General features: G+C 38.5%; 2 protein-coding genes across 2 annotated transcripts; both read left to right on the forward strand.

Annotated features, from left to right (window-relative positions):
• The first annotated feature begins 955 nt into the window (after nucleotides 1-955).
• LOC149189034 (leucine-rich repeat receptor-like protein kinase TDR) lies at nucleotides 956-50,400 on the forward strand. The gene is made up of 6 exons (XM_089410107.1): nucleotides 956-1,022; nucleotides 46,361-46,477; nucleotides 46,775-47,380; nucleotides 48,252-48,615; nucleotides 49,950-50,101; nucleotides 50,258-50,400. The coding sequence occupies exons 1-6, from the start codon at nucleotides 956-958 to the stop codon at nucleotides 50,398-50,400; spliced, it is 1,449 nt and encodes a 482-aa protein (XP_089266233.1).
• LOC149189035 (ran-binding protein 1 homolog b-like) lies at nucleotides 49,951-57,120 on the forward strand. Its single transcript, XM_089413142.1, has 6 exons — nucleotides 49,951-50,101; nucleotides 50,258-50,383; nucleotides 53,305-53,456; nucleotides 53,615-53,740; nucleotides 56,664-56,815; nucleotides 56,972-57,120. The coding sequence occupies exons 3-5, from the start codon at nucleotides 53,414-53,416 to the stop codon at nucleotides 56,720-56,722; spliced, it is 228 nt and encodes a 75-aa protein (XP_089269268.1). The 5' UTR covers nucleotides 49,951-50,101; nucleotides 50,258-50,383; nucleotides 53,305-53,413; the 3' UTR covers nucleotides 56,723-56,815; nucleotides 56,972-57,120.
• Nucleotides 57,121-72,089: the final 14,969 nt, after the last annotated feature.

Raw genomic sequence — 72,089 nt, forward strand, 5'->3', positions numbered from 1 at the left:
CTTGCAATGCATAGCAACAATAATTATCAAACCACTGAACCTGTTGTGATACGTATTCTCATTTCCCATAATATTCATTTTTACTCAAGGATTGCCTTAACAATGCTTCAAAAGTGGACCATTCACTTTACAGGATTTCCCTTTGAAAACCCAAACCACAACATTTATCGAAATACATGGGAATACACGGGAAAACCCGTGGCTGAACCATAAGGCCAGACTTCGTACAATATACCCCTGGATCTATAATCATTGTTAGGTCCGCTAATCGCATAGCGTCTTAGGCTTAAGCCTTGGGCTCCACTGATTGCGATATGGGATAGGCTAAACTCGAAATATATAGGTGCCACAGTTAATAATGCTGACGAGTTCGCCATATCGCATCACGCTTTATATAAAAATGCTGAACTCTACCGATTGTGATTGACGATTGGGGAGGCGGACCCGAAATATATGTGTTCTGCGGTTAATAGTTCTAGCGGGTTCGCCATATGGGATTTTCCTTTGAAAACCCAGACCACAACATTTGATCGAAATACATGGGAATACATGGGAAAACCAGCAACTGGACCATAAGGTTGGACTTCAAATATTATGCACCCGGGCGTATAATTATTGCCGGGTCCGCTCATCGCCCCTTTGCATATCGCACGGGCTCCACTTTTGCCGACTACCAATTATGATTAGCGATAGGCCAGACCCAAAAAATATATATGTCGCACTTAATCGTCCCAGCCGGTCTGGTATATTGCAATGCACCTTATGTATAAGCCCTGAGCTTCACCGATTACGACTTACGATTTGGGGAAGCGGACCTAAATATATATATATATTATGGTTAATGATCTCGGCGGATCTGATAAATCGTGGTGCGTCTTAAGTATAGGCCTTGGACCCTGTCGATGCGATATGAGATGGGCTTTGGACCCAAAATAAATATGTGTTATGGTTAATAATGCCGTTGAGTCCGATGTATAGTGGTGTGCATTATGTATCAGTGTTGATTGCGATAAGCGAAAAAGGTGAGTTATGCATATTGTAGAGTATTTCTATTATCAAAGCATTGATATAGAAATAAGGATGCGATGGGAGGTTTTAAGGGTTGAAAAAGTCCCGATGAAGGATATGAATGAAGGGCTAGAAAGGGTTATAGATGAATCATGCGGCAGAGATTTATAAAGGGGGCCTTAACCATTAAAAATTGAAGATTTGACTCGGAAAAGAGTTAAAATCCCTAGGATAAAAGAAATCATTCGGAGAGGTGAAAGATCAAACTTCTAGGGGACCCATTCAAAATTGCAACCCGGGCAGGTTTTAATAGGGTGGTGGTTGTGGCCACAACACAACAAAATGTAATTTTATTTCCTATGGATAATAAATTACACTTTTTCCTAAGGAAATAAAATATTAGATGCATTTAATTTTTTTAATATTTTATATATTTTTTGGTTTTGTATGTTTATTCACTTTAGTTTGTATATTGTTATCAAAGTTTACAATTTTTTTCTCTCATTATTCAAAAACAAACCATAAATAAACACACCACCTCTGATTTAGCTATTTATCAATGTTAATTTTTAAACTTATACAAGAAAATAAAATATAAGAATATACATTTATAACCAAGACTCCTTACAATAATTAGAGATGTGCTTTTCTTGATGTAATGATACCAACAAAGTTCTGCATTCCGACTATGTTATAAATTTGAAAGTTCATTCGTTATCATGTGCTTGTCCTTGTAGATGTGTTAAAATAATATTTGTGATAATGATGAACATAGTGACTATACATTATTAAACAATGATGTATTGTAAAGTTCCTCATTGTGATTTCCTTGTGCATCCATGAATTACAAGAGGTGAGTCACCATAAGATTCAATATGTGGAACCCCAAACTCTTGAGCCAATTTCAACACCAATTTGAGAGCAATCAACTCATAAGAATTATTTGATTCCTCACCAATTTTGATTGATAAACTATATTTATCTTACTCCATCCTCTGAGTGATCTGGAAGAGGCACCATCAAAATATGCCCATGTAATGTCCTTATTTATTACTTATCCCTTAGGAGTGTTTGTTGCTTCCTTTTGCTAATCTTGAGGATATGTGTTTTGGATGCTTAAAGCTTGGAAGACACATTATAAATGTGGTGTCTCTTATTTAGTCAATTCAATGTTCTTAAATTTCTTGCATAAATTATCAACCGGAGTTGGTAAACTTGTGAAGTTCAAGTGCACTATATATGCTAGAAGCCTTTTTGATTTTATTAAGATAATGGTTGTGGATTTTTTTAAGGATTTCTTTTGTTCCTATGTTCTTAATGAAAACTAAAGATTTACAATACAATCAACTCTTGAAAAGGAAAAATAAACAAGCTATCATGATCCTCCTTGACTGACTATTGTTAGTTACTATGTAAAATGATAAAAATAGAGCTATATAAACTAATGTTCTAGAAAGATAATTACTTCTACTCTAAAAAGAATTACTTCTATTCAAAGATAAAATTTATAAAGAAATCTATATTAATATCTACGCACTGCAATTAACAATCTTACTTGAAATAATAAAAACAAAAGTAGAAAGAATGTGATCTAAACAAACATAATTACTTATGAAAGGAAGGAGATTTATGTACACAGTCCTATTTTAGAAAGCATGTAAATGATTTGAAATTGATAGAAAACAAATGGAAAATTGTAAACAAATAATTACAAAGAAATGAAACTACAATAATGCAATTATGGAAAAATAATGAAATGAACTGAATTGAATAATAAGCAAATGAATGAACCTCGACTGTCTGTAGGGGCCCTCCACAAAACAACAAGTTTGTGACTCTTATCTCAACAACTAACTGCGCATGATATTCATAAGAATACTTCTTCAATTAAAAAGGAACAGAGTCATGGAACTTCAAACTGTCAATTACAAATTACATATATGTCTACGTGTCCTTGTTATATATATATATATATATATATATATATATATATATATATATATATATATATATATATATATATATATATATATACATACATACATACACACATACACACATACACACATACATACATACATATATATATATATATATATATATATATATATATATATATATATATATATATATATATATATATATATATAGATATAGCATTCACGCCCAACAGTTTTGAAACTTTCATGCCTTAAAAACTTAAAAACAATCCTAATATAAATGACAATATGGAAATGGAGATTTTAATGTCTCTCAACAATTATATTTATATATATATATATATATATATATATATATATATATATATATATATATATATATATATATATATATATATATATATATATATATATATATATATATATATATCCTAATCTAAATGATAATATGAAAATGGAGATTTTAACATCTCTCAACAATTATATATATATATATATATATATATATATATATATATATATATATATATATATATATATATATATATAGCATTCACGCCAAACAGTTTTGAAACTTTCATGCCTTAAAAACTTAAAAACAATCTTAATCTAAATAATAATATGAAAATGGAGCTTTAAACATTTCTTGATGATTTTTCATTTGGAAAGCAAATCAAAGAGTTGTGATTGATTTGAACTCTCATTGTTCTGTTCATCCACACATTGACCTGCTTCCTTGACTGCTTCACTGGATGATTCCCTTGATGATTTGGCTCAGGCGAATAGGAGGAGATCCATGAGAAGATCAATCCCTATCTGCCCATGCGCTTCTTTTCTTGGCTGGCATACTGGAATCCAACAAAACCTGGAGGTAGCTGCAAAATAACAAAACAACTGCAAATTTGTGTTAATTTCGTAGCTATTACAATCTTTAACTTAATAATATTGCACTTTAATAAATATGAAAAACAAGACATCTAAGTACCTTACCATATCAAAATCTATAGTTTTACTATTTATTTGATTTGATAGTAGTGATGAAAAAGAGGAAAAATGGATGGAAATGGTGTCAAAAAAAAAAATGATCATGAGACTCTATATATCTCTCCCGTTGAATAATGTTAAAGCCTAGGCCACCCAAAAACTTGATGCAATGTTTAAGGTGTGACCTCTGATACTTTTTGCATCTTTATTGGCACACTATAACCTAAAGGCTTCTTCAATATAATATCCTACCTATACATTTCAATACCCTCTCATCCTTTCCACTTCATTCATACTTCCTTTGTAAAAGGGAAAGTCATAATGACATGTGTATTTATATCTTATATTTCTTACATAAGTTGCACCAACTTAGTCGAACAAAGATTTCCTTTTGTAGTATATCCTATGTGGAACCCTACTGTTTAATATAGTCCACATACAAATTTTGGATTTGGTTGGACTCTTTAGTTTCCATATGATTTTCCACCACCACACATGATGTTCCTCCCTTCCCTCCTTAACTTTTATTTCAAATATTTTTTTTGATATATATTCTTTTATGGGCTTAAAATTCACGCCAATTGATCACCCTCCTCTCTAATTTTTACATTGTTATCTTTTAAATAGCATATATATATCCACCATTCAACTACATGCTCCTCCACAACTCCTAACTCTATCCAGGTTCAGCATTCATGGATTTAAAGGTTTCTTTTGGGCCAATTTACAACCTATCTTGACATACAACATCCTCTACCTCTTAACTCTAGTATCGATTATGGGGATAATATGTCTTCCTTCATTAGCCACCCATGGATCAAGTTCATTTTTTTTCTCAAATTCATTTGGCAATTTTCAATATGAACTATTTACTAACCAAAAGAAAAGCAGAGTTAATTGCTTTCCACATTATTGAAATATTTTGAACTTGATTTATAGTGTTCATGACCGAGTTGCCCACTATGTCTAGTGCAATAAATTCACCTTTAATTACCTCAACCCAAAGTTGATTTCCTTGAATTAACCTCACCACATTTGTTTTTGTAAGATCTTGTAAAAAGAGGAATGTATTCTTTAAACCCCAACCTACATTTTCTTTTGGTAGGGCTAATTTCATCCAGCGAGCTAGAGGAAACCATTTTTTCCATTATCTATAGACCATACAAATTTGTAACAAAGTATTCTAATGACTTCTAAAACTTATTTTGGAGTCGATCCCTTTGAAATACATAATACAAGAATTTCTTCCAAGATAGATTTGACTAAAACCATCTGTCCTCCCCAAGAAATCCACCTATTACAAGACATGCTTATCTTCTTCTCCACTTTATTTTTCAATTGTCATCAATCTCTTCTTTTATATATGTGTGGATTCAAGTGGATACCCAAGTGATTTAGTCCCATGTCTAGGTTTATGAATTTGAAAGGAAGCATTTATGGAGAGTAGTTCATACTCTCCTCAAATATGCCCCATAATAAGAATGTTGATTTGTCTAAATACATTTTCATTCTTGAGGCCTTACATAATAAATCTACATTGCCTTTAAACTTATCAAGAACCCTTTTGGATCCCTCACATAATATTAGTATTCATTAACAAATAGTGAGGGATATTGCATAATTGTCCATTTTGAACCCCTTTAAAAACTATCACTTTTAGAAGCCTCCTTTAACAACATGCTAGACCTTCAATGATTAAAATGAAAAGGAAAGGGGATAAAACACATCACTATCTTAGGCCTCTACCTAGCCTGAACAAGGGAGAAGATGCCCCATTTATCATAACAACAAATGATGTAGACGTAATGCAATTCATTCCCTATACTATAACCTGATGACTGAAACCTATATGAATGTGAGAAATAGTAAAGTATAGCCACCTTACCCTCCCATATGCTTTGGAGAGTTCCACTTTGACCACCATTTACTTTTGGTTCCTGATTTTGATTAAGTAGTTTTCTTCATGGATAATGTGTTAGATCTTTATTTTGGCAACATTTTGTTATGATTATAATACAATATGTTTCCCTTTATAAATCCATTTTATGTCAGTTTTGTCACTTTTTAAACACATTTCGACCAAAAAATCATTCCCTAAGTTATTTTGTTATTGATTTTTACTTTTGAAAGTTTCATGAAATTGTTTGTATTGTAAAACTAATTTACCATACTTTTACTAGACATACAATTCTTGTAAATTCTCATTCATTTGAATACTTGTAGGCCAACTGGGTAAAAACAAAGTCATGGGTATTTTTTCCTATGATATCAAGATGGTAAACCACCCCTTGGTTTAGCAAAAAGCTACACAAGGTTGGTTGGTCAATGTGTTATCAACGCTGCCACTCTAGCTAGTGAAATACATATTTGCTCAAAGAATCCACCCAAATTTGCTAAAATGTGACTTTTTTCTGAAATTTGAGCCATAATGGAGGTCAAATTGATAAAAAAAAAGTAAGCTTAGAATAATTTATTGTTAGCAACAGTGAGGAATTTTAGTAGTTTGTTTCAAAATTTGTGTATAAAAGCAAAGCTAATGAAGCTTGGTAAGTAACTTTTAAATTTTAAAACTCTTACATTTGTATTGTGAGCTTAGCACTAAAATAATCCATCATTATAGCTCTCATTTTATCTTCTTTATCAGTAATACATGCAACCTTTGTGAGTTTTCATTAGTTGGTAGCCTTCAGTGTGTAAGCTAGGGCATGGATGACCCTTACAATCTAGGCATGTGAACTTGTTTCCATTTGGTATCCATAATTGTCAATGATGGTACACATTTTCATGTGTTTTCCTCTTATGTTTATACATATGTATGCAAGCAACCTTTAACTTTGTAAAATTTCAAGTAACTTGTTCATATCATCCTTTTCATGCTTTCTCTACCTATATTTGTGCATAATCATCTGGTTTAAGTTGTTAGTTTTATTGATTGGTTCGATATCATAGCCTTGTTGTTGTTCATGAATAGCTTAATTCTTTTTATATAGTTAATTGTGTAGAAATTTTGAATAATTTAACACATAATCAAGAGAGATTATCCTAATCATGTACTATTGCGGAATACATACACAATACATAAGCTCCTCTACGTTGATCATCAATATAGCAGCATCAATAACAATAAAACATCAAGAGCATTCACACATTAACACAGTATGTAACCCGGGGAAAGCATCTCACTAAAAACCCCAACTATCTGTATATTAATGATTGAGACCATGTAACATTACAAATTACAATGCTTATCACAAGCAATCCAGTACCAGCTCCACCTGTTACACATAATACAGCTCAGATCTGATCTCCAAATCTATTCCACTGCTTGCCTGCCTCCACTGCTCAATACCTGCTCAAGAATTGATGAGAATCGTTTACCAAACTCGTATTTCACCTGAAAAGAATCACTCACACTCTGTAAGACGTGAGCACAGGCTACAAACTAGGCAAATACATGAGCAAACTCATTAGCATACTCAATTTCTTGATTGTGCGATATCTGATGCACAACTATAGTCACAGCTGATAGCAATCTGATTCTCTAACACTCTTCCCTGCTGAAGTGAACATGCACTGACATGAAACTGAGTTAATTGATGTATTCTATAGTTTTATTATGAGTTAATAATTAGTTTAACAACTCATCATTAGTCTATTTGCAGTTAGACTAACTACAACTAGTTTAACCAAGTCAAACTGAACACAACTCCATCAACTCCACAGTCAACTCCACAAAACTCAACTGATTGAGTTCTAACTGAAGTCATGCATGCAACAACTCAACTGACTCATAAGAAAAGAGTACTTCCTTCTAACAGCTACATGGGCCACATCTGTAGCTCAAACTGAAGTGCTCCAAGAGAATAAGATCAAGTTTATAGTCCAAATATTATTATGAAACAATAATATTTGACTTTTCTATTTTTGGCAGCCAGTCTAAAAATAGACTTTGATCACCCACACTTTGATCACTCACACTGTGGTCACCCACACTGTGATCACTCATACTGTGGTCACCCACACTGTGATCATCCTTGCTGGGATCAAAAATAGAACTTGCGCCATAATTTACCTGCGGGCCCACTTAGTGAAGGAGACTCTTTTCACTAAGCTCCATCATCTTGTTGCAATCTCAACACTCCCTCTCGACAAGATATGGATTATCAGCAACCCCTATCCTGCCTCGATGGTACTCGAATTTGCTCCTGGTGAGAGCCTTCGTCAGAATATCAGTATCCTGATCCTCCGTTGGAATGTATGAAAGCAACATGATCCTCCGCTGCACACAATCTCTGATATGATGGTACCTGATGTCAATATGCTTAGATCTATCATGAAATAAAAGATTAGCCAAGAGTTTAATGCAACTCTGGTTATCATAGTAAATCACATTAGGATCCAAATGAGAACCGAACAAACCAACCAGGATCTTCCTCATCCATATAGCCTCGCATGCAGCCAAACTTGCTGCCATATACTCGGCCTCCGCTGAACTGAGTGCCACGGATCTCTGCTTCCTGCTGTACCAAGAAACTGTTGTCGATCCAATACTGAAGACCCCTCTTGATGTGCTCTTTCTGTCCGTTGGGCTCCCTGCCCAATCTGCATCCGTGAAGCCACATAGCTTCACCTCATCCTCCTGTCTGTACCACAAACGATATCCTGATGTGCCTCTCAAGTAGCGCAATACATGCTTGCTCGCCTTCCAGAAGAGCTTGGTAGGCTTAACCATAGCTTGTGAAAGTTGGTTAACTGCATAGCATATATCAGGTCTTGTATTGACCTAATACATTAGCGACCCCACCAACTGTCAATAAACTGTGGAATCCACTTCTTCTCCCGAAGTGGCATCCTCCTTCCTCCAACCTCCAGGAAGAGGAGTATCAACAGGCTTGCAGCCATGCATGTTGAACTTCTCCAGTATCTCCCGAGCATACTTGCCCTGAGAAACAAACAGTCCACCACTGCACTGCCATATTTCCAATCCTAGGAAATAGTGAAGGAGGCCCAAGTCCTTCATCTCAAACTCTGTAGCAAGATCCTTCTTGAATGACAGTATCAATAGTCATCACCCGTTAGAATCAAATCATCAACATACAGTACAATGATAAGCAACTTACCCTCCACCACAATCTAGTATAGGTTAGGATCCGCCTCACTCTTGGAGAATCCAAGTCCTGTGAAATAGTTGTCTATCCATGTGTACCAAGCATGTGGTGCTTGCTTCAACCCATACAGCGCTCTCTTGAGCCTGCACACATGCGAATCGCTGCTGAAGACCTCAAAGCCTTTGGGCTGCTCAATGTACACCTCCTCCTCAATGACTTCATTGAGGAACGCATTCTTCACATCCATCTGATGAATGTGCCATCCCATCTGCGCTGAGAGAGAAAGAATCGTCCATATGGAAGAATACCTTGCGACAGGTGCAAAAGTCTCCTCATAATCGATCCCCTCTATTTGTGAAAAGCCTTGGGCAACAAATCTTTCCTTGTACGTCTCCACACTCCCGTCATTTTCCTGCTTGACCTTGTAGATCCATCTCGAACCCACCACTGATTTCCCTTTCGGTCTAGGAACAATCTCCCATGCACTGTTTCTGACAATAGAATCATACTCTTCCACCATGGCATCTACCCATGCGAGATCCTCCACAGCTTCCTCGAAAGAGGATGGCTCAGTCACAACACACTTGCTCATCAGAGCCATGTATCCAGTGTACCGATCAGGTGACTGTCTCTGCCTGTGTTGGGCTGTAGGTGCTCCTACAACTTTCTCTGCATCTTGAGCTAGTCGCTCAACTTCTGTCAAGCTCTTTCACCCTCTGATGGTTGGCGCTGCATGAGTGGTCTCTTCCACTCCATGAACCTCATCCTGTGGCTGATCCACATCCTGAAGCTCATCCTTAGTAACTAATAGCTCCTCATCTACATGCAAGTGTAGCTTCCTCTCAATCAAACACTTCATGGCTTTCTCCTCCTCAAATTTTATATCCCGTCGCATGACAATTTTACCATTGTCTGGCAAATACACACGATAGTTGTGGGGCGTATCAGTGTACCCCACAAATATCCCAACCTCTGCGGTCAGCTCCAACTTATTCCTTGCATCCTTTGTCACATGCATGTAAACGTTAGCACCAAAAATCCTCAGATGAGAAAGATTAGGCTTCTTACCAGAATAAGTCTCCTCGGGTGTACTCATGCCAAGTATCCTATGAGGACAACGGTTCTGCACATAAACTGTGGTATTGCATGCTTCTACCCACAAGTGAAGGGGTAGGCCTTGATCATGCAACATTGCCCGTGCAGCACCCACAATCGTTCTGTTCTTCCACTCAGCTACCCCATTTTGCTGTGGTTTATGGGGAGCTATGAGCTCTCTATGAATCCCTTCTGCCTTGTAGAAATCCTTGAACTCGTCCGAGATGTATTCACCACCATTATCGCTCCTAAGAGCCTTCACCTTCTTCCCTGACTCCTTCTCGACTAGTGCTTTGAATTCACAGAACTTTGAATATGTCTCGCTCTTCTTCTGCATGAAGAAGATCCAGCACTTACGAGAGAAATCATAAAAAAAAAATCACATAATACCTGTGTTTTGTTGTCGAAGCAACTGAGAAAGGTCCACACATATATGTGTGAATTCTCTCAAGGATCATCGTGGCATGACTATCCTTCTCGTGAAAGGTGGCTTTCAAAAACTTCCCCAAAGTACACCCCTTGGACTAATCTGACTGCGCAAGTGTGCCTTTAGGAAGCCCTGTAGTGATCTGCTACAGTATCTTCAAGGCTCCATGGTGAAGGTGACCCAATCTCCTGTGCAACAACTCGCCATCATCCCGGCTCACCAATCCTTCTGCTTTGCCCACCATTTTTGCGCATCCATCTACATGCAACTGATAAAGGTTCCTCACTCAAACCCCTATCTTCCGGGTCTCACCAGTTGTCTTGTTGCGCAAGAAAGCCTTTCCCTCGCTGAAAACAACATCATACCCCTTGTATTCTAACATCGCCACTGAGATAAGGTTCTTGTTCAATCCTGGAACATGCATGACTTCCTTCAATATGAAGGGTTTACCAGACTCCCTCTCAAAGGAAATGGTACCGATACCGGTCGCACTGTATCTACCACCATCGCCGATCTCGATGTACACTCCAAGATATTTGTCCTCCAGATCAGAGAACAAATCTCTATCTCCCGTCATGTGAAAAGACGCACCACTGTCCAAGAACCACACCGATCCCATCACACTTGAAACCAAGCATGCAATCAATGAAAAATCAATCTCAAACTGTGAGGCTAGAGCCTCTCCAGCTGAAGATCCAGCACCCTACTTGTTCTTCTTCTTCTGCGGACAATTAGTGGCATAGTGTCCATGTTGGTGACAGTGAAAACACTTCACCTTGGACATATCCTTCTTCTTACCTTTCGCACCAGACTGAGAAGCTTTCTTGCTCTTCCCTCTCTTTGCTTTGGTAGCCAAAGCACAATTCTCTTCATCAGCTACCTTTGACGAAGATCCATCCCTGGTACTCTGCTTGATCTCCTCTTGCACAAGATCTGACCATAGTCTTTCCCATCCTGGCAATTTCTCCCGACCATTGACAGAGTCCTGATAGGAATGCCAACTCTTCGGAAGACCAAGGAGAGCCAAGCTCACCAAGTCCTCATCATCAAGAGTAACCCCCACACTTCCCAGCTCATCTCGACACTGAGTGAACTTTGTGAGATACTTAGGTATACTGTCACCCTTCTCACATTTGATGTTTCTGAGTTTATCTTTGAGCACCAGCTTCCTCTGATCGCTCTTGCTTTGGAATAATTCTTTTAATGATTTCCACATCAAATATGGAGTAGCCTTTCCATGGAGGCTGGACACAATGTAATCCTTCACGCCCTCCAATAGAATCCTTCGACATTTTGCGGTCTTCTTTTGCCAAGCATCAGCTTGAGTAGCATCAGTAGGCTTTGAGACATCCGTCTCTATGAACTCCTTCAGCCCGTTATCATCCAATACTGCCTCCATCCTGTCCTTCCATGCAATATAGTTTGAGCTTCCCTCAAGAGTATACTCTAATCGCAATCCATTGAAAGACATTGCTCCGTTGTTACCAAGAAAACGCTGCTGCAAATTCGAATTCCACCAGCAACCAACTCAACCGCCTCGGATCTAAGATTCGTGAGAACACAATATTTCTCGTACAGAGATTGAATGTATGGGCATTCACCGGATATCTCACCTTCCAAAGGAAGGATGAATCCAGAGGCTACCTGGCCCGATTACAGACTCTGCCTGAAGAAATAGAATGTAAACACTTCCTGAATAGTAGATCTGATGATCAACAGCTCCAATACCATGTATAAATTTTGAATAATTTAACACATATTCAACAGAGATTATCCTGATCATGTACTATTGCGGAATACATACACAATACATAAGCTCCTCTACGTTGATCATCAATATAGCAACATCAATAACAATAAAACATCAAGAGCATTCACACATTAACACAGTATGTAACCCGGGGAAAGCATCTCGCTAAAAACCCCAACTATCTATATATTAATGATTGAGACCATGTAACATTACAAAGTACAATGCTTATCACAAGAAATCCAGTACCAGCTCCACCTGTTACACAAAATACAACTCAGATCTGATCTCCAAATCTATTCCACTGCTTGCCTGCCTCCACTGCTCAATACCTGCTCAAGAATTGATGAGAATGGTTTACCAAACTCGTATTTCACCTGCAAAGAATCACTTACACTCTGTAAGCCATGAGCACAGGCTAAAAACTGGGAAAATACATGAGCAAACTCATTGGCATACTCAATCCCTTGATTGTGCAAGATCTGATGCACAATTATAGTCACAACTGATAGCAATCTGATTCTCTAACACCTGTCCCTGCTGAAATAAACATGCACTGACATGCAACTGAGTTAACTGATGTATTCTATAGTTGTATTATGAGTTAATAATTAGTTTAACAACTCATCATTATTCTATTTGTAGTTAGACTAAATACAACTAGTTTAACCAAGTCAAACTAAACACAACTCCATCAACTCCACAATCAACTCCACCAAACTCAACTGATTGAGTTCTAACTGAAGTCATGCATGCAACAACTCGACTGACTCATAAGAAAAGCGTACTTCCTTATGACAGCTACATGGGCCACATCCGTAGCTCAAACTGAAGTGCTCCAAGAGAATAAGATCAAGTTTATAGTCCAAATATTATTATGAGACAATAATATTTGACTTTTCTATTTTTGACAGCCAGTCTAAAAATAGACTTTGATCACCCACACTGTGATCACTCACACTGTGGTCACCCACACTGTGATCACTCATACTGTGGTCACCCACACTATGATCATCCCTACTGGGATCAAAAATAGAACTTGCGCCATAATTTGCCTGTGGGCCCACTTAGTGAAGGCGACTCTTTTCACTAAACTCCATCATCTTGTTGCAATCTCAACAAATTGTCTTGGAGATATATTGATAGACTATGAATGTCCATCCATCAAAAAAAGGCCCTCTTGCATGCATAACTTATCAACTAGTTTTGCATCAAAGCATTGTAGATTTTACTTTAATAGATTAGTAAAAGTATTGAAAAACAAACTTATTGACGAGTTATAGAAAATATTAGGAGTGTCTATCGATTTGGAAAATGCACTAATGCATGCAAGTCCACCAAACTAGACTTACTTAAGCATTCTTTCCATTTTTAAATGTGTCATTTTTGTTAATACATGAAATCAATTGAGATAGACAAGTAAAAGACTTAGGAGTCAACCATTGTAGTCACAAGAATTCAAAGAAACTACAACTTGTGGAGCTAGTGCATGCTTGATTTTCCAAAAGATTTTAAGTACTCTGTGTGCTTTTACTTTTAAGAAGTGTGTCTTTACTTTCAACAAGTGTGCTTTTATTTTCGAGAAGTGTGATTTGTTTCTTTTAGTTGTTTGAGTTATTAGATTAGTTTTGTTTCATGCTTTCTTGATTTTGTGAATTTAGAGTTTTAGAGCTTTTAATTTGCCTACTAATTGACTTAAGCAACTTAACTCTAATCTTGAGGACAAATAATCAATTTCCATTTCTTAACGTGACAACATCTTGTCAGGTGGAAAGAGTCGATAGTGTGGACACAACCAACCTCCCTAGGAGCCTAAGACTCTCTAGTGACAAACAAGACAAACAAGAGCAATCCTTCTCTAAACATGTATTTACTATATAAGAAATCAAGTGTTTAGATCCTACCTGTAATCCAACGTTGTTGTAGCAGTCCAGCCTTGCTGATCCGGATGAGCTCCTCCTTCACTTTGAAACCTGCATCCACTAACAATCAAACGATTAAATAGCACTCGATAATCTCATAGAATAAAACATATTTAACACATAGACCAAGGAGTACATGAAACAACTCATAAATAACAAGTTATTGAGAAGAATGGACTCATTTGCATTAATAGGAAACAAAAGGAACAATTACAACCTGAGCCTTGGTGTTGTGCAAGTCCCTCCCAGGGTCCATCAAGAGTTCTCCTTTACTTTGAAAAAGCTCACCCACTTCCAAATAGAACAAGCAAAGATGGCAATCTCTCCTCATAAGCTTCTAAATGGGAGTCCTAATTCCAGCAGCATCTACCCTTAGAAATGTTTAGCTTCCAACCTCTCCTCCTTCTGGCCCAATGACTGTATTTATAGTGGTCTAGAGGAAGTTATTCAGGTCCACCATCAATGGGATAATCCCCTCTTTGGATGGGATAGCTCCCTCATTGATGGGATAAGTTCCTCTTTGGTAGGGGTACATGAACCATCTGGAGGCGCTCAATACACGTCGAACAACCTTCTAGAATGCTCTAGAAATGACCACAAGTAACTTTTTAAAGATGAAACTTGTACATTTTGACCTTTACAGGGGTACGCACTTGCCCCTTTACATACAGAGCGTACAAGTACGCAGTTTTTGTGAACATTGGGTGCGTACCCGCAGGTAAGGTTGAGAGAACCTGCGTACCCAGAGATAAATACATTTATAAAGACTTTCTCTCTTTTTGGAGTTTGACATGGAGAGCAGAGGCATAAGACTTGCCCAGGAGGATAGCATGACTGTTGATAGAGCCATACTAACTATAAATAGCCACGGTGACATTTTTTAGTGTAATAGATTGCCCCCTAAAGTGCGAAGCCTGTAGTGGATTAGGGTTTTGTATTATCTAGGAAGGGTGAAGCGCTTTATCATTTCAAGGATTATCTCGTGGAGAGCCTGGTCAAAACCTGCAATTTTCAACACAAAATACATGTATAAGATTGTATCATCATTAAGGTAGGCATTCCCATACTCAGATCAAAAATTTAACTAACAGACTAACTACTCTGATACAGGAATGATCTTGCAGTACATCATAATCATAGAATTTTGTAGACACAGTATGGGCGTAGCCATCTGTTTATGATTAGTCTACTTAGATAATGAATAAAAAACTCCTCGCAGCCTGGATGGTGGAAACTAGATCCAGGGTCTTCATTTCTGCTTCCCGAATTGGTACGATTCTAGCCATGCGAATAAATGAGTTGATGTCGAACATGGTAGAAACCACTTGATTACCAGTCGATGATGTAAACTATTAACAAGTGTGAGAGAGACCACCAGTAATGTCAATGGTTCTCAAAGTACCCAGTACAATCCATGAGATGTGAATGAATGAGTTGATGTCGAACATTTCACGGAATCCTTTGATCGAAAGTCAATGATGTAAACTGACGTCAAAGGCGAGAAACCTACCATTGATGCATGCAGACTTCAAGGTACTGAAGATTTCTAAGTCATCTCTCTAGATAATGTGTTGATGTCGATAGAAAGCGACCCGTTGCAGGCAAGCCCACAACACGAAATTATTTGTTCAAGTTGAAGAAATGTTGCTGTAAGGACTGACTCAGGGATGGTCAAATGGATGACAAGTATTTTGTAGATGAAAGTTTTGCTTGCAGACCTCTTGAACACATAACGACACGACAGATGACTTGGTGATGAATGACTCAAAGTTAATCCCCGGAACCCGGCTAAAGACTTTCAAATTAGTTTGATCAACTGTGAGGTAAAGGATTTCCCAACCCAGGTGAATGAAAAGTGTCGTGTCCAAGAGTGGTAATAAAGTTTCTTCTGAGACAAAAGATAACAAATAGGCTCATTCCTCTCTCTTTTCCCCCACCATTTCTGGCAAGTACCTCTTTATTTTTAACAAGCTTGAGGAGGATAACATATGCTTGATTATAAGCTCATCCTTCGGATGAGTCCAACCTAGTTTTGATTCGAACCCTAGGAAGGAGTGGTTCGTTCCTGTTTGTAATTGAACAGGTCCTTTACTGTGAAAGTTTAACGAGTCCAGTATAGGAGAAACTCGGTGTTTTTCAATTTTAGAGAGTCTGAAAAACTTAAGAAGACTCCAAGTTGAACTTTTTCGTAGATTTGTGTCCCTCAAGCCCGAAAAAGTATAAAATAATACCTAGGGGAACCGCTTGATCTTGCGACCAAGGAGTACTTTCATAATTAGTGCCACTGACCTGAAAAGTAAAAAGCGATCAAGGACACGTCGTTTTACTTTCAGTATCGAGTTTGAAACGACAAAAACCCAGCAACCTTTTCATGTTTTTACGGTCAAAAAAAGGCTATAACGGGATCGTCTTTTAACTCCGTTTTAACGAGTGTAAAAGAAACGCTCGGCAATCTTTTCATATTTTAGGAGTCAGAAAAGGGCTTAAAAGATGACTCTGATATTTTGGTTCGTGAAAAATGACAATTTTCCCTCTAAATCCCTTTGTCCTGCACAAAAGCGACACATTACTCATATCTGTTTAAGATAGGCAAAAATACATTGAAAAATATCCTTCCATGGTGAAAACTAAACAAACCTAGCATTCATTCATCCAAAAAACCTATAAAAAGACTTTTTACCATGTCATTTTTACCATTTTACTGTTGAGGTTGAGAAAAGGGCTTTTGGCAAGAAACTTCCCGTGGTCATTACGGAGAATCCGACCGTCAGAATCGAACGCCGTCTCTTCCAGGTATTTCACAACATCCTCCATGTTGGATTGGAGAGAAAGAGAGCACGAGGGCGTTGATTTAGCTGCAATTGGTCACCAACCTTCCATTGATGCCCTAAAATCATGCGGACTATATAAATACTGGGCCATACCTGGCATGAGGGCTCAGGTGAGATTCTTGGAGTGGCTGGTTGAGAGATGGAACATTCATGAGCAATGCTTTTACATCGGAGGGCACCAGCTCGAGATAGAGCCCTCTGACATATACTTTCTCACTGGCTTGCCAAATTGGGGCGAGCAACTCAATCTAGCCGGGACTAGGCCGGGTGGCCAATCCCTTGCTAGTCTCCGGGCAGAGTGGTGCATACCCAATCAAAACCATGCGAAAGGCATAGAAATAAAATACATCTCTCGGCGTGAACTCATGGTTATAGCTTTCACGGTTACCAGAATTTGTGGCGCAGCCGCTTTACATATTGCCACCTGGTCCCAAATGCGGATGGCGATTGACTGTTTTCGAGGCACCATCTTCAACTGGTGCGATGCTGTGTCGGCCAACATGAAGGGCCAACTGACTAAGGCAAAGAACGGACAACTGAAGACCTTTGGATATGGGCCTCTAGTTGTGATCTTTGCCTTAGAGAGAGTTTTGATGCTGATCCCTCAACATCTCACTGTTGATATCTTGGGTCCTCGGGAGCCAAAGCTGATACGATGGGTTACGGTGATGGCCCGGCATCCTGACGAGGGCGCAGCAGTTGTTCAATTCCCTGCTGGTTATTTTCACTGGTTAGAGGACCAGGTCTTTGCTATTCAGGACTTTCCTTATGCCGGAATGGATTTTCGGAATGATCCGGACATGGTTCTTCCACAGGGAGAACAGTGGGACGACAGAGGTATTTCATTTTTCACAAGTTTTCAAATTATATATTTTTTTTGTTTTTATATATATCGCCTCAAACTGACAGCACAAATTTTCAAAATGCAGATGTAGGTCCACGGCGTCCAGCCAACCTCCGGGCTTTTGAGAGGAGAGTACCAGCTGTACCAACACCACCCCCACAGGATGCGGCTGCAGAGACCTTAGCCGAGCTAAAACAGGATCTAGAGCGTCTGACGGCGGATATACCAGAGACCACCATAGATGATATTCCTATTCGACTTTAGCGCTATGTGGTCGCAATCCTAGGACCTTTTAGGAGGTTCTTGTGTAGGGTAGCGCGGGCAGTGGTCTCGTATAGAGAGCACCACCAGTGATTGGCTAGTCACTTTTGTAGACACATATGTCATTTTTGGTTTTTTGTACTTATCATTTTTGCCGATCATAAGGTGTTTTTCAACCTATGATCGAAGACGATGTATATTTTTTTTTTGACACACTCCTATCTATATATATATATATATATATATATATCATTATTACCGGCTCATCTTGTTTAACATATGTGATGAAATGTTTTTAAATTTACTTGCATGATTATTGTAAATGTATGTCCAACATTCGAGAAGCAATTGCATCTGCTAATGTATTTAAAGACCTTGGAATATGCTGATATTCAATGTAATCAAATTCACGTTCCAAGAGACGCACTCTCAAAAATAACCTTAATAACACAGGATTTCTAATGGCATATACTCTATTAAGCTGTAATACAACAAGTTCAGAATCTAACCTCACTATCAAACGTCGAATTCCAAATGAAATAGATTCAGATAATTATTCGACCACTGCACTGTATTCTGCAATGTTGTTCGTCGTTTGACCGAGGCTTACCCCATGCATAGAAACTAACTCGTCAGAGGGCGAATAGATAACCCAAGCTGCGGAAGAGATATTCCGTGTACTACGACAAGCACCATCAGCAAATCCAATGTATGTTTGGAGAGGCGTCGACATCTGCAATATCAAGAGTAAAACCAAGATAAGCCAGAATAACGACGAAAAACACACTCTCTAAACTAAGCACACTATCTAAACTAACAAACATACTAGCTAGAAAGAAAACCTATCCTAACTAAAAATTCTCCATACCCACCATTTAAGCATAATACCTCTTTAGGTAAAGTCCATTTCTAGGTTTACCCAAAGAGTCCCCATCAAAATCTAGCAGCTCATAAGCCCCTTTTGCTAGCTTTCGCTTTACAATGTAGGGTCCATGCCACATAGGAACGAATTTTCCAGCACCTAGCTTATCGTTAGCTTGATCATATAATAGCACTAGGTCTCCCTCTGAAAAACTTCGAGGGGTCACATTTCTATCATACTGAGCTTTCATTCGCTTCGCGTGAGTCTCGATTGCCAATGCAGCGTCACGTCGAGTCTCATCTAATTTAGCTAAGTATAATAAATGCTTCTCCTCTTCGGAAGTAGCTGGAAGTAATTCGACAACCATTTGAAGTGATGGGATTTCGCATTCAATGGGTAACACAGCTTCCAAGCCATAAACTAGCTGGAAAGGAGTGAACCCTGTTGAAGTTTTCACTGAGGTTCGGTATGCCCATAGCGCTGAAAATAAAATGTTGTGCCAATTCGACCGATGAATACCAATGGTTCGTCGGATCATGATAACCAGAACTTTGTTGATAGACTCAACCAAACCGTTGGCTTGCAGATAATAAGGAGTAGAGTTATCGTGGCGCAAACCAAGCTGGCTTGTAAGCTCAGTCATCATGATGTTTCGAAAATGGCTCCCATGGTCAGTGATGATTGCTTGTGGGACACCAAACCTAGTTATAATATGATTGAATACAAAAATTGCAGCTGTTTTGCCGCTTGCGTCGAATGTAGGCATCGCCTCGGCCCATTTAGTAAAATAATCAACTGCAAGGATGATATACGCATGCCCCCCGGACGAGTGAGGGTTACAAGTAATAAAATCGATACCCCATTTGGCGAATGGACCAACGGCAATTATAGGATGGAGGGGAGCAGGTGGTGCACGCATCTTGCGATCAAACACTTGACAGTTGTGGCACTTCCGGACTGCAATGATACAATCTTTAAACATGGACGGCCAGAAATAGCCAGCGCGCAACACCTTCTGAGCTGTGGCATACCCAGACATATGACCGCCACATGCTCCAGAGTGACAATCATTCAAAACCCTCTCAGCCTCTTCGTGAGTTAAGCAACGTCGAAAAACTAAGTCTGCCCCCCGGCGATAAAGTGTATCTCCAATAATCTTGTATTGCTGGGATTGAAACCGATTTTTTCGACGTTCCGACTTTGAAGCTTTAGGCCGAAAGGTTTGGGTTTGGAGATAGATGATTATATCCCCGTGCCACGGATCTAAAGTACTGATAAGAAACAAAGATTCGTCCGCAATGGACTCCTCTGCCACAGTTTCTGTTTCAGCACGCGGGAAATCACACATCAATTCCGCAAAAACTAAGGATTTCTTAGACTTGGACTTCTCAAACTCCAAGTCGAACTCTTACAGGATAACGATCCATTTAGAGTACTTGCCCCCTAGCAGTTGTTTTGTCAAAATATAAATCATAGGGTTGCAATCTGAAATAACTGTAGTTTTACGGAGAAGAATGTAGTGACGAAAACGCTGGACAGCTTGAACGGCTGCCAGGGCCAATTTCTCCACATGCGAATATTTTAGCTTAGTGGGGTTTAATGTCCTACTAAGATAATATATCACATGTTCCGATCTGAATTCATCTTCTTGAACTAACACCATTCCAATGGTGGAATGCGAAGCTGCGAGGTATAAGAAGTAGTCCTGGTTGTAGTTGGGAGGATGCAACAACGGTGCATGGGTCAACGCGTGTTTAAGTGCATCAAAAGATTGTTGGGCAATCTCATCCCAAAAGAATTGAGCGTTCTGTTTCAACAACCGTGTAAAACCTTTAGTGACCTCGGCGTAGTTTGGAATGAATCGGCGTAAAAAGTTTGCTTTCCCTTGCAAACTTTGGAGTTGGCGCAAACTCGAAGGAGGAGGCAATTTGATGATAGCTTCGACCTTCGAGGGATCGACGCGAATGCCGGCTTTTGAAACAACAAATCCCAGCAATCGACCCGTCTCTATACAGAAAACACACTTGTGGGGATTCAACCGAATTCGATAATGCCTACACCTCATAAAGATTGCTCGTAAGTGGACAAGGTGATCAGCTCGATGTAAAGAATGAGCAGGCAAATCATCGAGGTACGGTTGCACAATGTGCTTGATGTCATGAAATGCGTAAGACATCGCCCGTTGAAAAGTGGCCCCGACATTCTTAAGTCCAAAAGGTAATTTGCAATAAGCAAATGTCCCCCATGGACAAATGAATGTCATTTTTGGTTGGTCGGCAGGTAGAATATTGATTTGATTATAGCCCGAAAAACCATCCATGAAGGAAAACATTTCACTTCCGGCACAATCATCAATAATTTGATCGATATAAGGCGTAGGATAGTTGTCTTTTGGACAAGATCTATTTATGTCCCTATAGTCGATACAGATTCTTATTGTTCCTTGTTTCTTGTTGACCGGAACAATATTCGATACCCAATCCGTTAACGGGATTGGATAAATGAAACCTGCTTTCAACAGCTTTTCGACTTTTGCTTTAATTGCAGCCGCTTTCCGAGGGTTAATTTGACGCAACCATTGTCGGACGGGTTTAGCGTCCGGGTAGGTCTTTTTTTCATGAACAACAATGGCAGGATCGATTCCTGGCATTTACTCGTAAGACCAGGCAAACACATCGCGGAATTCTTGGAATAGGGCCTTGTAAGTTTGGATTTCATCTTCTGTACATGAGGCACCTATATGAATGTTTTCCTCAATTCCGGGCTTCACTGAAATATCAATGGGAATAGTGCGAGAAATATTCCCTAAATTCAACTCTGAATCAGAATGTTTCGTTGGATTCTGAGCGTCTTTGACATATTCAGCGGTAAAGATAGATGAAAAATCATTTTCAAAAACATCATCTTTAGGTAAAAACGAAGATCTGTGATGAAGATCTTCCCATGGTAGATCGTCTACACTTACGATTTCGCGAAGTTGCTCGTCAGATGATACGACTTCGGGAAATGCATTCCGTTCTAAGGTTGATGTGAAAAGTGATTCTTCACTGACCACATTCATTTGGTCGATTTCGGTTGAACGCGAGTCGGTAAAAGACATGACGGCTTCATAAGCAATTTCATATGGACTCAAAGGCATAGCATCACCGAATGAGTCTATCTCAGATTCAGATGGGATAATCCAAGGATCATCATAAATAATTTTGTCTGATGTAATCATATGAATTGATGCAAATGAAGGGTCTGCGTTGATTGGAGGGAAAGGAAAAGTTCCCAGTAAACCGGAATCTTTAACTAAACCTACGCCAACGTCCCTATAAGGGATTGTCGTCTTACCGACATGATGGATACTCTCTGAAGAGGCTGGGTCGGATGAAAAGTATGTCAGCTGATCAATGGTCACGATCTTACCGTTATGCGGAAACTTTATTACTCTGAAGACCGATGAAACGACTGCTGTCATAGCATATGACCAACTTCGACCCAAAAGAAGGTTGTAGTCTAGAGGGGCATCAACCACCTCCACATCCAGACTAATGGTTTTACCTTCTACCCCTATAGGCAATTCCTGTAGAATACCAAATGGACGGAACCCACGGCCATCAAAGGCCTTAAGGATGGTGGGGGATTGGTTCAGTGAAGGAGAGCCAAGCGATCTCCAACACTGAATCGACATAATACACGTGGAAGCTCCCTCATCAATTACAGTCCGATGAATAGGCCTGCCTTTGACTATCACTGGGATCTGGAAAGCCATTTGATGGGGTAAGCGCGGTGTACTATTTTCTAGATCGAAGATTATCAGATTCGGGTCCTGAACATCAACAGATCCGATAGCCGACAAAAGTAATTTTCGTTGTGCTGGGCATGATTGCAGCACTTCTAAAGCCGACATTGCTGAGGGTGAAATAGCTAAGTCCTCAACAATGTTGTAATTCTGGGCTGCTTTCGCATGTGGATTGAAAGCAGACCTTCGAAGTACACCCTTGGCGGGCGGTTTGATTACTAAGTCCGGGTTAGGTTTTTCGATCTGTAGTGGATCGGAACCGGGAGCTGAGGTTGATGGAATAGAATGAGAAGATTCTGCTTCCTTACCATCAACAGGATTCTTACTACCATAATCTTGCGATCGAGTCACAATCCTCACATGAGACATCATCAAAATGGGTTCTTCACTGGCAGTCGAGGAAGAACCTATCATCTTACTTTCTTGCTTTGGAAATGGATCTTTTAACACAGCAGGAGTGGGAGAACCTTTGACTATTTTCACAACCTCGGCCCGATGAGGGAAATCTCTCGTAAAATGATCCTCTTCACAAATAAGACAAGGATATTGAGGTTTGCGCTTTTCGTCATTGGTTTCCGACTTTTCCATTTTCTCCTTCGGAGCCTTGTCTGCTTTAGCCTTCTTCTTACCCTTCTTCTTTCCACCGTTTTTTGATTTGGCCGTAGATGACTCTACAGCGTGAATATCGGCGGAAATTTCAAGAGAAGATGACTCTCCCGTCGGGGAATCAGGTAAAGTGATTATAGGAGTAGTAGAATTCTTGGAAGACTTCTTCTTACTCTTTGTATTCACGATACCAATCATACCATCAGCGGCATGAGATCCCGAAGGAGCAGCAGCGATTTGATTCGATTTCGGAAGATTTGGAATCTTCTCGTGTAACGTACCCGACTGAGTATAAACTAAGTCAAGGTATTGCGCCTGAGAAATGACTTGCTCCTCAGTAACTACTCCAGCCTTAGCTACATCTTCAGTAATCTTCGGTAATAATGATTTAACAAACCATTCAGCTAAGATTTGGTCCGGGATAAAAACTTTCACTAACCTTCTTCGACGTCTCCACTCATGAATGTGATCAGAAATATACGTGGACGTTGATTGTTTTAGTGAAGTTAATAGCTCCGTGCCGTTATCGTATCTGACCGGCAACTGAAAGTGAGTTAAGAACGAGGTAGCTAACTGGCTGAAATTGTAAAAAGAGGCCCATGGTAACTCAATGTACCACTTGGCCGTGAGACCAATGAGTGTACGCTGGAAAAGACGTAAGCAGATCGAATCATCCGAGATAGAATTTGAAGCACACCAGAGGTGGTAAGTCATCACATGATTGGACGGATCCTCTCCAGACTTACCTTCGAACTTGGGTATATCACTGGGCAACTTATTTGGCATTGGCGGCCAGAACTAAAGATATTGAATTGGATCGTTCGTTAGGCGCGTCAAGTCTGGTAAATCCAAAGTTGCGATAAACGGTAACTGCCGGTTAGGATCTCTAAAACTCTGGGTCACAAGACCAGTCCCAGGAGGAGGATATCCAGGATAACTAGGAACAGGAGTCGCATTAGGGATATTATATCCTCCTGGAAAACCAGGATTAACCGGACCGTACTGGGGTTGTTGAGGTTGTTGATAAGTGTACCCAGGATACGGTTGATACTGGTAAACCGGCTATTGGACAGCTTGCCCACGTTGGTACTGTCCCTGGTACGGTTGTTGAACAAATTGAGGTTGAGTAGTGACAACCGTACTTATACCAGGTTGACCTGTAGGCATCTGGACCGTGGTTTGAATCGTAGATCCAGACAACGGTAAAGATGTCTGAGGAGTGGTTACAGAGACAGTAGAAACCGGAGCCGTCGATACTCTAGAAGTAAGTGCGGCAGATGTAGCGGTAGTTGCAGTAGCCGTTTGAGATGGAGTACTAGGTGCTGTTGGCGGTTGAGTAACTGCCGAAGTTACAGAAGTTTGAACATTTGACTGGACAGGTTGCGGTTGCTGGGGTGGACCAGAAACTACGGGTTGTCCAGCTTGAGGTACCAACTGTATACTTGGCTGCAACACCTGTTGACCCTATGATGGATCCCACACTAACATTCCAGGGTATTGACCCGTAACAGGTTGAGGATACTGAGATCCATAACCGGATTGAGGATAGGATTGATAATTGAAAGGTGCAGTTCCCATACCTTGAACATATGACTGACCTTGAGGTGGTTGATAACCTTGACTCAAGTATTGACCTTGAGGTTGATAACCTTGAGGTAAATACGGATACTGGGGTTGACCTTGACCTTGAGGTTGATACCCTTGAGGTTGATACCCTTGGGGTTGATACCCTTGGGGTTGATACCCTTGAGGTAAATATTGATACTGAGGTTGACCTTGGGGTACATATTGAGGTTGTGGTTGACCTTGAGGCATGTATTGCACCATAGGTACATACTGACCTTGAGGTTGCCCCCCAGACACGATTTGTGTACCTTGAGGTTGCCCCCCAGGCGATAATTGGCCACCTTGAGGTTGAGAAACGGGAACTGAACCTGACATCATGTAAATGTCTCCTACACCCAATGGTATATTACCATTGTTTCCAGCTAATAACCCATGATCAACAGGTTGAGGAGATGCCCCCGCAAAGGTACCAGAAAGTGATTGATACCCGGTGGGAACAGAAGGACCGCCGTGTAAGAAAGATTCAGGAGTTTGAGTAAACACGGACGACTGACCAGACATATTTACAGGAGTATAAATACCTCCAGGTGGAAAGGGAGTACGAGGTGTAGAAAAACCTACCCCTGAGTTGTCTAAATAATTCACTACAACAAAACCAGCGATTAGCGTCCCTTTTTACTTCTTTTTTTGCATCTAGAGCCCATTTTTGGTGCTATTTGCATCCATTTATCAAATATGGTGCAAAACTTGACACAAAATTTGCATCAAGTTTTGCACCAAATCTTACACCAAGTTTAGCACCAGGTATTGCAATAGGTTTTGCACCACGTTTTGCACCAAATTTTATGCCAAGTTTTGTGTCATTCTTTACACCAGGTTTTGTTCCAAGTTTCGCATCAAGTTTGGCACCTAATTTTGTTTGAAATACTTTTGCATCCTCATTTGCATCCACTTTTTGCACCTACACTTGCATCAACTTTTGCATCGACTTTCGCATCCTTTTTTGCATCCTTTTTTAAATCATTTTTTGCATCCATTTTTTCATCCATTTGTGCATCCCTTTTGCGCCAAGTTTTACATCGTGTTTTGTGTCTAGTTTTGCATAAAATTTTGCATCTACTTTTGTTGCATCCACTTTTCCCTCTTGTTTGGCATCCATATTTACATCCTCTTTTGCATCTATTATTGTACCCACTATTGCATCTAATATTTTTGTGCCACAATTAGCGCCTAGTTTGGCACCTCCTTTTGCACCCACTTTTGATTATAATTTTGCATCCACGTTTGCATCCTCATTTGCATCTAGGTTTTCATCAACTACTACATCTATTTTTGCATCCCTTTTTGTATCCAATTTTGGACCGGGATTTGCATCAGGTTTTGTGTCTCGTTTTGCATCTACTTTTGCATCGACTTCTATTGCATCCACTTTTGCACACAATTTTGCATCCACTGTTGCACCCATTTTAAATTTCACTTTTTGCATCCCTTTTTACATCTTCATTTGCATCATACTTTGATTCTTTTTTTGCATCTATCATTACATCCACTTTTGTTATGCCACAATTTGCACCATGTTTTGCACTCACTGTTGTATCCACGTTTGCTTCCAATTTTGCATCCATGTTCACATCCTCTTTTGCATCAAATATTGCATCTATTTTTGCATCCACTTTTATGTCAGGTTTATGCATTGGGTTTTGCATCTCGTTTTTTATCTACTTTTCCATCTACTTACATTATATCCATTTTTTGCATCCAATTTTGTTTTGCCTGTTGCATCAATGTTTGCTTCCACTTTTACATCCATTTTTGCATCTTATTTTGCATATTTTTTGTCTATTGTTACATCCACTTTTGTTGCACCATATCTTGCGCCTACCATTGCAACCACATTTGCTTCCACGTTTGCATCCCCTATTGCATCCACTTTTGTTTCATCCATTTTTGCATATACTTTTGTTTCCGTTGTTGCATCCACATTTGTTTCACCACAATTTGTGCCAAGTTTTACACCTACCATTGGACCCATGTTTGCTTCCACTTTTGCCTTCATGTTTGCATCCAAGTTTGCATTGACAACTGCATCTACTTTTGCATCCACTTTTGTGTCAGGTTTTTCATGTTGTTGCGCATCTACTTATGTTGTATCCACTTTTCATCCAATTTTACTTCTATTGTTGCCCCCATTTCTATGTTCGCTTTTGCATCCCTTTTCCAAAACTCATCATATTTTCTGCATTGATGATATTCCTTATGGCATTGACAATTATGAACAATTGATGACAATGTCAATAATATTGACAATGATGAAAATGAAGATGATGGCGATGACATGAATTGTGATTATGATGATAAAGACGACAGTGGTTACAATGACAATGATGATGATGGCAATGATTATGATGATGACGATGCTAATGACGTTGGCGAATCTTCCCAATTTTAGATGTTGTCATTGTCATAATCATAAGCATTATCTTTGGTGTCATGATCATCATTTTCATCTAGGTCATCATCAAAAACAATAATGGCATGAATGATGATGATGCATGATTACAACAATGTCGATAGAAATTACATTAATGATGATGATGGGGATGATAAAAATGACAATGACGATGATAATGGTGGTGATGATGATGATCATCGATCATCTATCAAAAATAGAGTTGTTATTTCTCTTACGTATATCAATGTGTCCTAAACAACCCTTTTCTAGCACTGATCACATTTTTTGGGTTGATGATATTTCTTACAACATCTACAATTATGAACAATTGCAAACAATGTCCATAATGATGATGATGATGGCATGAATGGTGATTATGATGATAATATAATGATGGCAATAACAATGACAAGGATGATGGTGATGATGATGACAATGATTATGATAATGAGAATGACCTTACAATCTTATGGATTCATGAACAATTACTAGTTTCAATACCATCTTCTGGATACTTATTACTATCATACTTTTTAAATTTTCTGTCTCTCTTGAGGTATCTTACTATAATGGTGTTGTCAACACTAGAAAGATATCTTGTTGTAATGGTGGTTCTAATGTTAGCACTAGCAAATTTTAGTAGGGAGGATGCTACTACAAGAGGAATTCCTTCTAAGTGACTATGGCATTCAAAATGAGGCTTTATGGGCTGCTTGTTAACACATGTTCTCATGCTCATATAAAATTAATGTGAAAAGTTGCTTTAATTGGTTCCCATGCATAATTGATATTGATAATGGGGTGGTATAAAATTGTAATGGCATATCCGTTAGTTAGTTATGATGGGTCAACAACATTGAAACCATCCAAGTGACATTTCACCTTGGAACAATCGTCGCTCGTGCGAAAACACGAAGTTTATGTAAATGAAAGTTGTGATTGTAGTGGAATTAAAACCATCGAGAAATATCAAAGAAGACGCTGCCTACCAGTTTTGAAAGACAACCAAGGCATTGAACAACTATTTGCGTTAGGATGTAGTGAGGGAATCGAAGGAAATTTGGCAGCCCTAAGTTTCCATTACTATTGCCAATCACACATTCAATAGTAACCATAAAAGGTAGCCACATATAAACAGAACCTCGAGGTGTTGACAGTCAGAATCTATTGTAATAGCTTTGATGTATACATAGTTTTGTGTTTAGATGAGAATGAAGTGGGCTTCATCCAGGGTTCGGCTCAATCCTCGTCCATTCCATGTAGTGGTGTTTAATTCGCCAAGCAAGAGAATATTACGTGAGTGTTCAGAGTTAAATCAACAGAAATCAAGGACGTGTGATTGTCAAATTATTGCTCCTCCCTTATGATTGAGCGCTTGATGCGATGGTCATTATCCTTGGGTGATACTTTTATTCCCCATTTTCTATTGAAAAAGTAGCGTTTTTCTATACGATTATGATAGGATTGGATGAACGCCGGTTTGGGTGGATGTAGACCCATGTTTTTTTGTGGTGATCTTCAAATGTCTTGAGGATAAGAAAAAAATCCTTGACCAAGGTCCATGGTTTTGGGGATGAGTTGGTCTTCTAGTGAAGCCATGGTTTCCCAACTTCAATCCTCTCACTATGTTGCTGATGACTACTCTAGTATGGGTAAGATTCCCAGTTTTCCCATTCACTTTACCTATCTAGATCTCTTAGAAAAAGTGGGCAATTTTATTGGAAGATTCGTCAAAGTAGACAGGGAAAGACTTTTGAAAGGCATTTTCACCTATGTTTGAATATGTGTTTAGGTAGATCCCAATGAAGTTTTTCGAGATAAAATTGAGCTCAAGTGGATGGGAATTGTGTATTTCCAACCCCTGGACTATGAAAATACAACTTTTAGATATAGGAATTACCAACAACATAGACACCTTCAAACTGTCTGTCCCTTTCCAATAGGGGCTTCCTCCTTACAGTCATCTAAGAACTCTAGCTGCAGTTGGGGGGATCTTAAGGAAAGAGAGGGATCCAAAATGTAACACCCCTCCCTTGTGTGTCAAACTTTGCAAACCTAAGCTGAGAAAAGCTAGGTATGATGTGTAATATAAAAAGTAAATACATTATTAATAAATTAATCACTTGGAAAAGCGAGACACCAAGAGATGAGATTCTTGCCAAATCACATTGGTGAATGGGAAAGGATAATTCTTTCATGGTAAAGCTTCTCGATTTAATTCTAGATAAGTTGGATGGATTGGAGATAAATATCCATTGAGAAAAACATAAAAGTTGTGCGAGAGAGAAAGGCAATCTTCTATGAGGAAAATCCTCATGGGATAGAAAAGTGAGCTTTTATGAGATAAGCCTACGCAAATGGATAAAAAGATCCATAAAAGCGAGACACCGCTAATGGAAACTATATCATGAAAGAAGGTATTAAATACCCATTGCATAGATCAATTGGAGGCGGTTGATCCATGGCAAGAACCTCGAATCGGTGGTGAACTGAAGAGTCATTTCTAGGTTGGGTAGCGGTGCTCTGTTTTCCAAGTGTCGTTCTCTCTTTTGATCTAGTTTGACTGACTTGCGTAGATTGTTCTGTATGTTGGTTTCTTACCCTCTATGTTATAAATTCCTTAGCATATGAGAGAATTTGCTTGAGTTTTAAATGCACTGCATGTGGCGTTAATGAGATGATTTTATGGATGCACATAAATGAAGTTCTAATTATAGTCACAGTATGTGGATCTTATGTAGAATTGGTGTTAACCTGTCTTTTGTTAAGATAGTGAATAGTCGTGCTTGAGCTGCTATGCAAATTTGTTAACCGTGGTTAAGGCTCGACTCTATAAACTATGGTACAAGTTGTTTGTGCTATGCATCCAATGCTGCGCTTCTGATTAATTGTGCATAATCCCTAAGATACACATGTTAACGTGTCATGCAACTGTGGCAGACGGATTATTGATTATGTATGATAAATGATTTTGTTTTGAAACGGTAGAGCCTATGGTTCGGGTTATCTAATATATGCATTATGCATTATAGGATGAATTGCATCCATTGAGGCGTTCTAATTATTTATTCGTATTGCATAAGATATATGTCGGTGGTACTTTCGGCCATGACAATAGGAATATGAACATGCTATACGGCAAAGCTAGTTATTGTAAATGGATGACCTGATCTCCATAAATTTTGGATTGAATCCTCAAAGGAGGGATACTCGAATGCGGGATATTGAATAATATTGATTGATTCCTCCTCTGTGATGTGATGTAGGCATGGGTAGAAGTGCTTGTGTTAGCTTTGTTATGAGGTAGTTGTATATGAACGCGTGAGACAACCATTACATCTTGTTGGAAATAATACTGAGAGGGGGGGTGAATCAGTATTATCAGGCAATTTACCAAATCTTCCTTATTTGATCTTTTGAATTATTCTTGCATATCAGTACCATAAAATAATGAGCATGAATAAAGAAAATAGACAGTCACACCAAAGAACACAAGATGTAAGGTGGAAACCCAATGCGGGAGAAAACCACCTGCTGCAATATGTCTCTATCTTCTTTCAAGAAATTCTTTTTACAATGATTTTGTACTGGTGCAGTCCTTTACCAGCACGCAGGCTGCAACCTGCAGAGAGCTACAACTCTCTCTCGTTTTCCAGTCTCTCCTGGAAGGGAGCTACAACCCCCTACTTCTTTTCATGAAGAATCAAATGATCAACAAGAATACAACAGATACAGTCCACTACAGATATCAGATCAGTAATTACAAAAATAACCCAGAACACCTTATGAACAGAAATATACAGTCAACAGATCATCTTAAGACAGGGACGCATATTTTCTTTCTGTGGCCTACGACTGGACGCAGTCTACCTTCCGCTGCTCTGCGTGCAGACGCACTGTTCCTCTATGCTTTGCTGCGACCGGCGCACCCAGAAACACTATCGCGCCGCGTCTTTTTCTTCAGAGACGCACCCAATAACACAGTCGCGCCGCGTCCTTTGCCTCAGAGACGCACCTGAGCCTTTACTGTACTGCGTCCCGGCGCACTTTCCCTTCACTGAACCTGCGTCCCTTCAGATATAAAAGATATGAGGACTTCAGAACCAACCCAAACACTCAGATCCACAGATCTGATCATGCGCCATAGAGATCACAGTCCATTAGAAGATTCGCCTTCATAGATCTGGACTAGATCTCACCAAAAGATATTCAACCAAGATGATACATAATCCAAATGAACTCCTTTGCTTTATATAGGCAAGCTTCTCCCCAAAACATGGAACAAAACCACGAGCCGACACCATAGAAACACAAAACCGTCGGCTAGATACCACACAAGAAACCCCCACGTGCTTTTCTCTGCCTTGAAATGTGTGCACTGGGCGGACGCACCTCCTGAACGGCTGGCCTGCGTCCCTGGACGCGGGTTCTGTATGGTATACCTGCGGGGACGCACTTGCTGAACATATTTCCTGCGTCCTTCTTGATTTATCACCTGAATGGGTTTGCCATCAAGGACAACACCTGAATCATAATGCCAACAATCTCCCCCTTTGGACTTGATGGCAACCACATAATCTTCAGCTTCATTCTCCCCCTTTGACATCAAGGGCAAAGGGTATGCTCCCCCTATGCTCATGCATCTCCAGATCTGTAACCAGAAATCCATCATGAAGGAGATAGAGACATATTGCAGCTATTTCCAAGATCTCCTTCTCCATAATGCCAACAATGCATTATGTGCTCCCCCTGAGCCTATACCACCAATAGGAAGATGATCAACAGTAAGATGATGCATCAACAACCCCCAGCTTTTGCCTGAGGTATTCAAAAGTGTCCCTGGGCAACGGTTTGGTGAAAATATCAGCAACTTGTTCCTTAGAAGGAACATACTCCAACTTGACCTTCTGTTCAAGTACTTGTTCCCGGAGAAAATGGTACTTGATTGGTATGTGCTTGGTTTTTGAATGCATAACCGGATTCTTTGAGATGCTGATTGCACTTGTGTTGTCACATAAGATAGGAATAGGAGGTGTACAAGTGATTTGATAATCCTGCAAAGTCTGCATCATCCAAAGAAGTTGGGTGCAACAAGATGCAGCAGCAACATATTCCGCTTCAGCTGTAGACAAGGCAATTGAACTCTGTTTCTTGCTGAACCAAGAGACCAGTCTGGGACCCATAAAGAACGCACCACCACTTGTGCTTTTCCTGTCATCCACGCTTCCGGCCCAATCTGCATCTGTATAGGCATGAAGAGTAAGATCTGTATCTCTAGGATACCATAAGCCATAATTTTGAGTCCCTTGAAGATATTTGAAAATTCTCTTCACTGCTTGAAGATGAGTCTCCTTCGGATTTGCCTGAAATCTTCCAACTATTCCAACTGCATGCATGATGTCTGGTCGGGTACCTGTCAAATATAGTAAACTTCCAATCATAGATCTGTAGGTTGGTTGATGTACTGCTGCAGATTCATCATTTGCACTGAGACTGCATCCTGTGACCATGGGTGTACATACTGGTTTTGCATCTTCCATGCCATATTTCTTCAAAATCTGCTTGAGATACTTGGTTTGAGATAAGAGGATTCCTCCTTCCTTTTGTTGGATTTGCAAACCAAGAAAGTATGTCAGTTCTCCTAGCAAGGACATTTCAAATTCTTTCTGCATGACTGAGGCAAAGCTTTGACTCATAGCTTCTTCATTGCTACCAAAAATAATGTCATCTACATACACAACAAGTATTAGCAATTTGTCATTTTCAATTTTTATATATAGATTGCTATCTGCTGAACCTTTTGAAAAACCTTGTTGATGAAGATATTTGTCCAACCGGTAATACCAAGCCCTTGGGGCTTGTTTGAGACCATAGAGAGCCTTTTTCAATCGGCATACAAGATTTGGATCATTTCCAAGAATGAACCCATCTGGCTGTTCAATGTACACTTCTTCTTCCAAGTCTCCATTCAGAAAGGCTGATTTTACGTCCATTTGAAATACTTTGAAATTTTGAGAACTTGAGAGAGCAAGGAACATTCGGATGGCCTCAAGTCTTGCAACAGGAGCAAAAGTTTCTTCAAAGTCTATTCCTTCTTGCTGTGCATACCCTTTACAAACAAGTCTGGCTTTGTTTCTAATTACTTCTCCATTTTCATTCAATTTATTTTTGAAGACCCATTTTGTTCCGATAACATTCTTATCCTTTGGTCTAGGAACCAGCTCCCAAGTGTTGTTCTTTTCGATTTGCTCAAGTTCTTCATCCATTGCTTTCACCCAACATTCATCTTTGCATGCCTCTTTCACATTTTGTGGTTCAGTAGAGGAGAGTAATGCCAAATAGCTTGAAGCTTCTGCAACTGTTCTTCTAGTTTGTATACCTGCTTCTTTCTGTCCCATGATCTGAGATTCTGGATGGTTCTTTTGAACATATCTGGATGGAGTCTTTTCTTCTATTCTTGTTCGTTCTTCTGCTTCTTCGTGAGGTTCTTCTTGAGATTCTTCTTGCGGTTCTTCTTCTTCATCATTCTGTCTTTGAGGGTAGCTTTCATCTTCTTCGATGTCTTCACGATGTATTTGCCTAGGAATGTATCCCTTCTCATCAACCACTACATCAATGCTGTCAACAATTCTGCCAAGTCTTTTATTGTAGCATTTGTATGCTTTGCTATGTGGAGAGTAGCCAAGAAGAATACCTTCATCTTCTCTAGGATCAAGTTTACCAAGCTGCTCCTCAGTATTCTTGATATAGCATTTGCTCCCAAAGATTTTGAAGTGCTTTACCGAAGGAGTTTTACCACTCCAGAGCTCATGAGGAGTTTGAGTGCTGTTCACTCGGACATTTGTCTTGTTGAGAATAATAACCGCCGCATGTGCAGCTTCACCCCAGAAGGTTGCAGGAGTTCCTGATTCATCAAGCATAGCACGAGCCATTTGCTGGATTGTTCTGTTCATTCTTTCAACTACTCCATTTTGCTGAGGAGTTCTAGCTGTAGAAAATTCTCTCCTTATCCCATGTTCATCACAGAAATCGAAAAATTCATTTGAAGTAAATTCCCCACCTCTGTCGGATCTGAGGCACTTAATTTTGTGACCTGATTCATTTTCCACCAAGGCTTTGAAGGATTTGAATTTTTCGAATGCTTCATCTTTGTGCTTCATAAGTCCTAACCAAACAAACCTGGAGAAATCGTCAATAAATAATATCAAGTATTCCTCTCCTCTAGGTGTTCTTTTTCTGAATGGTCCACATACATCTGTATGTACTAGCTCAAGAGGCATGCTGGCTGATCCTTCTTTCTCTGGAAAGTTAGTTCTGGTTTGTTTTCCAAACTGACATGATCTGCATATGGTGTTGTCAGGAATTTTGATATCTGGAAGATCGCGAACTGCCTGATATTTGCAAGCTTTCCTTATTTGTGAGAAGCTTAGATGTCCCAACCTTCGATGCCATAACCAGTGCTCTTCATTCTTGCTTAGATAGCATTGTTGTTGTCCTTCATCAAATATGTATAGATTATTTGGAGTTCTCTTTCCTTTGAGAACTGTTTTACCTGTATCAAGATCACGAACAAGGCATCCATTTGATCTGAATATAACCTCGGTTCTTTGATCACACATCTGGCTGACACTTAGTAGATTATGCTTCAATCCATCAACAAACAAAACATTTCCAGCCTTAACATCTTCTTTTAAAGGAGCAATACCTTTTCCTTTTATAGTAGCAGGAGTATCATTTCCAAAAGAGACTTTCTTTCCCTTTTCTAAATTAGAATAAGACTCAAGTTTTTCTTTATCACCTGTCATATGCTTCGAACATCCACTGTCAATGTACCATAGATTTTCTTGTCCTTCTGCATAAAATGCTATCCCACATCTTTCTGTTTGAGGTTCCTTTATTCTCCATGTTTTGGCGCCTGAGGCTTGTTCCTTTTTCTGCTCTTGTACCTTTCTTTCCGGAATCCTGCTTCTGCATTCAAAGTCTTTATGTCCAAAATTATTGCAAATAGAACATTCAACTTCATTTTCAAGAGCTGAAAAGTTGTTATAGGTCCTTTTTGTAATCCCTGTCATACTTCTTTGTTTTTGAGCTTCCCTAGTCATGATTGTTTTATACGCAACACATTGAGCTGCTTTGTGACCAAAGTTATGGCAAGAAAAGCATTGTCCATTGAAGAAGCTTCTGCGATTATTGGATCTACCAGCCAACTGATTGTAATTTCTATTTTCATCTATTCTTGAACCAAATTGAGAAGATTTTACCTGTGGCTGGTTGTGGCTTTTGTTCACCCTTAAGCTGGATTGCCCCTGATAGTTTCTGCTTGACATTTGTCCCTGCTTTACCTGATGATCTTCCTTGTGCTCTTGCTCATTTCTTCTTGCTGCATCAAGATAACTTTTTGAAGTGGATGCTTGAGAAGTTTCTCCATTATAGCCCAAACCTGTCTTATTTAGTGGAGACCGCTGCACACTGATAATCTCATCCAAAGTTTCAGATCCTTTGACAAACTTGAGATTAATAGTTTTTGTTTTCTCAATTTCTTTTCTAAGACCAACAATTTCACCTTCTAATTTTTCAAGATGTTTTTCCTTTTCATCAATTTGGAATTGTAGAGTATCAATAATCATGTTCTTTTCTTCTATGCATCTCTTGAGTCTAGTAATTTCATCATAAAGATTATCCACATCTACAGCATCCTCATAATCATCATCTTCAAATGCCATTAACAACCTATATTTATTACCTTGTTCATCTTCATCACTGTTTGATAAGCCATCACTATCTTCATGGGTGTAGTAGCTTTTCTTATTTGCGCTTTGTTTCTTGTTCCATTTAACTGGTTCCTTTCCTTTATCCTTATAAGAGCATTTTGCAGCATAATGACCTACTCTTCCACAAGCAAAGCATTTGAAAGGTAGCTTACCTCTGAACCTTCCAGAACCTCTTTGAAGATTTCTGACAAAATTTGATTCTTCTTCCTCTTCTTCTGGATCATGGCTTGCTTCATAGTAATCTTCTTTGCCTGATGCTTTAAAAGCAGCCTCCCTTCTGTCTGATGGTCCTCCCTTTCTCATTTCATAAGCAGTTAGAATTCCATGTAGCTGAGACATAGTAAGAACACGGAGATTTTCTTTTTCTTCTATTGCAGATACTTTGGATTCAAACTTGGGGGATAATGATCTTAGAATCTTTTGAACTACTAGAGACTCCTTTACTTCTTCACCCAAATTTTTCATACAATTTACAATCTCATCTACCCGAAGAAAATAATTAGCCACACTTTCATCATTATACATCTTGAGAGTCTCATATTGAATTCTGAGAGTTTGAAGTTTGGCTTGTTTTACCTGTTCATCTCCTTCATAGCTTGTGATCATTTTGTCCCATATTTCTTTTGCTGATTTGAAGTGCATTACCTTCATGAATTCTGTTTGGGATATACTTCCTAATAGAGTACTGACTGCTTTTGCATTTGTTTCATACTTCTTTTTCTCAGCTGGATCTGTAGGAGTAGCTGAAGGAAAAGCATAGCCTGTTTCTACAATGTCCCAAACTTCAGTACCAAGAGATTGAAGATATGCAGTAACTCTTACCTTCCAATAATTGAAGTTTGTCCCATCAAAAACTGGTGGCCTGATTGATGCTTCTCTCTCGTAGTTGCTCATGATGAACGATCTACCTTCAAGCGATCAAGCTTTTCTGAAGGACCTGCTCTGATACCAATTGTTGGAAATAATACTGAGAGGGGGGGTGAATCAGTATTATCAGGCAATTTACCAAATCTTCCTTATTTGATCTTTTGAATTATTCTTGCATATCAGTACCATAAAATAATGAGCATGAATAAAGAAAATAGACAGTCACACCAAAGAACACAAGATGTAAGGTGGAAACCCAATGCGGGAGAAAACCACCTGCTGCAATATGTCTCTATCTTCTTTCAAGAAATTCTTTTTACAATGATTTTGTACTGGTGCAGTCCTTTACCAGCACGCAGGCTGCAACCTGCAGAGAGCTACAACTCTCTCTCGTTTTCCAGTCTCTCCTGGAAGGGAGCTACAACCCCCTACTTCTTTTCATGAAGAATCAAATGATCAACAAGAATACAACAGATACAGTCCACTACAGATATCAGATCAGTAATTACAAAAATAACCCAGAACACCTTATGAACAGAAATATACAGTCAACAGATCATCTTAAGACAGGGACGCATATTTTCTTTCTGTGGCCTGCGACTGGACGCAGTCTACCTTCCGCTGCTCTGCGTGCAGACGCACTGTTCCTCTATGCTTTGCTGCGACCGGCGCACCCAGAAACACTATCGCGCCGCGTCTTTTTCTTCAGAGACGCACCCAATAACACAGTCGCGCCGCGTCCTTTGCCTCAGAGACGCACCTGAGCCTTTACTGTACTGCGTCCCGGCGCACTTTCCCTTCACTGAACCTGCGTCCCTTCAGATATAAAAGATATGAGGACTTCAGAACCAACCCAAACACTCAGATCCACAGATCTGATCATGCACCATAGAGATCACAGTCCATTAGAAGATTCGCCTTCATAGATCTGGACTAGATCTCACCAAAAGATATTCAACCAAGATGATACATAATCCAAATGAACTCCTTTGCTTTATATAGGCAAGCTTCTCCCCAAAACATGGAACAAAACCACGAGCCGACACCATAGAAACACAAAACCGTCGGCTAGATACCACACAAGAAACCCCCACGTGCTTTTCTCTGCCTTGAAATGTGTGCACTGGGCGGACGCACCTCCTGAACGGCTGGCCTGCGTCCCTGGACGCGGGTTCTGTATGGTATACCTGCGGGGACGCACTTGCTGAACATATTTCCTGCGTCCTTCTTGATTTATCACCTGAATGGGTTTGCCATCAAGGACAACACCTGAATCATAATGCCAACAAGCTAGTTATTGTAAATGGATGACCTGATCTCCATAAATTTTGGATTGAATCCTTAAAGGAGGGATACTCGAATGCGGGATATTGAATAATATTGATTGATTCCTCCTCTGTGATGTGATGTAGGCATGGGTAGAAGTGCTTGTGTTAGCTTTGTTATGAGGTAGTTGTATATGAACGCGTGTGACAACCATTACATCTAAATTTATTACAAGCTAAAATTAGTAAAGGAAACCAATATGTTGCCTTTAATACTGTGGCTAGGAGGTGTCTACTGAAAGAGGACCCAAAGTTGATCATAATTCATGGAACAAGGTACCAATCAACCTTAAGCACAATGCAAGAATAGGATGAAAACCTTAAGCATGACCACCAACTCATCGAATGGCCTTGAGGCTGCAATATGCAAGAAGAGGATGAAAAACATTGACTTTGAAAGCTTTTACAACCAGAGAACCTTAAAACCCCAACTCCCTCCTTAGGACAAGTGTATTTGAGTTTACCAAGAGTTGGCTTCCAACACACCTAATGCAATTCCAAACATGACATGGTACACTAAAACACAAAGACTATAAAACCTTTCAACATATCGACAAAGTACACATTCTTCCTTGAAATACACATTCTAAGGAAACCCACAAATGACTTCTCCTCATTTTGAGGATGGTACCTAAGTTAAATTGGATTGCATAGGGATTTCTTAACACAGGGTTCAAAATTATTACAACAATATACTCATTAATCACTAAATATGTCATTTGTAGGAATTGCAGTTAGGTGGGGAGGATAACACTCCTATCCATTTTTAAAGCTACACCCAATTAATAAGTTCTCCATGTGCCACAATAAATGCAATTTTTATGACTATAGTGACACATCCCTCGAGATTTCCTTCCACACCAACACTTTTATCCATGAACTAAAGAGTGACTATTTCATTATTATATTATACATACATGTTAATATAAGCATTAAAATTTGTATTCCTTTGTAAAAAATGCTAGTCCAAGAGATACATTTGATCACCTTGTCTTGTATCCAATATCAAATGTTGACCCCTATATCCTTAGATATAGAGTGAAGGTTTCATTTCTAATGTTGTGTTTGAGCTTAAATTCTAATTAAATATTTGGGTTAGCCAAGGTCATTACTTCACTTAATGGCTTTGCAATATACAATGTATCATATTTTTTTTAAGTTCAATTGGTGAGATATGTCTGGGGGATTGAACTTTCGATCACTTGGATACACAAGGGCTTGCCAGCATGCTTTTTTCCAATTGTGCTACTACCCTCAGAAAATATACAATGTATCATATTAACATCCACTTAAACCAAATTGACTTTTGGGACACATGTCTCTTTGATGATGAAGGGAATCCAATTATGTGATGTCAAACACATTCCCTCACAAACACTCACAAAGACCCTACACTTTTTAGGGTTCGAACCTAGGTTGTCTGTTATGAAACCAACTCACAAAAAGATAGAAAAGATAGATCAACAACTTAGAAATCAGCCTCTTCGAGGGGGCAACCTCCTTTACATTACACAAAAGAACAATTATTGGATGATACAAATGACAAAGCCTCATTTCTATATATAGGAGTCTAAGGGGTCACAATATAATCAAAGTCAACATAACAATAATAATATAAGGGCACAAAAATAACAATAGTGGGCTTCTATGGGGCACAATAATAACAATATGGGGACAATAAGGGCACAACAATAACAGTAAGGGCCACAATGACACTAGTAATGGGGGAATCACTAGTGTTATAGGGACCTAACATTGTCTATATGGAAACACTGTATAATTTTGAATTTATTTATTGTAGATTTGTACATAGATGGATATTCCTTTCTTTGCATTTATCTTTTATACTTCTTGCTTTCACCAATTGATTTAGAGCTTATGGAGTCTCAAGTAGCACCAATCCCCTTGCTTCTATTGGATTGAATAACATGATTTCTCTTTTGAAATCCATAATATCTCATTCACATGCTTCCTATTTCTCCCATAAGAATTTAGCACAGACTCCATGATCATGTTTGTGTCCCTCTTAATAACGCACTCCTTGGAAGGGGCCATAAAATCTTTTATTAGGACTAAACTTGGATGTCTCTTCTTTCTTGCCCTTTGATTCTTCATTCAATCATACCACCCATCAACTTGTTATTTTTCCATTTTTCTTATAATGACCTTTGTTGTTGGGAAGGTGCATTTCAAGTATTTTGTCTTTGCATATAGATACACATAAAGTATCATTATTTTAATCTAATGGACGTGGTTGTTAAAATCACCAATATTTAATTAAATATGCATTGTTATACCTTTTCTCAAGTCAACTTCAATTCAAATTCTAACACATGTGTGTATACCCTTCCTTGCTTAGTTTGTATATTGTTGTAATTCCCCAATATATTTATGTTGGCTTTTGAAAGATCATCTCATCCCAAAATAAGTAGGGGGGATTCAATATTCAAATCTGGCAGAGTGGGGTTGAAGAAATGGATATTGAAGATGGATTCAATTATAGAAACTATCTTTTGAAAAAAGTTTAGTTTTGCCCCAAAAAGAAAGTCCCTCCTTCTTAGCTTTGTTGCTTCATTTGAAGGAAGGGGGGAACTAGTGAATTGTTTCAATCACATGGTTCATGCCCTCCAAGTATTGGTTAACTTGCCTAAAGATGTTCCTAACACAAGTAATCAATGCAAATATCGCCCATGGACTACTTTTATTGATAAAAACTCACTTTATTTATTGTAAATGTCTGCTAATTCAAGTGTATCCATAGTAGTCGATGTGCAACCTCATATGCACAAAAAAATGTTCAATCACTAACTTCCTCCAAGCATGCTTACCCTTGCACTCTTAACACCATAATGTAAAACACTTGTCATAGTGTCCAAGGTGTCGTGCCCTCAGTGGCCTCCCATCACCATTGATAATTGGAGTTGAGGTGTCACACGCTATGCTTATGAAGCATCTACATAATTTAGCACACCGAATTCCATCCATGTGTGGCAAGTTCCAATCTACATGCATACTTATCCTCTATGCACTTGCATTTAAGAATGACAACCATAACATGACATTACCATATCTATATGCCAACAACATGACACACTCCAACCAATAAGATGGACAATTACATTATTAAGAGTTACAAAACCATATTGCCATCTGAAACCAACATTTAATCAAACAACATTTGACAACACTATAGTGATTACATTTGTAATTACACTTTATCGAAAATATCAATAAAAAATTCTTATCATATTACTATATAATATTGCATTTAATAGAAGCTAGATGAACTTTGTTAGTCCCAAACTTTGCTTTGACTTGAAATCAACTTTTCTCCACTTAAGTGTCTCTAAGCCACCTTAATTATCAAGTAAATATATCATCTAGCAAGTGTTATAGAGATGAGGTAGATTCAATCCACTTATGTGTGGTCATAAATAGTATTTCAATTGCCTTACATGTTCAACAACTGCCTCCAAATGTTGTACGACTACCTCGAAGTACCAAATAAAACAATCATGAGATGTTGGAAATATTTATCATGGATATACTACCATAGGAGTACTATCACATGGAGTCTTATGCCCAAACATTCCCTAGTCTCAACCTGTCCTTATATATGCATGTTTAGGAGCTCTTGTCCCAGCTCGTCGGCAGGGTTTGTATTCGCCAATAAAGAGTAGAACGAGGTAAGGGCGAACTAGCTATCCCCTGAACCATTCCCCCGACCAACCAATTGTTAGGCTCACAACCCGGCTAGGCAAGGTCAAGTTTAGGAACAACCTAGCTAGGCGAAGTGAGAGAGTACCGTAGTTAAGCGCTGCAGGGTCAAAGAGAGAAGGTGAAGGGTTGGATGCCTCACCGATCAATGGGCTAAAGTAGGGGTTGGGTGCTTTTTCAAGCCCCCCCCCCCCGCTTCTTATTCACCAGTGTCATGTCGAGAGCAAGGAACATTCTAGCAAATTCAATATTAAGCATCAATTTGCGATGAAACAGGGGATTCCTCTATAATCGGCTATGGGCTTATCTAGAAGGGCACCTCCTAGCCTTATGACTGGCATCTACAACCTCCTTCCTTCCATATGCTAAGGTCAATGGTGAAGTGGGTCTAATCTCTTGCTATGGAACTTCATGCATGGACAAGGAATCAATATCTACCTACTATGCCAAGGGGACTATTAGAAGCGTACTAAATAGGACTAAAGACTATTGGCTATTGGAATGGCTAAGTTATAATAGATCTAGATCTTTATCTCGGTAGAGAAGAGAGTAAAGAAGTGAAACGTAGAGATGCGAGTATCATATGTCTAGACGAGTATAATATGTATAGAGCTCGAAGAGAATGAAATTCTCTGAGAGCTAGCCATGGCTCAAAGAGCCTCTTTTTAGTTGTTGAATTTAATGTCGACTTCTTTCTCCTTTCCCTTATTTCGTCTCTCTTATTCTTTTTTCTTTTCTCCTTTCTCTTATTCCCCTGTCCTTTCCCCCCTCTCCCTACCTGTACCCCACCCTCGTCCGGACGGACCTCAAGCATGCCTTCCCCTATCCTCGCCCTATGATCGCTTACCGCTTATCTTTTTTCTTGAACTCGTACCTTTGATGGCTCCTCCGGAGAGCGTTCTGTTCTCCTGCGGTGCCGCCCCTTACCTCTTTCAGAGTAAGATAGACTTCTTTCTTCAAACAAGTAACAGTTGTTCGAAAAAAAAGAACAACCAACAACACCCAAAGTACTCATACTGAATTTCTCTCCTACCGAACCGAAGCAAAGCGTAGGTAACCGACTTTCTTTCTCTCGATACGGCAACCGAAGCGAAGCGTAGGTAACCGACTTTCTTTCTCTCCTACCGAAGGTAACTACCAAAGGTAGGCATTCATCTACCAAAGGGAGGACGACAGGTAACTGACTTTCTTTCTCTCGATACGACAACACAACTACCAAAGGTAGGCATTCTTTCCGGCATCTTTCCAACTCTTTCTCTTACCTCTCTTTCCAAAGGAAGGAAGGGGGGTGTGGGGGGAAGGAAGGATCAGCTTCCTTCCCACCGCCAATGAAGGAAGGGGGTTGTAAGGAAAATATTATTAGTGCCAAATGAAAATTTATGTTAGGGATGCTTTCACATAGTTAGTTTTGTAATTATTATAAACATCACATACATAACAACCACAAATAAAAAAAAGTAGGTAATATATAAGAACAAAACTAATGAATTTGTTAGTACTAAAATGAGGCATATACTATCACATGTAATCTTAGATATACTTAGTGTGAAACACCATGACATCAATGTCTAAGAAATTTGTAAATGTGCAACAAGGGCTCAATAGGGGGCTAATATTTATTTGATACTCACGTTCTTGGCTTTGTTGCTTCATTTGAAGGAAGGAGGACACTATTGAATTATTTCAATTACACGGTTCACACCTTCCAAGTATTAGTTAACTTGCCTAAAAAGGTTCCTAACACAAGTGATCAATGCAAATATCACCCATAGGCTACTTTTGTTCACAAAACTTAACTCTCCCACTTTATTTTTGTAAAGACCCACTAATTCAAGTGTAGCCATGGTAGTTGATGCACAACCTCATGTGCAACAAAAAACATCCCATAACCAACCTCCTCGAACCAAGCTTACCCTTCCACTCCTAACACCAAAATGTGCAACACTTATCATAGGGTCCAAGGGGTATTGTCCTTGGTGGCCTCTCATCACTATTGATAACTAGGGTTGAAATGTCACACCCCATGCTTGTGAAACATCTACATCATTTGGCACATTGAATTCCATCCATGCGCACCAAGTTCTAATATGCATGCATGCTTATCCTATATCTGCTTATGTTTAGGAATGCCAACCATGAAATAACCATTACAATATCTTTCTTCTTATTCTTCTTCTTCTTATTATTATAGAAAAAAAGGACCCTTTTTTTATTCACGAGGAAGAAAAAAAGCACAAACATTGACAAAAAGATTGTAACTTCTGTCATTACAATGGGTTGCCAGAAGACAAGGCATCACGACCCAGAAGAAGAGAAAAACAAGTTGTTGTAAAACCGGGGTTTTACAATTTTTTTTCTTCTGCAAATTATAAGACTGACTAGAAATGACAATAGCATGCAACCAAAAATTGTAGAAAGTTTATTATACAACCACGAAGAGGGCCCTACTATGAGAAAAACGAAGACAGTGACTAGAAACGACATTAGCCTGTAACCAAAAATTCCCGAAAGTGTATTATACAATCCAAAAGAAAGACATTGTATTTGAGGCTAATTGAAAGCTGAATGTAGACTCACTTGAAATTTATAGTAAGCTAGTTGATAACTAATTGAAAATTTGACTTAAAGCTAATCCATATTAGTATATGGGCATCGAATGAGAACTTTGAACTGGGTTGCCAACTAATTCATCATAATATATGTAACCTGTCTCCAGACAAATAATTCTTTTTAGAGAGAATCTACAGTTGTATTTAGCTCCCTATGGATGTGATGGAAATTGATTTCCTAGAAGTGGTTCTTTAACTCCACAATTTTGCTTTTCCAGGAGGATAAACTTATAACTTCCAACTATGCTTTACTGTCATTTTTTTTTGGCTCCATTACAATATTTGTATGTCAACAACATGGCACACTACAACCAAGAAGATGAACAATTACATCATTAAGAGTTACAAAACCATCTTGCCATCGAATAACCAACATTAATTAAACAACCATTTAACAACATAATAGCAATTACACTATATATATATATAGATCACATTACACGTATAAATACCGCATTTCAATAGAAGTTAGATGAATTGCGCTAGTCCCAAAGTTTTTCTTTGACTTGAAATTAAACTCTTCTTCACTTTGTGATTTTTGTGTTATCCACTAGCATAGACCCATCTTAAATATAGATATAATATGAGCGGAGAGGGATCCAATTTCTTCATTGGCAATTATTTTTTATGAGCAAACATTATTTAAATGTTTTGTATTTTTTTTTTTTTTAATTTATTTTGGCCGACACTAGAAAAATTTCAACTTTGATGATGGACAAACATCGCTGTAACCATACTAGGCTGTAGACTGAGCTTGGCATATTCATATTATTTTCATCCTCAACATTGAGGATTGTGTAAAGCTCAGTGGAAGATGCCCCTTGGAATGATGGACAAACATGGCTGTAACCATACTAGGCTGTAGAGTGAGCTTGGCATATTCATATTATTTTCATCCTCAACATCGAGGATTGTGTAAAGCTCAGTGGAAGATGCCCCTTAGAATAGTTTTGATGCCCCCAAAATGACTTCCATTCTCAACCCCTCCCCATGACATTTGAACTTAAGACCTCGTAACAACTAAACCCCATACAAACCAACTACCCTACAACTTATCATGGATCAACCACAATAATACTTATTATAATAATTTAAAACCAATATTTCTAATTACGCCGTAAGGCGTTTCCCTCTGAAATGAACTCCCCCAAATGCCTTTCTGTCAAAATCTTAACCGTTAGATCTTTTGTTAGACGATTGAACAAAAATCAACCGTCTTATTTAATAAAAAATGTTTTAAAACATTAAAAATATTTAAAAACGTTCCACTTTCCACTTGACATCTGTGCGCCGAGCATGGGAAACATGAACGTATATGCCTGTAATAGCAACAAGAAAACCGTAGAAAAGAAAATATAAGGAGGCGAAGAAGGGAAAAATCGAAAATATGTACAGGTGGGTTGAGCAGATTTGCCACTGGGTATCATCGAGATTGCCACTGGGCATCATCGAGATTGCATGTTTCGATCACCCATTCAGCGACTATTGGTGGGCCTTTCCATTTTGTTGTCAAAAAAATTACCTCCGATTCGAACGCAGACAAATTGATTCGAAACCCACTCAGCCATTGGCATTCCCTCCTCCTTTTTTTCGAGGCTTCGATCAAATTTCTCTTATCTGTTCTGTAGGTGAATTGGGTCTCAGCCATAATCGAGCTTTGGGTTTCAGTCATAATCGAGCTTTGGGTTTCAGTTATAATCGAGTCAGAAAGGAGGTTATTGAGAGAAGAATAAGTGGATTTGCAGGTTGCTGCCAATTTGATGATTTTGATTGAATGTGCTAATTAACATAATGGAAGAATAGGGAAAATCGAGCTTGGGAGCTTGTCTTTTATTTATATTCAGCTTGATTATATATATATTTTAGTTCGGGTGAAGCGACATCATGGTGCAGGGAGCAATTTAGGGCAGCTTTTATGATAACAATAATAAGAACTGAACCTTGTTTTTGGGCCTGGATTTAACCGTGGTAGAAATGGAGCCGGGTTTTAGGAGAGAGTTTTTAGCAATCATGGCTAGCGATCTTATGACTTAATATCACAGAAGAACATCCTGAAAACCCTTGGAAGATGACCTCATTCCAGCGTCTCAGCTTCACAACAGAAGATATTTTGGAGAGCTTGAAGCCTGATAACATGATTGGCATTGGAGCAGCCGGTACAGTTTACAGGGTTGAAAGGTCGGGGGGTCATGTCATAGCTGTGAAGAAGCTACGGTGGGTGGAGAAAGAGAAAGAGGGATGGAAACGAAAGAAAGGGGTATTAGCAGAGGTAGAAGTCCTAGGAAATGTTAGGCATAGAAACATAGCTAAATTGTTGGGTTGTTACTCCGACAATGAGGAGACTCTTCTTCTTTATGAATACATGCCTAATGGAAGTTTGGCTGACCTCTTGCACGGGAGAAAGGAAGAGAACATGCTCACTGAGTGGATGACAAGATACAATATTGCAGTTGGAGTGGCTCTGGGCTTATGCTATCTTCATCAAGATTGCCATCCTGCCATTGTACACAGAGATGTTAAGCCTAGCAATATATTGCTTGATTCTGACATGACTGCAAGGGTTGCAGATTTTGGAGTTGCAAAGCTGATTCGAACTGGTTCGGAGGCCATGTCTTCTGTTATTGGCTCCTATGGCTACATTGCTCCAGGTAAAGTAGTTTCAAACTTCAGAACTATAAGTGGTCATTCTTTTTATGGTAACATTAATTTTCTTTTCAGAAATTATATACATTCTAACATCTTATGATATAGCTTGTTCTTGAATGATACTCTGTCCATCCATTTTATGTTACATGATTGTCTCTGATGTGAGCAATTTACTTACAAAGTGTCTAACATCTTAGGTTACTCCATCAATCCATTCTATGTCAACATGGTTGTCGCTGGTGTGAACAATATACTTGCAAAGTGTCTAACATCGTAGGTTATACTTTGTTCTTGAATGATACTCCATCAATCCATTTTATGTTAACATGATTGTCTCTGATGTGAATAATTTACTTACAAAGTGAGTTAGGATGGTCTAAGTGCATTTTTCTTTCAGTTTCATGATTGTTTACCCTGGAAAATCTAAGAATACAAAAGGAGAATCTTGTATTGGTTTTACATCCCTAAAGCATTAAGATTAGCTGAACACAAAAGTAAAAGGGAATCGGTTTTAGCTACTGTTTGGATTTGAAGAAGGAATTCAGAAATATGAGTATTCTTAGATCAGACAACCTTATGGAAAAGGTCTTATTATTTTTATGTATTTGTAAGTTAGTTTGTGTATCAGATTCTCAGTGATTGATGGGTATGGAGTTATGTTTTAGCCCAGCTTAGTTCAAAATCCTAAATTTGCTATAAGGTAGCATTCATTGTTTTCTACATAGCCAATCAAATTCTTACACAGATTTTCTCTTGTAATATATATCTGAAAGTTATATGTTAAACCTAGCACAGACTTGTACTGTTTCATTAATTGAGGATGGTAGCAATCTATTAAGTCCATGAGTCTATGCATCTTTTGGATTTGTGCAGAATATGCCTACACACTTCAAGTCTTTGAGAAAAGTGACATATACAGCTTTGGGGTGGTCCTCTTAGAGCTCTTGACTGGAAGACAGCCAATGGATCCAGAATTTGGAGAAGGTTTCAACATTGTGGACTGGGTCAAGGAAAGAGTTCAGACCAAGGAAGGGATGGAAAAGATCTTAGATCAAAGTGTTAGAGTTCCAAGTTTCTCAGTCAAGGAAGAGATGATGCTGGTCCTCAGAGTGGCTCTCCTCTGCACTAGTAAGTCTCCAATCAACCGAACATCGATGAGAGATGTTGTTTCAATGTTATCAGAAGCCCACCCCAAAAGCAAAGCAGCCCTTGACTACCAATCCTTGCAACAACACAGGTCCCATTCTTCATCTCAGCCAGACAGTCCACCACATTGTTCTAAGGAAGGAAGCCAACATTAAATATGTTTCCATTGAATTAATTGTTGTTGGGTATGTTCGTGTTATGAGATTTTTGGTGATGATCGACATATTTTTATTTTATCAGACTTTTTGCAATACCAGCTACCATGCAATTAGCAGTATTCCTGCTTATTTTACAAGACCTTTTGCAGTATCAGTAATTTGCTATTTCCAATTTGGAGATCTTGAAACATTTTGCAGTACCTGCAATTTGTTATTTGCCATTTGCAGATCTTGAGACATCAATAATTTTTTTTATTGATTATATTTCCTATTTATTTTATAAGACTATGCTATGCAAAGAACAATATTCCTACTTAATTTCTTATTTTACAAAACTTATTTGCAATTTGCATATATTGAAACCACCAGTAATTTTTTATTTCTTATTTTATAAAACCTATTTGCAATTTGCATATATGGAAACTTGTAATTTTTTATTTCTTATTACTTATGATTATGCACTCTACAATTCTGTGACCAGCTGAATGTCAAGCAATTGAACCGCGATTTAAATCCTATTTTTTCAGCAATAAGTACTATACTTTGTCTTTATTTAGTGTAGAGAACCAAGCACTTATTCTACTCATCTATAGAAGGGACAATGGTTGTTTGCCTATGAGGTATAAGGAAATCCTATCAGATGTTTTGTATTTTCGTATGGAATTGAATCATACTCCTGCACACTGTAACATTCATATATATCAACCTGTAGAGGCTTTAATAACACCTGGTATTCTGGTTAGTGATTTTATTGGACCTCATGTGCATATCCTACATGCACAGGATGGACTATTCATATGTTACAGGGTATTATTCTTATTATTTAGGGTGCACATCTTCAGGTGCTCAAGAACGATTACTAGAACAGTCAGTTAATTCTGCAATTTAAAGGATGAAAAAGGAGGTTATAGGAGTCTAGTTTTGGTTCTCATCCACAATGTCACACTAGTCTACCTGGGCATGGTTCTCATGGTTTAATAGTGACTTGAGGAGTCATAATACCACAGATCACTAAACACGAACAGCTAAGGTAGCCCAAGGACAATAGCCATCTTTACACATTAATTAAAAATAGAGTGGGTCTTTACAAAAAAGATATTATATGTGCACTATCTGGTATTGGGATGGCTGGAATTCAGGAGGATTCTGTTCTTACACAGGCAGTAGAGGATCCTGTTCTTAGATTCCATGGGCTCTTAAAATGATCCTAATGCAGTTTCATTGTTTATTAATATTCCCATTCTTTTTTATATGCTTGACCCTGCAGGAAGGCGAAGCTGTACAGGTTTGACAAGGATGGGAATCAATGGAAGGAGCGTGGTGTAGGAACAATAACGTTTCTTAAGCACAAGGATACTACAAAGGTTCGGCTGGTCATGAGGCAATCCAAGACATTGAAAATATGTGCAAACCATTTAAGTATGTAAATTTGTTTGTTTGTTTTTTTTTTGTAATTTCCCCCCTGAGATTGTAATAGCTTATCTTACGTCCAAGTTTTAAGAGGCTTTCTGTGCCGAGAATTTGTGTTGATCCTTATTATCTGGATTATATATATATTTTTTTTTTGCCTTGCAGTTCATTCCCCAATGTCACTTCAGGAGCACGCAGGTAGTGATAAAACTTGGGTCTGGCATGCAACTGATTTCTCAGATGGGGAACTGAAGGAAGAACTCTTCTGCATTCGTCTTGGCTCTGTAGACAGTGAGCACTGCTCTTAGACTCTTCTAATCCTTGTTATGATCTTTTCTTTCTGTCTTGTATTTTTCTTTGATAAAATCAATGTTTGAGTACCTATATTCTTGGATCATTTCATTGAAGGGTTGATTTTTCATATGTTCTTAGGATGCTTTTGTGCAGATTATAGTGGGTTGGTAAGGTATCCCCCTCCCCAAACACCCTATCAGCATAGTTAAGACTTGAGTTTAGGGTGGCTTTAATTATCTCTGGTAATAGCAAATGATACGGAGGATTGTGCATAACCCACCCCCTTTTTGATTCCAATAAGCAGAGGTGGTCACTATGGTAATCCGATTTCAATTTGTAGTTAGAAAATGGGGTCACAACTTTCCATATTTTTTGTTTTGTTTTGTCTTTTTACGTCAAACAATAGTATATTTATTAGAACCATAGTCAACTAAACAAACAGGAAACAATTTATTTGACAGGTGGAAGAAGTGATAGGCTTAGAGCAATTGAATTGTAGGCCATGCTTCTTGACAAATTGATGAACAGATGTCTCCTTACTTGAGATTTAGTTTGGCACCATGGCACCATCCTGTCCATCATTATACACTAATCTTGTCATTATCTTCTTCACTGTGAATGACTGGCCTGTTCCCTGCAAATAGATCTGGGCATAGAGGAGCCAATCCAAGAACAGTAATCTCTAGCACAAGACAATATTAATGATCTAAATACCTAATCCTGAAGCTTGAGTTTGATTTTTCTCTACTGGTTCTGAATCTCTGATTGAGAATCTCCCACTCGTCATTATCAAACCTTCTCCTTCATCATTGGCATCAGTTGCACTACTGAGGTACTTTGGTTGGTTGTCATTGGACTTGAGAGCTTGAAGTTTCAAATGATTATAGTAACAGACAGCCAGAAAAGCCAGTCCACACCCACTCAAGTTTATGACTGTAACCTTTTCATTTATTACAGACAAAGATTATGTTATGAGCAGCCAGTCCTTGACAAGACCAGCAACATTCATAGTCAAGGCTGAAGTCTTTCCTATCAGAAGAAACACTGCAAGATTAAGAGCCAAGGCACAAGCAGAAATGTCATGTAATCCAAATCAAAGGAAGAGACCCTGATTATCAGAAATGGGTATTCTACTAAGGCCCAGGGGGTGCTGAGAAAAACAAGGCAACAAGGAGCAACAAAGATGTGATGGGATTCAACTTAATCCCTTTTGATGTTCGTGTAATTTGTATGAGAACCAATTGGGTAGTATCACATGCAACTGCACTTAACTGGAGAATCACCTCCCATGCATTCATCTTGGCCTCCCCATAAGCTGAAATAGTAACTTCAATGGATATGGCCAACATATTGGCCTCGGGCTCACCTTTATAAGCTTCTTTCCTCAGGGAAACCACAATCAAATACACAGCAATGGGAATTAGAGCTTTCAGCATTTGAAATAATGATACTGAGAGGAAAACATAGGCAGAATTTGAAAACCAGAGACCCAAAGAATACACTTATCAATACTATGGGTTCAACGAGCTTGAAGACTCTTACAATAGCGACAGCCAGTGTTGAGTAGAAGCCCATGTGAATCATGGTGGGACTGATCACACTAAAGTTGTCAAGCAATGGCAACTCCAATGGATATGGCTAACATATTGGCCATGGCGTCACCTTTATAAGATTCTTTCTTCAGGGGAACTGCAATCGAATGCATATCAAATGGGCACAAGAGCTTTCAACATTTGAAATATCGATACTTTGAGAGACATGCACCAAGGGCTACATCATTTAGGATTTGTACTCAGTTTAGGTGTCATATTCAAGGGGAAGTTGTTATGCTTTCCACCACTTCATACATTGTTAGAGTGATGAAACAAAAGAGGCTCCCTCTTGAGGCTAGATTATGTCATTCATATCAGCTGTGTTGTTGATGTCCTAGCTCAGCCAGGTCTTGCCAAAACTCTTTGAGGCTCAAAATTTATTATAAACTGAAATGTCTTCACAAGAATTGACCTCATAAAATGCCATAATCACAAGATATGCCATACATGGCTGTGATTATGGCTCGCAAGACCCTTAGACTTTGAGCAATGAGGCTAGCAACATCACTTATGATTATGCACTCTACAATTCTGTGACCAGCTGAATGTCAAGCAATTGAACCGCGATTTAAATCCTATTTTTTCAGCAATAAGTACTATACTTTATCTTTATTTAATGTAGAGAACCAAGCACTTATTCTACTCATCTATAGAAGGACAATGGTTGTTTGCCTATGAGGTATAAGGAAATCCTATCAGATGTTTTTTATTTTCGTATGGAATTGAATCATACTCCTGCACACTGTAACATTCATATATATCAACCTGTAGAGGCTTTAATAACACCTGGTATTCTGGTTAGTGATTTTATTGGACCTCATGTGCATATCCTACATGCACAGGATGGACTATTCATATGTTACAGGGTATTATTCTTATTATTTAGGGTGCACATCTTCAGGTGCTCAAGAACGATTACTAGAACAGTCAGTTAATTCTGCAATTTAAAGGATGAAAAAGGAGGTTATAGGAGTCTAGTTTTGGTTCTCATCCACAATGTCACACTAGTCTACCTGGGCATGGTTCTCATGGTTTAATAGTGACTTGAGGAGTCATAATACCACAGATCACTAAACACGAACAGCTAAGGTAGCCCAAGGACAATAGCCATCTTTACACATTAATTAAAAATAGAGTGGGTCTTTACAAAAAAGATATTATATGTGCACTATCTGGTATTGGGATGGCTGGAATTCAGGAGGATTCTGTTCTTACACAGGCAGTAGAGGATCCTGTTCTTAGATTCCATGGGCTCTTAAAATGATCCTAATGCAGTTTCATTGTTTATTAATATTCCCATTCTTTTTTATATGCTTGACCCTGCAGGAAGGCGAAGCTGTACAGGTTTGACAAGGATGGGAATCAATGGAAGGAGCGTGGTGTAGGAACAGTAAAGTTTCTTAAGCACAAGGATACTACAAAGGTTCGGCTGGTCATGAGGCAATCCAAGACATTGAAAATATGTGCAAACAATTTAAGTATGTAAATTTGTTTGTTTGTTTTTTTTTTGTAATTTCCCCCCTGAGATTGTAATAGCTTATCTTACGTCCAAGTTTTAAGAGGCTTTCTGTGTCGAGAATTTGTGTTGATCCTTATTATCTGGATTATATTGTTTTTTTTTTTTTTTGCCTTGCAGTTCATTCCCCAATGTCACTTCAGGAGCACGCAGGTAGTGATAAAACTTGGGTCTGGCATGCAACTGATTTCTCAGATGGGGAACTGAAGGAAGAACTCTTCTGCATTCGTCTTGGCTCTGTAGACAGTGAGCACTGCTCTTAGACTCTTCTAATCCTTGTTATGATCTTTTCTTTCTGTCTTGTATTTTTCTTTGATAAAATCAATGTTTGAGTACCTATATTCTTGGATCATTTCATTGAAGGGTTGATTTTGCATATGTTCTTAGGATGCTTTTGTGCAGATTATAGTGGGTTGGTAAGGGATCCCCCTCCCCAAACACACTATCAGCATAGTTAAGACTTGAGTTTAGGGTGGCTTTAATTATCTCTGGTAATAGCAAATGATACGGAGGATTGTGCATAACCCACCCCCTTTTTTATTCCAATAAGAAGAGGTGGTCACTATGGTAATCCGATTTCAATTTGTAGTTAGAAAATGGGGTCACAACTTTCCATATTTTTTGTTTTGTTTTGTCTTTTTACGTCAAACAATAGTATATTTATTAGAACCATAGCCAACTAAACAAACAGGAAACAATTTATTTGACAGGTGGAAGAAGTGATAGGCTTAGAGCAATTGAATTGTAGGCCATGCTTCTTGACAAATTGATGAACAGATGTCTCCTTACTTGAGATTTAGTTTGGCACCATGGCACCATCCTGTCCATCATTATACACTAATCTTGTCATTATCTTCTTCACTGTGAATGACTGGCCTGTTCCCTGCAAATAGATCTGGGCATAGAGGAGCCAATCCAAGAACAGTAATCTCTAGCACAAGACAATATTAATGATCTAAATACCTAATCCTGAAGCTTGAGTTTGATTTTCCTCTACTGGTTCTGAATCTCTGATTGAGAATCTCCCACTCGTCATTATCAAACCTTCTCCTTCATCATTGGCATCAGTTTCACTGCTGAGGTACTTTGGTTGGTTGTCATTGGACTTGAGAGCTTGAAGTTTCAAATGATTATAGTAACAGACAGCCAGAAAAGCCAGTCCACACCCACTCAAGTTTATGACTGTAACCTTTTCATTTATTACAGACAAAGATTATGTTATGAGCAGCCAGTCCTTGACAAGACCAGCAACATTCATAGTCAAGGCTGAAGTCTTTCCTATCAGAAGAAACACTGCAAGATTAAGAGCCAAGGCACAAGCAGAAATGTCATGTAATCCAAATCAAAGGAAGAGACCCTGATTATCAGAAATGGGTATTCTACTAAGGCCCAGGGGGTGCTGGGAAAAACAAGGCAACAAGGAGCAACAAAGATGTGATGGGATTCAACTTAATCCCTTTTGATGTTCGTGGAATTTGTATGAGAACCAATTGGGTAGTCTCACATGCAACTGCACTTAACTCGAGAATCACTTCCCATGCATTCATCTTGGCCTCCCCATAAGCTGAAATAGTAACTCCAATGGATATGGCCAACATATTGGCCTCGGGCTCAACTTTATAAGCTTCTTTCTTTAGGGAAACCACAATCAAATACACAACAATGGGAATTAGAGCTTTCAGCATTTGCAATAATGATACTAAGAGGAAAACATAGGCAAAATTTGAAAACCAGAGACCCAAAGAATACACTTATCAATACTATGGGTTCAACGAGCTTGAAGACTCTTACAATAGCAACAGCCAGTGTTGAGTAGAAGCCCATGTGAATCGTGGTGGGACTGATCACACTAAAGTTGTCAAGCAATGACAACTCCAATGGATATGGCTAACATATTGGCCATGGCCTCACCTTTATAAGATTCTTTCTTCAGGGGAACTGCAATCGAATGCATATCAAATGGGCACAAGAGCTTTCAACATTTGAAATATCGATACTTTGAGAGACATGCACCAAGGGCTGCATCATTTAGGATTTGTACTCAGTTTAGGTGTCATATTCAAGGGGAAGTTGTTATGCTTTCCACCACTTCATACATTGTTAGAGTGATGAAACAAAAGAGGCTCCCTCTTGAGGCTAGATTATGTCATTCATATTAGCTGTGTTGTTGATGTCCTAGCTCAGCCAGGTCTTGCCAAAACTCTGTTGAGGTTCAAAATTTATTATAAACTGAAATGTCTTCACAAGAATTGACCTCATAAAATGCCATAATCACAAGATATGCCATACATGGCTGTGATTATGGCTCGCAAGACCCTTAGACTTTGAGCAATGAGGCTCGCAACATCACTTATGATTATGCACTCTACAATTCTGTGACCAGCTGAATGTCAAGCAAATGAACCGCGATTTAAATCCTATTTTGTCAGCAATAAGTACTATACTTTGTCTTTATTTAGTGTAGAGAACCAAGCACTTATTCTACTCATCTATAGAAGGGACAATGGTTGTTTGCCTATGAGGTATAAGGAAATCCTATCAGATGTTTTGTATTTTCGTATTGAATTGAATCATACTCCTCCACACTGTAACATTCATATATATCAACCTGTAGAGGCTTTAATAACACCTGGTATTCTGGTTAGTGATTTTATTGGACCTCATTTGCATATCCTACATGCACAGGATGGACTATTCATATGTTACAGGGTATTATTCTTATTATTTAGGGTGCACATCTTCAGGTGCTCAAGAACGATTACTAGAACAGTCAGTTAATTCTGCAATTTAAAGGATGAAAAAGGAGGTTATAGGAGTCTAGTTTTGGTTCTCATCCACAATGTCACACTAGTCTGCCTGGGCATGGTTCTCATGGTTTAATAGTGACTTGAGGAGTCATAATACCACAAATCACTAAACACGAACAGCTAAGGTAGCCCAAGGACAATAGCCATCTTTACACATTAATTAAAAATAAAGTGGGTCTTTACAAAAAAGATATTATATGTGCACTATCTGGTATTGGGATGGCTGGAACTCAGGAGGATCCTGTTCTTACACGGGCATTAGAGGATCATGTTCTTAGATGCCATGGGCTCTTAAAATGATCCTAATGCAGTTTCATTGTTTATTAATATTCCCATTCTTTTTTATATGCTTGACCCTGCAGGAAGGCGAAGCTGTACAGGTTTGACAAGGATGGGAATCAATGGAAGGAGCGTGGTGTAGGAACAGTAAAGTTTCTTAAGCACAAGGATACTACAAAGGTTCGACTGGTCATGAGGCAATCCAAGACATTGAAAATATGTGCAAACCATTTAAGTATGTAAATTTGTTTATTTGTTTTTTTTTGTGTAATTTCCCCCCTGAGATTGTAATAGCTTATCTTACGTCCAAGTTTTAAGAGGCTTTCTGTGCCGAGAATTTGTGTTGATCCTTATTATCTGGATTATATTGTTTTTTTTTTTTGCCTTGCAGTTCATTCCCCAATGTCACTTCAGGAGCACGCAGGTAGTGATAAAACTTGGGTCTGGCATGCAACTGATTTCTCAGATGGGGAACTGAAGGAAGAACTCTTCTGCATTCGTCTTGGCTCTGTAGACAGTGAGCACTGTTCTTAGACTCTTCTAATCCTTGTTATGATCTTTTCTTTCTGTCTTGTATTTTTCTTTGATAAAATCTATGTTTGAGTACCTATATCCTTGGATCATTTCATTGAAAGGTTGATTTTGCATATGTTCTTAGGATGCTTTTGTGCAGATTATAGTGGGTTGGTAAGGGATCCCCCTCCCCAAACACCCTATCAGCATAGTTAAGACTTGAGTTTAGGATGGCTTTAATTATCTCTGGTAATAGCAAATGATATGGAGGATTGTGCATAACCCACCCCCTTTTTGATTCCAATAAGCAGAGGTGGTCACTATGGTAATCCGATTTCAATTTGTAGTTAGAAAATGGGGTCACAACTTTCCATATATTTTGTTTTGTTTTGTCTTTTTACATCAAACAATAGTATATTTATTAGAACCATAGTCAACTAAACAAACAGGAAACAATTTATTTGACAGGTGGAAGAAGTGATAGGCTTAGAGCAATTGAATTGTAGGCCATGCTTCTTGACAAATTGATGAGCAGATGCCTCCTTACTTGAGATTTAGGTTGGCACCATGGCACCATCCTGTCCATCATTATACACTAATCTTGTCATTATCTTCTTCACTGTGAATGACTGGCCTGTTCCCTGCAAATAGATCTGGGCATAGAGGAGCCAATCCAAGAACAGTAATCTCTAGCACAAGACAATATTAATGATCTAAATATCTAATCCTGAAGCTTGAGTTTGATTTTTCTCTACTGGTTCTGAATCTCTGATTGAGAATCTCCCACTCGTCATTATCAAACCTTCTCCTTCATCATTGGCATCAGCTGCACTGCTGAGGTACTTTGGTTGGTTGTCATTGGACTTGAGAGCTTGAAGTTTCAAATGATTATAGTAACAGACAGCCAGAAAAGCCAGTCCACACCCACTCAAGTTTATGACTGTAACCTTTTCATTTATTACAGACAAAGATTATGTTATGAGCAGCTAGTCCTTGACAAGACCAACAACATTCATAGTCAAGGCTGAAGTCTTTCCTATCAGAAGAAACACTGCAAGATTAAGAGCCAAGGCACAAGCAGAAATGTCATGTAATCCAAATCAAAGGAAGAGACCCTGATTATCAGAAATGGGTATTCTACTAAGGCCCAGGGGTTGCTGAGAAAAACAAGGCAACAAGGAGCAACAAAGATGTGATGGGATTCAACTTAATCCCTTTTGATGTTCGTGGAATTTGTATGAGAACCAATTGGGTAGTCTCACATGCAACTGCACTTAACTGGAGAATCACCTCCCATGCATTCATCTTGGCCTCCCCATAAGCTGAAATAGTAACTCCAATGGATATGGCCAACATATTGGCCTCAGGCTCACCTTTATAAGCTTCTTTCTTTAGGGAAACCACAATCAAATACACAACAATGGGAATTAGAGCTTTCAGCATTTGAAATAATGATACTGAGAGGAAAATATAGGCAGAATTTGAAAACCAGAGACCCAAAGAATACACTTATCAATACTATGGGTTCAAGGAGCTTGAAGACTCTTACAATAGCAACAGCCAGTGTTGAGTAGAAGCCCATGTGAACCATGGTGGGACTGATCACACTAAAGTTGTCAAGCAATGGCAACTCCAATGGATATGGCTAACATATTGGCCATGGCCTCACCTTTATAAGATTCTTTCTTCAGGGGAACTGCAATCGAATGCATATCAAATGGGCACAAGAGCTTTCAACATTTGAAATACCGATACTTTGAGAGACATGCACCAAGGGCTGCATCATTTAGGATTTGTACTTAGTTTAGGTGTCATATTCAAGGGGAAGTGGTTATGCTTTCCACCACTTCATAGATTGTTAGAGTGATGAAACAAAAGAGGCTCCCTCTTGAGGCTAGATTATGTCATTCATATCAGCTGTGTTGTTGATGTCCTAGCTCAGCCAGGTCTTGCCAAAACACTGTTGAGGTTCAAAATTTATTATAAACTGAAATGTCTTCACAAGAATTGACCTCATAAAATGCCATAATCACAAGATATGCCATACATGGCTGTGATTATGGCTCGCAAGACCCTTAGACTTTGAGCAATGAGGCTCGTAACATCACTTATGATTATGCACTCTACAATTCTGTGACCAGCTGAATGTCAAGCAATTGAAACTCGATTTAAATCCTATTTTGTCAGCAATAAGTACTATACTTTGTCTTTATTTAGTGTAGAGAACCAAGCACTTATTCTGCTTATCTATAGAAGGGACAATGGTTGTTTGCCTATGAGGTATAAGGAAATCCTATCAGATGTTTTGTATTTTCGTATGGAATTGAATCATACTCCTGCACACTATAACATTCATATATATCAACCTGTAGAGGCTTTAATAACACCTGGTATTCTGGTTAGTGATTTTATTGGACCTTATGTGCATATCCTACATGCACAGGATGGACTATTCATATGTTACAGGGTATTATTCTTATTATTTAGGGTGCACATCTTCAGGTGCTCAAGAACGATTACTAGAACAGTCAGTTAATTCTGCAATTTAAAGGATGAAAAAGGAGGTTATAGGAGTCTAGTTTTGGTTCTCATCCACAATGTCACACTAGTCTGCCTGGGCATGGTTCTCATGGTTTAATAGTGACTTGAGGAGTCATAATACCACAGATCACTAAACACGAACAGCTAAGGTAGCCCAAGGACAATAGCCATCTTTACACATTAATTAACAGGTCTTACATTAATTATCCTAGGGGGTTTTAATACTTCCAAATGCTTAAAAAACAGTTAGCAGAGCATTCACATTACACATTCCAGCAATCTTTTCTATAAACCAACCAAATGCAGTCAGGAGAGCCCTCCTTTTAAACTAAAACCTTATTATTAGTATGATCAACCTTATTTTAATATATAGTGTGACAAACCGTATGTGACAGGCAGGTGGAAAACTTTTCTCGCAATTGACTAAGCGACGTCCTGCGAGCCAGACTTGAGAAGGAAACCCTCGTCAGAAGTATATGCTTGGCTCTTTTCCAAACAAATGAAGAGTCAATGAGGTTTTGTGTAATCACTTCTGGTGTTGTATTGGGTTATTGTTAGAAGCGATAATTGGATTCGGATTCTCATCGAGTGAGTTGTTCTGCTTTCTCAATTTGAGAGGGTTTGTTTGAAGGGAAAAACGAAAGAGGAAATACAAGAATAGTGAGGGGAAAGATGCAGAGGAAGAGGATTGAGAACATCGCCAGCAGGCAGGCTACATTTTCCAAACGTAGGTGGATTGCTGAAGAAAGCTTACGAGCTCTCAGTGCTCTACACTGCAGAAGTTGAACTTGTGATTTTCTCCCTAGCAGGAAAGCTCTATGAACTGTTTTTTAGTGCAAATCCTACTATTCTGATTCTAATAATCATGGCTACGCGAACCTCATGAGATTCTTACTAATAACCCCGGTGGTGGAAGCCCTAGTAAGCTCGATGTTGAAAAACTTAGTGTAAAACCTCCAAATCGCTGGTTTTGTTGTAGTGCTTATTGGAGAGTATATAAAATGTCTCACACCTTTTTATGAGATATGGGAGGAAAACATGTTAAAGATTTTTAATAAATATAAAATTTCCAAAATGATGCTAGTTACGTGTGATTCTTTTTTCATTGTTTGTGATTATGAAAAATGAAACTCAATGTTTTTTCATTAGTGCACACATATTTCAGGAGATGATGATTATGTAACAAGGTTTTTTCATTTTATGGTTAACATTGTATAAAAAAAACATGCGTTGTGTTATGTAATTAATACTAACATGTAATATTGATTTTTTTTGTCTGAATGCTATAGGTAATGGTTGCCAAGACGATGATCCAAATTATGTTCAACATATATCAGGAGATGATGAGGATGAGGATGAGGATGAGGATGATGGTGGTGAAGGAGGAGATGATGATGATAGTTGCGGTGTTGGTGATGATGTGGATCAGAGTAATGAGGATGGTCAAGATGATCATGAGGATGATATTGGTGGTGGTAGCTAGGCATGCACATGGATTGTTTTTTATGAAGAAATTATTGTGTAGAATGACATTGTTATGTTTAGATGGGTGTTGTGAATTTACCCTATATCAATGAGACATTTTGATTTTGTAATCATACGATGAGTTTGATTTATGTATGTTGTTAATTTATCGTAGAATAACGATATTCATGAAATATTTTGATTTGTTAATCATATTTGAATTTTACTTGTTTTGATTAAAAATAATACTGATTTTATTAGTATTATGTTGCTATTTTATACATGTTTTGAAAATTGTTAATGACACATTGTTATTTTTTTGGATGGATGTTGTCAATTTCTCTTAAATTTCTTTACAAATGATTTTGAATTGTGATATCTGCTTTAATGATATTTAGAAACTATCATATATTTCACTATGAATCTATAAAGGGCGTCATATATGTAAAGAAAAATATACTCTATATAAGAAGTCAAATGCGGATGTAACCATGGATGCAAAATTGAAAGTAAAATTGGATGTTAAACTAGGAATTAATACAAAATGCAAACAATTGACATACAAAGTGTTTTAAATTAGAAGTGAAAAATTGTGCAATAGTTGATACAAAGAAGGGAACAAAACATGGCATACAAAAGGATATCAAATTGGGCAAAAACAAGGACACATAAATGGGCACCAAATTAGATGCAAAAAAAAACAACTAGATGTAAAATAAGATGCAAAGTTGAGCGTTAAAAAGAAGCAAAAAACGTTACAAATTAATATGCCTAATGATGATGCAAATAATGGTGTAAATTTGGGATGCAAACTTGGGTGTAAAAAAGGGAAAAAAAAAAGATGTAAGAAAAGACATGAAACAAGATGCAAAATGGGGCTGAAAAAAGGTGAAACCAAGGATGCCATATTGGATGTAAAAAATGATTCCTAATCACATGCAAATTTAGGCTCGAACTCAGACACAAAATTATATGCAAATGTGGACACAAAATGAGGCAAAAAAAGATGCAAATTTGGATGGTGAAAACGATGTAAAACTAGACACCAAAAAAATGCAAAATTGGATGAAAAAGTCGGTGTAAATAATGGTGCAACATTGGACACAAGTAGACACAAAAAAATGGTGCAAAAGGGGGCATAAAATAGCTTAAAATTGGATGCAAAACTTGGTGCAAAAACAAATACAAAAGTAGACGTAAAAAATGGCTCTAAATTGAATGTACCATTAGACACAAAATAAGATGCAAAGGTGGACACAACACATGACTCAACATAAGATGCAAATATAAATGCAAATTTGGATGCTCAAAATGATGTAACATTAGATGCAAGAAATGGTGTTAAAAATGATGCAAAATTGGATGAAACAAATGACGCAAAATATGGTGCAAAATGAGATGGGAAAAATGGAGACAAATCAAACGTAAATGTGGATGTAAAAAATGGTCCAAAAAAAGATGCAAAAATGGGCACAAAAATGGATGCAAAATTTGGTGCTAAATCAAATTCAACACATGGTGCAAAGATAGGAACCAAAGCTGGTGCAAAAATAGAAGCAAAAACTAGTGTAAGACTAGATACAAAACCTGGCGTAAAACTAGATGCAAAAACTGACACAAAATGGATGCATAAAAAGACGTTAAATTGGATTCAAAATACAGTGTAAACTTGATGCAAATGATGGTGCAAAAATGGAAGCAAAGAATGACACAAAATAGGAAGCAAAAGAGAATGAAAAATAGATGCAAAAAATGACACAAAACTAGAAGCAAAACCTGTCATAAAATAAGATGCAAATCTTGGTTCAAAATTTGACGCAAAAAATGATGCATAGTTTGGTGTAAAAAATGATGCAAAATCTAGCGTGAAAAAAGATGCAAAATCAGGTGCAAAAAAGGACGCTTTAAAAATTGTACAATAGAGCCAGATTTAGCACCAGGTTTCTCATCACAATTACAAAAAAAATGCACTAAAATCTGGCGCTAAATCTGGCGCAAATCGCTGGTTTTGTTGTAGTGATTGGTTAACGAAAGGTACCAAGTAGTACTTCTAGGAGGAATGTAAAAGATAGATTCACGCTCCCTGAGCTCAATAGTAAGTTTATCTTCAAGGTTAGAGACGCCTATTTCTTCCTCTGGAGCAAGTTCTTCAATAGCGATCAGACCAGTAGGAAGATTTTCGATGATAACTCGTTCTACTCTTGGTGAATCTGGAACACTAGAAGTCGGAGTAACAGGTTCAGATATTTCAGGTTCTTCGCCTATATCACTAGTAGACGAAAAACTACCAACAAGCTCAGAAACTGTAACAGCTTCGGGATTATAACCTGTCTCTAGACTTTGGTAATCTGGATGGACCACCAAGGAAGATTCTCCTTCTTCAGGTGAACCTACTCTACTGCCACTAGGAGGAGTTACAAGGACCTTTAAACCTTCTAGATTACTGGGGTCGTCTCGAGGAGGTTCACCCCGAAGTCTACGGGATCTCCTCAATAATTCGGCCACAGAAACAACTTCAGGAGACTGGCCCCGAAGTCTACAGGACTATCTCGGTAATTCCGCCACAGTTAAAAACTTTTAACTACTACACACGAAAACAAAGTAAAATCTCAAATCAAAACCACCTAAAGTCTCTAAAGAACCAAACAAATTTGAATCACACGCCTAAAGAATCTAGGGCGTCAAACCAAGCACAAACAGTAGCCTTCCAGACCGAAAACGCTAGTTGGAGATGAAACCCAACATCGCCGGATTCAGTACAGAAGTGGCGGGTGGAACAGTTACCCCGGCAACCTGCTTAATGAATAGACCGGCACAAGTTCCTCCACTTTAATCGTCTCGAGTGAAGTGAACCCCCCGGAAAATCCAAGTGAGTCTAGCCGACGTCTGCTCCAGGTACAGTGGGATCTTCCCTCCACCGTCACCTCGGTAGAATCCTAAAGATAATGGTCACTAAGGTTACCAACCGCAACAAATGCACCTAGGGGAACAGTCTACACTCCGACAGCACGCAAGGGCAGAGTATCAAGCTCAATCCCCTTGTCGGTTCCTTGACAATAATCCAAGGTTTACCGACAAGTGACCCGTGGCTCCTCGACAATGGTTAATCCGAGGTTTACCGTTTGTAATACGTGCGTGTCTGGCGTCGTTCCCAACGAGGGAGGATTGATCCCCTCACTGGTTCGGACACGAGCTCGTGCTTCTCCTTTAAGAGGAGCTTTCCCAGAGTACGAATGAGACAATTGGATTTATTCTATCACAAGATAAGCTACTTGTTTGGTTTTGTTGTCTTGGAGAGTTAATTACTCCCCTACTCCAAGACACTAGCCTGATCTAAATTGGTGTTTCAGAGCCCTAGTAAATAAAAGTTACTACGTTGATTTTACTTTAAGCGTTAATTTTATTGTTTTTCTTAAAGACAAAAGGTAGCGGAAGTGAAACCAATGGTGTGTAGACTCGACTCAAACCACTACAAATATGCACCTAAGATGATTTACGCTACTTTTCTCTTTCAATGAAATTCCTAACTAAGAGAGTTGAGAAATGCAAATTTTATAGAAAACAACTTTCTTAGTAAAGACAATCAAAGAAACAATTCTCTTTATCTTTTCAAGCATACAAACATGACCACTCCTTACGTGCACGAAAAACTTTTCAAAATCCCTCAAAGCTACTTGAAACAAAACTTTTCAAAAGAGATGTTTTTGTATTTTCTCTTATTTAACAAAGCATATAAATCTATTTTAACGAAAATCAATCTCAAAAGTTATAAAATCTATGAAAACTTGACTCACAAGCAAATCAAAAAGAAATTTACACTAAGCAAACCTAACGAGGCAAAAGCCTACAAAGATGATTCTAGGTTGTTTTACTTGACCAAAATCAAGTCAAGGACCAACTAATGCAGAATCAAAAGACTCAAAACAAAACTCAAATCTTTTTGTTCTTTTTGTAAAATGGAATTCAATACTCAATCAACAAGTACTTCGAAATTTGCCAAAGAGACAACTCAAAGGTAAGTTGCTCTCATAGGTAGACTTTATGACAGGTCCGACTTCTAAAAAGGCTGACAAAACCAGAGAGATCTAAGGCTTGACAACTTCTACCGCCAAAGTCACTACAAGACCTACTCAAAAATGAAACCCTAGGGCTTAAAGTTCTATGAAATCCACTAAAACACTCAATGCTATTGAAACAAGTTCAGGTGAAGATCTTTGACAAGAGACTAATGGATCTGGGCAGTAAAAACTAAGAAAAAGCAAAATCTAAGAGAAAAAATGCAAAAAATGGAAATTTCTTAATTTTTAGCAGGGTACGCAGGCAACCTGTTAAGCCAGGTGTGGGCCCGCTCTGTGCACACAGAAATAGTGCGTACAAGTACGCACTGTGCAATACTCAGAGGGTGCGTACTACTGAAAAAACCAAGAAAAACTAAATTCAATCTAACCCTAAGCTAACCCACCCAAAAACAAAGTCACAGAGCCAAAAACCAGAAAATAAATGACTTTTCTCAAATCAAAGTTGCATACAAAGGAAAAGACTTTCACATCAATGGAATCCCCAGTGGAGTCGCCAATTTGTCAGGCAGAAAGAGTCGATAGTGCGGACACAACCAACCTTCCTGGGAGCCTAAGACTCTCTAGTGACAAACAAGACAAACAAGAGCAATCCTTCTCTAAACATGTATTTACTATATAAGAAATCAAGTGTTTAGATCCTATCTGTAATCCAACGTTGTTGTAGCAGTCCAGCCTCACTGATCCGGATGAGCTCCTCCTTCACTTTGAAACCTGCATCCACTAACAATCAAACGATTAAATAGCACTTGATAATCTCATAGAATAAAACATAGTTAACACAGACCAAGGAGTACATGAAACAACTCATAAATAACAAGTTATTGAGAAGAATGGACTCATTTGCATTAATAGGAAACAAAAGGAACAATTACAACCTGAGCCTTGGTGTTGTGCAAGTCCCTCCCAGGGTCCATCAAGAGTTCTCCTTTACTTTGAAAAAGCTCACCCACTTCCAAATAGAACAAGCAAAGATGGCAATCTCTCCTCATAAGCTTCTAAATGGGAGTCCTAATTCCAGCAGCATCTACCCTTAGAAATGTTTAGCTTCCAACCTCTCCTCCTTCTGGCCCAATGCCTGTATTTATAGTGGTCTAGAGGAAGTTATTCAGGTCCACCATCAATGGGATAATCCCCTCTTTGGATGGGATAGCTCCCTCATTGATGGGATAAGTTCCTCTTTGGTAGGGGTACATGAACCATCTGGAGGCGCTCAATACACGTCGAACAACCTTCTAGAATGCTTTAGAAATGACCACAAGTAACTTTTTAAAGATGAAACTTGCGCATTTTGACCTTTACAGGGGTACGCACCTGCCCCTTTACATACAGAGCGTACAAGTACGCAGTTTTTGTGAACATTGGGTGCGTACCCGCAGGTAAGGTTGAGAGAACCTGCGTACCCAGAGATAAATACATTTATAAATACTTTCTCTCTTTTTGGAGTTTGACATGGAGAGCAGAGGCATAAGACTTGCCCAGGAGGATAGCATGACTATTGATAGAGCCATACTAACTGTAAATAGCCATGGTGACATTTTTTAGTGTAACACATCTCTAAGTCTAATTCTCTGCATGTAATCATATGCTTCTAAGTTTATGAACATCTAATTGATTAATTTATAATATCATAATTTATGCCCATATATAATTTAGACTTACACAATCCCAATAGCCTCAAGTACTTGTGTTCCTTCTAAAAATCCACAATATTCATTAAAAATTTGCCTTGACAAGACCATTTTTAGTATTCTTGTGATCACTATGGAGATGATTTTGTATAGAAAATCACATAAATAAATTGACACGAAGTTGTCAAACAATGTGAGGTTATCATACTTTCACATTAGTGCCAGGAGAATTTGTGTGAGTTTATCACATAATAGTTCTCAAGTAATTTTCCCCATTAGTCATAATATATTGCAATAGAATGATAGAAGGATTTGAAGGCTTTGCCAATACTTTTAGGGCCATTTTATTGTGTTTTGGTTATCCCTCAATAGTTTAAGGCCATCAAAACTAGTTTAAGCCCACTTTATGAGCATTTTCTCTAAGAGTCCAAATTAAGGACAATTGTTTATGAAATTTGATTTCTAAGGATGCTTGTTTTTGAGCCAATGACATAAATGAATTCCTTCCCTTATGTGGGGATTTTTGTTCCATTTATAGGTGATCCAAAACCCCTTCAAATTTCCTAGGGAAATTAAGAGTTCCTTTGTCCCTCGCTCTGAGATTATGAAATTTCCATAAAAGGTGGGTTTCTATAGGCCTCCAAATCTTATGTAACTATACCTAGGTTGGTAGAGGAATTAATAAGTGATTTCTCGTATACCAAGCCTTCTTATACCCCAAGAATAAGAATAAGGTGAGGAGAGTTAGGGATTTTAATTCTAGAGAAGCCAAGTAGAAAGTCATTCAAGGGTTCAAAACTTTTGTTTTCATCATATAGTCCCATGACCTAAAAATTGGATTTTGAAGGAGTCTTGGTGGACATACCCAAATGAAGTGAATCTTCCTTTCTGTCATTAGTAGTTTCCATCGTCAAATCTTTAAGTTGGCTTTTGTCCAAGGATTGGGTTACAAATACCTAAGGAGCTTCTATTGGGAAACTAGAGATTACATTTCCCCCTGAATCTCCATCATCTTCAAATTTATATCCTTTTTTGATAGTTCATCCTTGTCATCTGATGGGTTTAACTTCTATGTCTAAATCATTTTATGATTAGTAAGGAAATGTTTTGCTGCTAAGTGTCCATAACAATGACATCAATCACACTTGAAGGGAATACCTTCATAGTCTATACTTAGGTGAAAATTATCATAATTCCTCCTCACATCCAAGTATATGGGTTATACCTAGATAATCAGGGTCTTAAATAGACAAGTCAACTTCATGAAAATACCAAGCACATTCTCAATTTCCTTTAATACCCCTTTTGACCATAGAACTAAAGGTATCCCCAATATACGTAGTCAAACCAACATTGAATCTGATTGAGATAACCTTGCATCAAGATCTAAAATGCCATTTCTTGAGAAAGAGTCGCTATGCTCCTCATTTCCACCTTTCATGCTTGATATTTTCAACATCATTCATTGTTTGAAAGATCCAGATCATCCACCCTCTTACTAGTAAGAATACTTTAGGAATATAACCTTTAACGGGCTCAAAGTTTTATTTAGTCCATGCCTTTAGATTTTTAGAACTCATTTTTTTACCTAGAAAATGACCTACATACCAAGTCTTCCATCCCCAATATATCATTTAGGTTTGTCTTCTCCTGTAGAAACAAGTTGACTAGATCTTGTTTTTTATTTAACACATCGCCATCAATTTTATGTCCTATTACCCTCCAATTCCTGAAACCCCAAGCTCTTTGAGGATGAGTTTGGAGAGTCACTCGTGTGGTCGAAATCCAACTATTCTCTTATGAAGCCTGTCTCTGTAAGTGATTAAATTCTCGTGTTTGAGCCATATACTAGAGGTTTGAAGTCTTTGCAAGTCTCTTATGAAGTATTTGTGACTATGCAATCAATTGTCCACGTTAAATCACCATATTTGTATATCCTTTGTGTTAATGCCCATGGATCCTAGTGCACATTTTTGGACATTTTTTGGTTCAACGATTAAGGATTTGAATAGATGCATTGTCTAGTCTCATCACAATATCCCTTGTTGGATTACCCTCTCATACAACAGATTCAAACAAAGCTTGAACCATTTCACCAATAGTGACAACGACCTCATCTCCTAGCATGATAGATCCCAAGTTTGGTTACCTCCATGGCTTTGACGTGTCAACATATGGGTAAAATGTTTAGTTGAACCATATCTATTGGCTCTTTAGTGGATCTTCCAAATAATCAATCACGTCTTTGTCCATAATCAACATGAGTTTAGGCCTCCTTACCTCCTATCACCTTATTTGGTATTGTAAATAAACCCCGTGGAAACTCTAAGTCACCCTCTCTAGATGCATAGATCTATTACCTTGCCAAAATAGATATTCTCAAAACTATTAAAGAATAAAGATACTGTATAAAAATTCTAAAAACTCTTAAAAATTCCATTTTTTTCCCTTGATTCCAAAAAATAATTCTTATGATAATAATTCTTCTAAAAAAATTATTCCATTTATTTTTCCTTGATTCCAAAAAAAATAATTCCTATAATAATAATTCTAAAAAAATTATAGTTCAACGCACTCTTTAGACAAAAAAAAATAATTCCTATAATAATAATTCTAAAAAAATTATAGTTCAACGCACTCTTTAGACTATAAAACAAAAAAGAGATTTGTTGATACTTACTAACAATACTTATTTGCAAATTAAATTGCTTATATGTACCTAGCTCACCCTCTTTAAAATTAAATATATAACTTTAAATATATATAGTTAGTTATTAAATATACTTAATTTATATAAAGATAATAAATTATTATTATCTATGTTATTTTAATTATACAAATCGAAAAATAAGAACAGATTACACGTCAATTGAATCTCATATGTTAAAAAAAATCACGAATGGATTAAATTTCATTAAAAACACATTACATATACAACTTTTTTGATTGAATTTTTACATTTAATAATTCGAATTAGGTGCCCATTTAAAGGGAAATTTGAATCAAAATATATGAAAATGGCATGAAGGAGATTTTGTGAACTTTAAAGTCCGTTATATATATGGGAACAGACGTGTCAAAGCAATGTCCAAAATCGAGATTTTTGCCGAGATTCTAGCTGACGTGTCTGTCTAGAAGGTCCACACTCTGCCTGCGCGATAATGTCGACCATCCGATCAGAGTATCCGACCATTAATCTCAGCCCTCAATTTCTCTGGAATTCTCCTTAAATTGCAGCACGAGGGCATTCCAAACCCTCGTTCATTTAGCGGACCATTAATCCGAGCCGTTAATTTCTCTGGAATTCTCCTTAAATTGCAGGGCGAGGGCATTCCAAACCCTCGTTCATTTAGGGATTTGTTCAAACATGAAACAAATAGTATTATTGGAATTTATTTTTTTTCAGAGAAAAAAAGCAACATAGATTATATTAAGTTGATATAAAGATCAATATACAATGGAAGTTACAGGAACTTCAGTCGAAATAAAAGGATCATAAAGATAGGGAAAAAACATATAGTTCCCCAAAAGTGCAGAATGTGATCAGATGTAGCCCTCAAAAAGATGCATAACATGAGACTTTGAATATCAGAAAAAATGGACCGTGGAGGGCCGCAAGACAAAATTATGGATCGATATGTTCTGATTGGTCTTATCAGTGAGACAATGCTGCCCAAATAACAGATCCAGCTAGTCCAAGGAAGGCATGGACCCCGAAATAGTGATCAAAATGGAGTGAAGGGGCTGACAGATATTCTGGAAGATGCGTCCGTTCCTCCATTTCCAGATGTGCCAGCAAGTGAGGATGAAAAGAGCACGCCAGGAGGGGCGCTGGGCACTCCACCAGAAGAAACCATCCTGTACAGAGGGAAAAAACCTGTGAGAAAAACCATAAATCAGAGAAAGCTCGTACCAGATTGAAGAGGCAGCAGCACACTCGAAGAACATATGAGTGTTTGATTCAGCTTCAGATAAACACAGTTGACACCTGCCAGGGCCCTGCCATCCTTTTTTTTGAAGAACCTCCCAGGTGAGGTTCTTGTTAGAGAAGAGTAGCCATGAGAAGAGGATCGACTTAAGAGGGCAGGGAGCTTTCCAGAGTTTGGTGGGAAAGGTAGGGGAAGATAGCGGAAGGTCGGATGAGAGGAGAGAATAGAGGTTTCTGACGGTAACAGGTAGGGAGGGTTTCTCAAAAGACCAAAACAATTCGTCCTTTGTACCAGATTGAACGAATCCTTTGTTTGAGAAACTGTTGGTAGCAGAAAGCCATAAGGGGCAGAGGGGAGGGGGTAAAGCTAATTGTAATTCATTTTTCCAGATTGGCTTCTGTGAGGACCACGAGTCTATAAGTTTATTCCAGGTGAAAAGGCCCTTTGAGTGGAAGAAGGAAAGTAAAGCTGGGGGAATCATGGATTCAAGCTTGTGCTGAGTGGGGTCGATGCCAATGAGAACGCCTTCGCCAGAAAAGATTGACCATCTCAAATTCTCCATGAAAAAAGACTGTAACTTCCTGAAACACAGCCAAATTGTGGAGCCAGTTCTGATGCCTAAAGTTGATCTCCTGTACCAGTATGATATATGCCGACCTTTGAGATATTTCTGTTTGATGAAGGTGCTCCATGGATTTTTGCCATATATGCCTCTGAGGAGAGATTTGAAAAGGAGCGCTTTACCAAAAAACTTCATGTGCAGAAGGCCCCAACCGCCGGTCTTCCTCGGTCTAGTGATGGAATCCATCTTCACAAGGTGGAACTTAGACTGGTAAGAGCGACCGCCCCACATGAAGTTTGCAGCCAAGGACTTCATTTTTTTGGAGACGGATGCCGGCAGAAGAAAAAGGTGACTCCAATAAACCGCTAGCTGGGAAAGCACTGCCTGAACCAAAATAAATCTACCTGCCAGAGAAAGAAAACGCATTTCCCAGCATGAAATTTTGTTGTAGAAGCGGTCGATTAGCCAATTCCAGTCTCGAATGCAGTACCCTTTTGCTTTTAAGCGGAACCCCAAATATGTGAAGCCATCCCTTATCAGCGCGAGATTTATACCAAAACGATCTGCTATCCATTGTGCTATTGCAAGATTAGTTCCATTATGATATAGCACAGATTTCCCTTTATTAATGGTCAAGCCCGTGGCTGATTGAAATTTCTGAAAAATCACATATAAACAGGCCCATGTAGATTTGCACAGCATTGCAAAAATTAAGATGTCATCAACAAAAAGATTGTGGGATAGAGTAATGTTCTTGCACATCTTAATCGGTCTACACCTTCCCTCAGCAACA

Source organism: Pinus tabuliformis, chromosome 3_1 (assembly GCF_031772625.1).
Source record: "Pinus tabuliformis cultivar Carrire ecotype Pingquan chromosome 3_1, CPIR1, whole genome shotgun sequence".
Classification (NCBI taxonomy): domain Eukaryota; kingdom Viridiplantae; phylum Streptophyta; class Pinopsida; order Pinales; family Pinaceae; genus Pinus; species Pinus tabuliformis.

Coding starts and splice junctions, on each gene's coding strand:
- LOC149189035 (XM_089413142.1), top strand. CDS start 53,414: ATGAGGCAATCCAAGACATTGAAAATATGTGCAAACAATTTAA. Junction 53,457..53,614: donor AATATGTGCAAACAATTTAA/GTATGTAAATTT, acceptor TTTGCCTTGCAG/TTCATTCCCCAATGTCACTT. Junction 53,741..56,663: donor TCGTCTTGGCTCTGTAGACA/GTGAGCACTGCT, acceptor TTGACCCTGCAG/GAAGGCGAAGCTGTACAGGT.
- LOC149189034 (XM_089410107.1), top strand. CDS start 956: ATGCCGTTGAGTCCGATGTATAGTGGTGTGCATTATGTATCAGTGTTG. Junction 1,023..46,360: donor GATTGCGATAAGCGAAAAAG/GTGAGTTATGCA, acceptor TCTGTTCTGTAG/GTGAATTGGGTCTCAGCCAT. Junction 50,102..50,257: donor AATATGTGCAAACCATTTAA/GTATGTAAATTT, acceptor TTTGCCTTGCAG/TTCATTCCCCAATGTCACTT.